Here is a 71,621-nt window from a genome sequence, read left to right on the forward strand (position 1 = left end):
GGACAGAGAGAGGGGGACAGAGAGATGAGAGACAAAGAGAGTAGGTCATAGGGGGGCAGAGAGAGTGGGAGACAGAGGGGGACAGGGAGAGAGCGGACCGAGAGAGGGGGATAGAGAGGGGGGAGATAGAGAGCGCAGAGACAGAGACAGTGGGGACAGAGAGTGGGAAGACAGAGAGTCGGGGACAGAGAGACGGGGGACAGAGAGAGGGCGGACAGAGAGAGGGGGGACAGAGACAGGGGGACAGAAAGAGGTGGACAGAGAGAGTGGGGGAACAGAGAGATGAGAGACAAAGAGAGGAGGTCATAGGGGGGCAGAGAGAGAGGGTTTCAGCGAGGGGGCAGAGAGAGGGTCACAGAGAGAGGGACAGGGAGAGGGGGGCCAGAGAGAGGGGGGACAGAGTGGGGGGACAGAGAGAGGGGACAGAGAGGGGGTGCAGAAAGAGGGGGACAGAGAGAGGGTGACAGAGAGTGGAGGGGACAGAGAGAGTGCGGACAGAGAGAGGGGGCAGAGACAGGGGGCAGAAAGAGGGGACAGAAAGAGGGTGCAGAAAGAGGGGGCAGAAAGAGGGTGCAGAAAGAGGGGGCAGAGATGTGGGGCAGACGGAGGGGCAGAGAGAGGGAGATATAGAGAGGAGAGTCAGAGAGGGGGACAGAGAAACTGGGGACAGAGAGCGCTGGAACAGAGAGATGGGGATAGAGAGATGGGGGACAGAGAGAGGGGTGCCGAGAGGGGGCAGAGAGAGGTGGGACAGAGAGAGATTGACAGAGAGAGGAGGGACCGAGAGGGCGACAGAGAGAGGGTGGACATAGAGCGCGGGAACACAGAGATGGGGATATAGAAAGGGGGGCAGAGAGAGAGGGGGACAGAGAGCGGGGGACAGAGAGCGGGGGACAGAGAGGAGGGGGACAGAGATGAGCTGGACAGATAGAGAGGGACAGAGTGAGGGGGGCAGAGAGAGGGGGCAGAGAGAGGGGGAAATAGAGAGGGAGAAATAGAGAGGGAAACAGAGATGGGGTCAGAGGAGGGGGGCAGATAGGAGGGGACAGAGGGGGGGACAGAGAGCGGGGGACAGAGAGAGAGGGACAGAGAGAGGGACAGAGAGAGGGGCGACAGGAAGAGGGGTGACAGAGAGGGGGGACAGAGAGCGGGGGACAGAGAGAGAGGGACAGAGAGAGTGGTACAGAGAGAGTGGGACAGAGAGAGGGGGACAGAGAGAGGGGGGACAGAGAGAGGAGGAGAGAGAGAGCAGGAATAGAGAGACGGACAAAGAGAGGGGCAACATATAGAGGGGAGAGAGAGAGTGGGGACAGAGAGATGGGGGCAGATTGAGGGGTGGACAGAGAGCGGTGGACGGGCGGACAGAGGGACCAATGGTCAGAAACTGGGGGACAGAGAGATCGGGGCAAAGAGAGTGGGACAGCGAGAGGGGGGATGGGGGTGAATTAAAGGGGGACAGAGAAAGAGGAGGAGCAGAGATAGGGGGACAGAGAGAGGTGGGTCAGAGTGAGAGGGTCAGAGAGAGGGGGTCAGAGAGTTGGGGACAGCGAGAGGGGGACATCGAGAGGGGGACAGAGTGAGCGGGACAGAGTGAGGGGGTCAGAGAGAGAGGGTCAGAGAGAGGGGGATAGAGAGCAGGAGACAGAGAGAGGGGGACAGAGAGAAGGGGACATAGAGAGTGGGGACAGAGAGAGGAGGGACAGAGAGAGGGGGACAGAGAGAGGGGGACAGAGAGCGGAGGGACAGAGATAGAGGGACAGAGAGAGGGACAGAGAGTGGGGCGACAGAAAAAGGGGCGACAGAGATGGGGGACAGAGAGAGGGGGACCGAGAGAGGGAGACAGAGAGAGGAGGGACAGAGAGAGAGGGACAGAGAGAGGGACAGAGAGAGGGGCGACAGAAAGAAGTGCGACAGATAAGGGGGACAGAGAGTGGGGGACAGAGAGCGGGGGACAGAGAGAGCGGGACAGAGAGAGGAGGGACAGAGAGAGAGGGACAGAGAGAGGGACAGAGAGAGGGGCGACAGAAAGTGGTGCGACAGAGAGGGGGGACAGAGAGAGGGTACAGAGAGAAAGGAACAAGATGGGGACAGAGATGGGGGACAGAGAGACGGCTGACAGAGAAAGGGGGCATAGGGGGCTGAGAGGGGTGTTCAGGAAGAGGGGGGACAGAAAGAGGGGGGTCAGAGAGAGAGAGGGGACAGAGAGAGGGGGGACAGAAAGAGGGGGACAGTGGCAGAGAGCAGGGGACAGAGCGGGGGAGAGACAGAGGGGTGACAGAGAGAAAGGGACAGAGAGAACGGGACAGAGAGAGGTACAGAGAGAGGGGTGACAGAGAGAGGGGGGACAGAGACAGGGGGATAGAGAGAGGGGATAAGGAGAGTGGGACACGGAGAGGAGGAAAGCGAGAGGGGGGCAGAGAGGGGGGGACAGTGAGAGAGGGCGGACAGAGAGAGTCGGGACCCAGAGAGGGGGCTGAGAGAGGGGGAAAGACAGAGAGGGACAGAGAAAGAGCGCGGACAGAGAGAGGGCGGGCAGAGAGGGGGACAGAAAGAGGGGAACAGAAAGAGGAGGGGGTAACAGAGACTGGGGACAGAGAGGGGGACGGAGAGAGGGGGGACAGAGAGAGAGCGGTCAGAGAGAGGGTGAGAAAGAGAGAGGGGACAGAGAGAGAGGGGGGACAGAGAGAGAGGAGGACAGAGAGGGACGAGGACAGAGAGAGTGGGGTCAGAGACAGGGGGATAGGGAGAGGGGACAAAGAGAGTGGGACACGGAGAGGAGGAAAGAGAGGGGTTCAGAGAGAGAGGGGAACAGAGAGAGGGGGGACAGAGAGAGGGGACATAAAGAGGGGGACAGAGAGGGGTAAAGAAAGGGGGACAGAGAAAGGGGGGACAGAGAGCGAGGGACAGAGAGAGGGGAACAGAAAGAGGAGGGATGGGGTAACAGAGGGGGGGATAGAGGGTGTGTACAGAGAGGGGGGACAGAGAGGGAGACAGAGATGGGGACAGAGAGACGGGGACAGAGAGACAGGGGACAGAGAGACGGGGGACAGAGAGACGGGGACAGAGACACGGGGGACAGAGAGTCGGGGGACAGAGACAAGGGGACAGAGAAAGGGGGTCATGGGGAGCAGAGAGAGTGAGGGACAGCGAGGGGGGACAGAGAGGGGTGGACAGAGCGGGGGACGGGGGTGCAAACAGGGGGGACAGAAAGAGCGGAACAGAAAGAGGAGGGAACGGGGACAGAGGGGGGAACTGAGGGTGGGTACAGAGAGACGGGGAACAGAGATACGGGGGACAGAGAGACGGGGGTCACAGGGAGCAAAGAGAGTGGGCAGAGAGTGAGGGAGAATGAGGGGATACAGAGAGAGGAGGACAGAGAAAGAGGGGAAAGAGAGAAGGGGGACAGAGAGAAGGGGGACAGAGAGAAGTGGGCAAAGGGTGCAGTGAGGGGGGCACAGAGCAAGGAGGGACACAGAGTGGGGGGACACCGAGAGGGGTTTACTGAGAGGGGGAAAGAGAGAGGCGGGCAGAGAGAGGGGGACAGAGAGAAGGGGGACAGAGAGAAGGGGGACAGAGAGAAGTGGGCAAGGGGTACAGTGAGGGGGGCACAGAGCAAGGGAGGACACAGAGTGGGGGTACACCGAGAGGGGGAAAGAGAGAGGTGGGCAGAGAGAGAGGGACAGTGAGAGGGGGACAGTGAGAGGGGGGCAGAGAGAGGGCGGAGAGAGACGGGGGCAGAAAGAGAGGAACAGAAAGAGGCGGGACAGAGAGAGGGTGACAGAGAGATGGGGACAGAGAGATGGGGACAGAGAGAGAGGGCGGAGAAAGAGGGCGGAGAGAGCGAGTGCGGACAGAGTGGGGGGCAGAAATTATGGAATAGAAAGGGGGGACAGAGAGCGGGGCACAGAGTGGGGGCGACAGTGTGTGAGAGACAGAGGGGGGTAGAGAAAGGGGGACAGAGAGAGTGAGGACAGAGAGAGGGAGGTCAGAAAGAGGGGGACAGAGATAAAGGGACAGAGATGGGGACAGAGAGACGGGGACAGAGAGAGTGAGTGGGTCATAGGGGTTCAGGAAGAGGGAGGACACAGAGAGGGGGGAACAGAGAGGAATTGGGGGACAGAGAGGAGAGGGGCAGAGAGCAGAGGGACAGACCGAGGGGGCGACAGAGCAAGGAGGTGACAGAGCGAGGGGGGGAACAAAGCGAGGGGGAGACTGAGAGACAGGGACAGGGAGGGTGGGACAGAGAGAGAGGGGCAGAGAGGGGGGGCAGAGAGAGAGGGGACAGAGAGAGGGGGGACAGAGAGAGGGGCAGGAAGGGGGGACAGAAGGGGGGAAGAGAGAGGGGGACAGGGGAACAGGGAGAGAGTGACAGAGATAGGGGGAGTCAAAGATTGGGGACAGAGAGAGGGAGACAGAGAGAGGGGGACAGAGGGGGGTGGGGAATAAGAGGGAGGTGGCAAAGAGAGAGGGGACAGAGAGAGAGGAACAGAGAGAGGGAGACTGGGGGGACAGAGGGGGACAGAAAGAGGGGGATAAAGAGAGGAAGACAGAGAGAGAGGGGACAGAGAGAAGGGGAGAGAGAGGGGGACAGATAGAAGGGGGGAACAGAGAGGAAGGGGGGACAGAGAGGAAGGGAGCAGAGAGCAGGGGGACAGAGCAAGGGGGGGCAGAGCGAGAGGGGGCAGAGAGGGGGGAAAAGAGATAGTGGGGGACAGAGAGGGAGGGAAAAGTGGGGTGTGGGGGAGAGAGATGGGGGCAGAGAAAGGGGGACAGAAAGGGGCAGAGATAGAGGGGAGAAAGTGGGGGAGTGAGATTGGGAGAGAGAGTGGGGAGCAATTGAGAGAGAGAGAGGGAGAGTGAGAGGGTGAGAGAGGGAGGGGAGAAAGAGGGTGGAGAGAGGGGGAAAAAGAGGGGGAGAGAGAAAGAGGGAGAGGGAGAGAGGGGAGTGAGATGACGGTGAGAGTGGGGGAAGATATTGGGGAGAGATTGGGGAAAGAGAGCGGGGAGAGAGGGGAAAGTAAGAGGGGGAGAGAGGGAGGGAGTGAGAGAGGGAAGGTAAGAGAGGGGAGAGATTTAGGTGACAGGGTGGGGAAGAGAGTTAGTGAAGAGCGAGAGGGGAGAAAGAGATTGAGGTGGAGACAGAGGGAGTGAGCGGGGTGGAGAGAGAGGGGCTGATGGAGGCGTTTCGAGAGGGGGGGGAGAGAGAGAGGGGGAGAGAGAGGGGGAGAGAGGGGGAGAGAGAGAGGGGAGTGAGTGAGAGAGAGAGAGAGAGAGAGAGAGGGGAGTGAGTGGGGGTGAGACAGGTGAGTGAGTGGGGGTGAGAGAGGGGAGAGTGAGAGGGAGGGAGAAAGGGAGGGAGTGAGAGCCAGAGGGAGAGTGAGGTGACAGAGTAAGGGGAGGGAGCTAGTCAAGCGAGAGAGATGGAGAGAAAGGGGTAGAGAGAGGAGGTGAGACAGAGAGGGGAGGGAAAGGGGAGAGAGAGAAAAAGGCGAGAGAGTGGGTGAGACGGGGGACAGAGGGGGCGAGACAGAGGGTGTGAAAAAGGGGGACAAGAGAGAACGGGCGAGAGAGAGGGGGTCGAGAGAGGGTGCAGAGAGATGGGGTGAGAGAGAGAGGCGAGAGAGAGGGGGAGAGGGGGTTAGAGAAGGAGAGAGGGTGTTTGGGAGAGTGGGGGAGAGAGAGAGGTTGGCGTAACGGGAGAGAGAGGGGGAGAGAGATGTGTGAGACAGAGGGTGTGAGAGGGGGTGAGAGAGGGGGAGAGAGTGGGGTTGAGAGAGAGACCACGCGAGAGTGGAGCGAGGGAGAGGGGAGAGAGAGAGGGGGTGAGAGAGAAGGGGAGAGAGAGGGTGAGAGCGAGGGGGTGAGAGAGAGAGGGGGTGAGAGAAAGGGGGTGAGAGAGAGGGGTGAGAGAGGGGGAGAGAGAGAGGGGAGTGAGTGAGAGAGAGAGAGAGAGAGGGGAGTGAGTGGGGGTGAGACAGGTGAGTGAGTGGGGGTGAGAGAGGGGAGAGTGAGAGGGAGGGAGAAAGGGAGGGAGTGAGAGCCAGAGGGAGAGTGAGGTGACAGAGTAAGGGGAGGGAGCTAGTCAAGCGAGAGAGATGGAGAGAAAGGGGTAGAGAGAGGAGGTGAGACAGAGAGGGGAGGGAAAGGGGAGAGAGAGAAAAAGGCGAGAGAGTGGGTGAGACGGGGGACAGAGGGGGCGAGACAGAGGGTGTGAAAAAGGGGGACAAGAGAGAACGGGCGAGAGAGAGGGGGTCGAGAGAGGGTGCAGAGAGATGGGGTGAGAGAGAGAGGCGAGAGAGAGGGGGAGAGGGGATTAGAAAAGGAGAGAGGGTGTTTGGGAGAGTGGGGGAGAGAGAGAGGTTGGCGTAACGGGAGAGAGAGATGTGTGAGACAGAGGGTGTGAGAGGGGGTGAGAGAGGGGGAAACAGTGGGGTTGAGAGAGAGACCACGCGAGAGTGGAGCGAGGGAGAGGGGAGAGAGAGAGGGGGTGAGAGAGAAGGGGAGAGAGAGGGTGAGAGCGAGGGGGTGAGAGAGAGAGGGGGTGAGAGAAAGGGGGTGAGAGAGAGGGGTGAGAGAGAAAGGGGTGAGAGAGAGGGATCGGGGGAATTGTGGGGGTTGGGGGAGAGAGAGAGGGCAGAAAAAGGGGGGAGAGAAAGGGTGAGAGAAAAATGGTGAGTGAGATTGGGGGATAGAGTGGGGAGAGAGTGGGAGGGAGAGAGGGGGAAAGTAAGTGGGTGAGAGACGGAGGAGGAGAGAGAGGAGAGAGAGGGGAAAGACAGTGTTGGAGAGAGGAGAGAGTGAGAGGGGGAGAGAGGGAGGAAGTGACAGAGGGAGATGAGAGATTTAGGTGACAGAGTGGGGAGAGAGTTAGTGAACAGAGAGGGGCGAGAGAGATTGAGGGGTACAGAGAGGGGGTGAGCGGGATAGTGAGAGAGGGTAGAGAGAGGGGTGAGCGAGGGGCGTAGAGAGAGGGGGGAGAGTGGGAGGAGAGAGGGGAGAGTGGGGGACAGAGACGATAGTGAGTGATAGGGTGAGAGACGGAGGGAGGGCGAGTGGGAGGGAGTGAGAGAGGGAGGGAGAGTGAGGTGACAGAGTGAAAAGAGAGAGAGAGAGGGCAGCGTGAGGGGTAGAGAGAGAGGGGCTAGAGAGGGAGGGCGAAAGAGGAGAGGGAGAGGAGGCAAGGGAGAGGGGGGAGAGAGGAAGAGAGAGAGAGGCGAGAGAGAGAGGAGGCAAGGGGGAGAGAGAGGGAGGGGGAGGGAGAGAGGGGGTGTGGGGAGAGTGGGTGGAGATAGATAGAGAATCGTGGGGACAGTGAGGGTAGAGAGAGAGAGGGGCAATAGAGAGAGAGGGAGTAGAGAGAGGGGGCAGAGAGCGGAGGGATAAAAATGGGGAAGAGAGAGGGTGGAGAGTGAGGGGGAGAGTGAGGGGGAGAGTGAGGGGGTAGAGTGAGGGGGATAGTGAGAGGGGAGAGTGAGGGGGAGAGTGAGGGGGTGAGAGAGAGGTAGAGAGAGGGAGAGAGGGGGTTTGATAGAGCGGGGTGAGAGAGCGGGGTGAGAGAGTGGGGGTAAGGGAGTGGGGATAGAGAGTGTGGGGAGAGAGAGAGGGAGTAGAGGGGGGAGACAGTGGGGTGGAGAGAGTGGGGTGGAGAGAGGGGGAGAGAGAAGGGGAGAGAGAGGGTGGGAGAGAGGGGGAGAGAGAAGTGGGAGAGAGAGACGGTAGAGAGACAGGACAGGGGGGAGAGAGACAGGAGAGTGGGGGGAAGGGGGGAGAGAGAGAGAGGGAGGGAGAGGGAGACAGAGGAGGACAGAATGGGGGTGAGGGAGAGGAGAGAAAGTGCGGGAAGAGAGAGGGAGAGAGGGGGGAGGGAGAGAGAGGGGGAGAGAGGGGGGAGAGAGAGGGGGAGAGAGGGGGAAGAGGGGGGAGAGGGGGTAGAGAGGGGGAAGAGGGGGAGAGGGGGTAGAGAGGGGGGAGAGAGGGGGAGAGAGAGAAGAGAGTGAGTGGGGAGAGAGAGGAAGAGAGAGAGAGGAGAGTGGGTGGGGAGAGAGTAGCGAGAGAGTATGGAGCTAGAAAGGGGGCGAGGGAGGAAATTATGTGGAGAGAGATGGGGAGAGAGTCGGGAAGAGACGGGAAGAGAGGTGGGGAGAAAGAGGAAGGGAGAGAGAGGTGGGGAGAGAGAGACGGAAGAGAGACGGGGAGGGGGAGAGAGGGGGCGAGAGGAGGGGAGAGAATGGGCGGAGACAGAGGGGAAGGTAGTGGGCGTGGGATGGGGAGAGAGAGAGAGGGGAGGGGTTAGAGAGGGGGGAGAGAGGGGGAGAGAGATGGATGGAGAGTGATGTGGAGAGAGAGATGGGTGGAGAGAGATGGGTGGAGAGAGATGGGTGGAGAGAGAGGGTGAGGGAGAGGAGGTGAGAGAGAGGGGATGAGAGTGATGGGCAACAGAGATGAGGCAAGAGAGGGCAAGAGAGGGGCCGAGAGAGGGGGAGAGAGAGGGGGAGAGAGCGAGAGAGGGGATAGTGTGGGGGAGAGAGGGGAGTGAGTGGGGGAGACTGAGAGGGAGGAAGGGAGAGAGAGGGAGGGTGTGAGAGAGGGAGGGAGAAGAGGTGACAGAGTAAGGGGAGAGATGTAGTGAAGAGAGAAAGATGGGGAGAGAGGGGATAGAGAGGGGGGTGAGCAAAGGAGGGGGCGGGAGAGGGGAGTTAGAGTGGGGCAAGATAGAGGGGAGACAGAGATCAGAGGGGGCAAGAAAGAGGGGGCTAGAGAGAGGGGGAGAGAGATTGGGTAGAGAGAGGGGATAGTGTGGGGGAGAGAGGGGAGTGAGTGGGGGAGACTGAGAGGGAGGAAGGGAGAGAGAGGGAGGGTGTGAGAGAGGGAGGGAGAAGAGGTGACAGAGTAAGGGGAGAGATGTAGTGAAGAGAGAAAGATGGGGAGAGAGGGGATAGAGAGAGGGGGTGAGCAAAGGAGGGGGCGGGAGAGGGGAGTTAGAGTGGGGCAAGATAGAGGGGAGACAGAGATCAGAGGGGACAAGAAAGAGGGGGCTAGAGAGAGGGGGGAGAGAGATTGGGTAGAGAGAGGGGATAGTGTGGGGGAGAGAGAGGAGTGAGTGCGGGAGACTGAGAGGGAGGAAGGGAGATAGAGGGAGGGTGTGAGAGAGGGAGGGAGAAGAGGTGACAGAGTAAGGGGAGAGATGTAGTGAAGAGAGAGAGATGAGGAGAGGGGGGGAGAGAGGCGGAGAGAGAAGGGAGAAAGAGGGGGAGAGTGTGGGGATAGAGAGGGGGAGGGGGAGAGAGTTGGGTAGATTGGGAGAGATGGGGTAGAGAGTGGGGAGGAGGGCAGACAGAGGGGAGAGAGGGGGAGAATGTGGGAGGAGTGAGAGGGTGAGAGAGAGAGGTGAGAGAGAGGAGGCTAGAGGGGGGAGAGAAAGGGGAGAGAAGAGGTGAGAAAGGGGAGAGAAAGAAGGAGAGAGAGTTTGGGGACAGAGAGCAGGGGAGAGGGGGAGAGAGAGAGGGTGAGAGAGAGTGGGTGCAGAGAGAGTGGGGGCAGAGAGAGTGGGGGGAAAGTTGGGGGTGAGACTAGGGGAGAGAGAGAGTGTGGGGAGAGTGGGGAGACAGAGTGGGGAACCAGAGTGGGGAGAGAGTGGGGGGACAGAGTGGGGGAGGGAGAGTGTTAGGCAGGGAGGGAGAAAGAGGGAGTAAGTTAGGTGACAGAGTGGGGGAGGGAGTTAGTGAAAAGAGAGGGGAGAGAGAGAGAGAGGGTAGAGAGGGGGGTGAGAGAAAGGTGTAGAGAGAGGGGTTGAGAGACAGACGGTAGAGAGAGAGGGGAGAGAGAGGGGGAGAGAGAGGGGGAGAGAGGGGGGCAAGAGAGAGTGGGAGAGAGGAGAGGAGAGATGGTGAGAGAGAGGGCGAGAAAGGGATGTGGAGAGAGGGTGGAGCGAGAACGAGTCATGGAGAGAGTGGGAAGAGAGAGGAGGTAGACGGAGATAGAGACTGGGGAAGAGAGATGGGGAGAGGGGAGGGGGGAGAGTGAGGGGGAAAGAGGGTGAAGAGAGATGGGGAGAGAGATAGGGAGAGAGAGGGGGAGAGAGGGGGAGAAAGAGAGGGGGAGAAAGAGAGTGGTTGGAAGGAGGAAAGTGGAGAGGGGGAGTGTGGGTGTGAGCGAGGGGAGAGAGAGAGTGAGAGGTAGAGAGGGGGTGAGAGAGAGAGAGAGGTGTAAAGAGAGGGGTTGAGAAAGAGACGGTAGGGAGAGAGAGTGGGAGAGAGGAGGGGAAAGATGGTGAGAGAGGGGGCGAGAGAGGGGTGAGGAGAGAGCGGGGAATGAGAGAGGAGGTAGAGCGAGATAGATACTGGGGAAGAGAGATAGGGAGAGGGGGGGGGAGAGAGAGAGGAGGAGAGAGGGTGAAGAGAGAGGAGGAGAGAGGGGGAGAAAGAGAGGGGGTGGCGGGAAGGAAGTGGAGAGGGGGAGTGTGGGTGTGAGTGAGGGGGAGAGAGAGGGGAGTGAGTGGGGGAAATAGAGGATCGTGAGTGACAGGGTGAGAGAGAGAGGGAGGAAGAGAGGGAGGGAGTGAGAGATGGAGGCAGATTGAGGTGACAGAGTGAGGGGAGAGAGAGAAGACAGAGAGAGGTGCAGAGAGAGAGGGTCGCGAGAGTGAGGGTGAAAGAAGGGATGGAGATGAGGCAAGGGAGAAGGGGCAAGGGAGAGGGGAAAGAGAGTCAAAGAGAGAGGGGGAGAGAGACAGGCGACAGAGAGGGAGAAAGGGAGGGGGAGAGAGAGGGGGGAGGGGAGGGGGAGAGAGAGATGGGAAGATAGAGAGGCAGTAGAGAGTGAGAGGAGGAGAGGCGGGCAGAGACCGGGCGAGAAAGAGGGGGAAGAGAAATGGGGAGAGTGAGGGGGAGAGTGAGGGGTGTGAGAGAGCGGAGGTGAGAGAGCAGGGGAGAGTGAGGGGGTGAGAGAGCAGGGGAGAGTGAGGGGGTGAGAGAGAGAGGGGGAGAGAGCGGGGAGAGAGAGGGGGGAGACAGACTGGCAGAAAGAGGGGGAGAGAGGAGGGAGATAGAGTGGGAGAGGGGGCAGTGAACGGGATGAGAAAGAGAGGGAGAGAGTGAGGGGAAGAGAGTGACGGGGAGAGAGGGATGGGGAGAGAGGGACACGGAGAGAGGGATGGGGAGAGAGGAACGGGGAGAGAGGTGGGGAGAGAGGTGGGGAGAGAGATGGGGAGATAGATGGGGAGATAGATGGGGAGATAGATGGGGAGAGAGATGGGGAGAGAGATGGGGAGAGAGAGTAGGGAGAGAAAATGGGGAGAGAAAGTGGGGGGAGAAAGTGGGGGGAGAGAGATTGTGGAGAGAGAGTGGGGGAGAGTGTGGCCGGTGAGAATGGGGGAGGAGAGAGTGGGGAGGGAGAGGTTTAGGGAGGGAGGGAGTGAGAGAGAGAGGGGGGAGACAGTTAGGTGAGAGGGTGTGGGAGACAGTTAGTGAAGAGAAAGAGAGAGGGGGAGAGAGAGTGAGGGGTAGAGAGACGGGGTGAGAGAGACAATATAGAGAGATGGGGAAAGAGGCGGTGAGAGAAGGAGAGAGGGAGAGAGGGGTAAAGAGGGGGACAGAGGGGGAGAGCGATGGGGAGATTGTAGGGGAGAGAGAGGAAAGAGAGGGGGTAGAGGGAGAGAAGTAAAGAGACGGGGGAGTGTGTGTTTGAGAAAGGGGAGAGAGAGGGGGCAGTGAGTGGGGGAGAGGAACGATAGTGAATGACAGGGTGAGAGTGGGAGGAAGGGAGAGAGGGAGGGAGTGAGAGAGGGAAGGAAAGTGAAGAGACAGAGTGAGGTGAGAGAGGGGGACAGAGAGAGGGTCAGAGAGAGGCGAAAGAGAGGAGGGAGAGGAGGCAACAGAGAAGGGGAGTGAGGGAAGAGAGAGGTGGAGAGAGAGGGAGAGGGGGAGACAGAGGGGGGAAAGAGAGTGGGGAGAGAGAGGGCGAGAGTGTGCAGGAGAGAGGGGGCAGAGAGCGGGGGAGAAAGAGGGAGAGAGAGAGGTGGAGAGTTGGGGAGAGAGTGACGGGGAGAGTGAGGGGGGCTGAGAGAGAGAGAGAGAGTGGGGAGAGAGATGGAGAGACAGACTGGGAGAAAGAGGGGGGAGAGGGGGAGATAGAGTTGGAAAGGGGAAGAGAACGAGGCGAGAAAGAGGGGGAGAGAGTGAGGGGGAGAGAGTGAGGGGGAGAGAGTGAGGGGGAGAGAGAGGGGGGAGAGAGTGGGGGATAAAGAGAGGGGCAGAGAGACGGGGAGAGAGATAGGGGAGAGAGAGAGGGGGAGAGAGGGGGGAGAGAGAGAGGGGGAATGAGAGAGTGGGAGAGAGAGGGGGAGAGAGAGGGTTAGAGAGAGAGGGGGAGAGAGGCGGTAGACGGGGGAGTGAGAGGGGAGGGTGAGGAAGGGGGAGACGGTGTGGGGAGAGAGGGGGAAAGAAAGGGGGTGAGGGAAAGAGAGCGAGAAGAGAGAGAGGGAGAGCGGGGAGTCAAGTGAGGGGGTCCAGTGAGGGGTTAGATTGAGAGGGTTTGAATGAGGGGGATTAAGAGGGGGAGAGAGAGGGGGAGAGAGGGGGGCAAGAGAGAGTGGGAGAGAGGAGAGGAGAGATGGTGAGAGAGAGGGCGAGAAAGGGATGTGGAGAGAGGGTGGAGCGAGAACGAGTCATGGAGAGAGGGGGAAGAGAGAGGAGGTAGACCGAGATAGAGACTGGGGAAGAGAGATGGGGAGAGGGGAGGGGGGAGAGTGAGGGGGAGAGAGGGTGAAGAGAGATGGGGAGAGAGATAGGGAGAGAGAGGGGGAGAAAGAGAGGGGGAGAAAGAGAGGGGTTGGAAGGAGGAAAGTGGAGAGGGGGAGTGTGGGTGTGAGCGAGGGGAGAGAGAGAGTGAGACGTAGAGAGGGGGTGAGAGAGAGAGAGAGGTGTAAAGAGAGGGGTTGAGAAAGAGACGGTAGGGAGAGAGAGTGGGAGAGAGGAGGGGAAAGATGGTGAGAGAGGGGGCGAGAGAGGGGTGAGGAGAGAGCGGGGAATGAGAGAGGAGGTAGAGCGAGATAGATACTGGGGAAGAGAGATAGGGAGAGGGGAGGGGGGGAGAGAGAGGAGGAGAGAGGGTGAAGAGAGAGGGGGAGAGAGGGGGAGGAAGAGAGGGGGTGGCGGGAAGGAAGTGGAGAGGGGGAGTGTGGGTGTGAGTGAGGGGGAGAGAGAGGGGAGTGAGTGGGGGAAATAGAGGATCGTGAGTGACAGGGTGAGAGAGAGAGGGAGGAAGAGAGGGAGGGAGTGAGAGATGGAGGCAGATTGAGGTGACAGAGTGAGGGGAGAGAGAGAAGACAGAGAGAGGTGCAGAGAGAGAGGGTCGAGAGAGTGAGGGTGAAAGAAGGGATGGAGATGAGGCAAGGGAGAAGGGGCAAGGGAGAGGGGAAAGAGAGTCAAAGAGAGAGGGGGAGAGAGACAGGCGACAGAGAGGGAGAAAGGGAGGGGTAGAGAGAGGGGGGAGGGGAGGGGGAGAGAGAGATGGGAAGATAGAGAGGCAGTAGAGAGTGAGAGGAGGAGAGGCGGGCAGAGACCGGGCGAGAAAGAGGGGGAAGAGAAATGGGGAGAGTGAGGGGGAGAGTGAGGGGTGTGAGAGAGCGGAGGTGAGAGAGCAGGGGAGAGTGAGGGGGTGAGAGAGCAGGGGAGAGTGAGGGGGTGAGAGAGAGAGGGGGAGAGAGCGGGGAGAGAGAGGGGGGAGACAGACTGGCAGAAAGAGGGGGAGAGAGGAGGGAGATAGAGTGGGAGAGGGGGCAGTGAACGGGATGAGAAAGAGAGGGAGAGAGTGAGGGGAAGAGAGTGACGGGGAGAGAGGGATGGGGAGAGAGGGACACGGAGAGAGGGATGGGGAGAGAGGAACGGGGAGAGAGGTGGGGAGAGAGGTGGGGAGAGAGATGGGGAGATAGATGGGGAGATAGATGGGGAGAGAGATGGGGAGAGAGATGGGGAGAGAGAGTAGGGAGAGAAAATGGGGAGAGAAAGTGGGGGGAGAAAGTGGGGGGAGAGAGATTGTGGAGAGAGAGTGGGGGAGAGTGTGGCCGGTGAGAATGGGGGAGGAGAGAGTGGGGAGGGAGAGGTTTAGGGAGGGAGGGAGTGAGAGAGAGAGGGGGGAGACAGTTAGGTGAGAGGGTGTGGGAGACAGTTAGTGAAGAGAAAGAGAGAGGGGGAGAGAGAGTGAGGGGTAGAGAGATGGGGTGAGAGAGACAATATAGAGAGATGGGGAAAGAGGCGGTGAGAGAAGGAGAGAGGGAGAGAGGGGTAGAGAGGGGGACAGAGGGGGAGAGCGATGGGGAGATTGTAGGGGAGAGAGAGGAAAGAGAGGGGGTAGAGGGAGAGAAGTAAAGAGACGGGGGAGTGTGTGTTTGAGAAAGGGGAGAGAGAGGGGGCAGTGAGTGGGGGAGAGGAACGATAGTGAATGACAGGGTGAGAGTGGGAGGAAGGGAGAGAGGGAGGGAGTGAGAGAGGGAAGGAAAGTGAAGAGACAAAGTGAGGTGAGAGAGGGGGACAGAGAGAGGGTCAGAGAGAGGCGAAAGAGAGGAGGGAGAGGAGGCAACAGAGAAGGGGAGTGAGGGAAGAGAGAGGTGGAGAGAGAGGGAGAGGGGGAGACAGAGGGGGGAAAGAGAGTGGGGAGAGAGAGGGCGAGAGTGTGCAGGAGAGAGGGGGCAGAGAGCGGGGGAGAAAGAGGGAGAGAGAGAGGTGGAGAGTTGGGGAGAGAGTGACGGGGAGAGTGAGGGGGGCTGAGAGAGAGAGAGAGAGTGGGGAGAGAGATGGAGAGACAGACTGGGAGAAAGAGGGGGGAGAGGGGGAGATAGAGTTGGAGAGGGGAAGAGAACGAGGCGAGAAAGAGGGGGAGAGAGTGAGGGGGAGAGAGTGAGGGGGAGAGAGTGAGGGGGAGAGAGAGGGGGGAGAGAGTGGGGGATAAAGAGAGGGGCAGAGAGACGGGGAGAGAGATAGGGGAGAGAGAGAGGGGGAGAGAGGGGGGAGAGAGAGAGGGGGAATGAGAGAGTGGGAGAGAGAGGGGGAGAGAGAGGGTTAGAGAGAGAGGGGGAGAGAGGCGGTAGACGGGGGAGTGAGAGGGGAGGGTGAGGAAGGGGGAGACGGTGTGGGGAGAGAGGGGGAAAGAAAGGGGGTGAGGGAAAGAGAGCGGGAAGAGAGAGAGGGAGAGCGGGGAGTCAAGTGAGGGGGTCCAGTGAGGGGTTAGATTGAGAGGGTTTGAATGAGGGGGATTAAGAGGGGGAGAGAGAGGGGGAGAGAGGGGGGCAAGAGAGAGTGGGAGAGAGGAGAGGAGAGATGGTGAGAGAGAGGGCGAGAAAGGGATGTGGAGAGAGGGTGGAGCGAGAACGAGTCATGGAGAGAGGGGGAAGAGAGAGGAGGTAGACCGAGATAGAGACTGGGGAAGAGAGATGGGGAGAGGGGAGGGGGGAGAGTGAGGGGGAGAGAGGGTGAAGAGAGATGGGGAGAGAGATAGGGAGAGAGAGGGGGAGAAAGAGAGGGGGAGAAAGAGAGGGGTTGGAAGGAGGAAAGTGGAGAGGGGGAGTGTGGGTGTGAGCGAGGGGAGAGAGAGAGTGAGACGTAGAGAGGGGGTGAGAGAGAGAGAGAGGTGTAAAGAGAGGGGTTGAGAAAGAGACGGTAGGGAGAGAGAGTGGGAGAGAGGAGGGGAAAGATGGTGAGAGAGGGGGCGAGAGAGGGGTGAGGAGAGAGCGGGGAATGAGAGAGGAGGTAGAGCGAGATAGATACTGGGGAAGAGAGATAGGGAGGGGGGGGGAGAGAGAGGAGGAGAGAGGGTGAAGAGAGAGGGGGAGAGAGGGGGAGAAAGAGAGGGGGTGGCGGGAAGGAAGTGGAGAGGGGGAGTGTGGGTGTGAGTGAGGGGGAGAGAGAGGGGAGTGAGTGGGGGAAATAGAGGATCGTGAGTGACAGGGTGAGAGAGAGAGAGGGAGGAAGAGAGGGAGGGAGTGGGAGATGGAGGCAGATTGAGGTGACAGAGTGAGGGGAGAGAGAGAAGACAGAGAGAGGTGCAGAGAGAGAGGGTCGCGAGAGTGAGGGTGAAAGAAGGGATGGAGATGAGGCAAGGGAGAAGGGGCAAGGGAGAGGGGAAAGAGAGTCAAAGAGAGGGGGGAGAGAGACAGGCGACAGAGAGTGAGAAACGGAGGGGGAGAGAGAGGGGAGAGGGGAGGGGGAGAGAGAGATGGGAAGGTAGAGAGGCAGTAGAGAGTGAGAGGGCGAGAGGTGGGCAGAGACCGGGCGAGAAAGAGGGGGAAGAGAAATGTGGAGAGTGAGGGGGAGAGTGAGGGGTGTGAGAGAGCGGAGGTGAGAGAGCAGGGGAGAGTGAGGGGGCGAGAGAGCAGGGGAGAGTGAAGGGGTGAGAGAGAGAGGGGGAGAGAGCGGGGAGAGAGAGGGGGAGAGAGGGGGGAGATAGAGTGGGTTAGGGGGCAGAGAACGAATGAGAAAGAGGGGGAGAGAGTGAGGGGAAGAGAGTGAGGGGGAGAGAGGGATGGGGAGAGTGGGAAGGGGAGAGAGAGGTGGGGAGAGAGGTGGTGAGATAGATGGGGAGATAGATGGGGAGATAGATGGGGAGAGAAAGTGGGGAGAGAAAATGGGGAGAGAGATCGGGAGAGAGATGGGGAGAGAGATGGGGAGAGAGATGGGGAGAGGGTTGGGGAGAGAGTGGGGAGAGAGTGGGGAAAGAGAATGGGGAGAGAGAGTGGGGAGAGAAAATGGGGAGAGAAAGTGGGGCGAGAAAGTGGGGGGAGAGAGATTGTGGAGAGAGAGTGGGGGAGAGTGTGGCCGGTGAGAATGGGGGAGGAGAGAGTGGGGAGGGAGAGGTTTAGTGAGGGAGGGAGTGAGAGAGAGAGAGGGGAGACAGTTAGGTGACAGGGTGTGGGAGAGAGTTAGTGAAGAGAAAGAGAGAGGGGGAGAGAGAGTGAGGGGAAGAGAGACGGGGTGAGAGAGACAATATAGAGAGATGGGGAAAGAGGTGGTGAGAGAAGGAGAGAGGGAGAGAGGGGTAGAGAGGGGGACAGAGGGGGAGACCGATGGGGAGATTGAAGGGGAGAGAGAGGAGAGAGAGGGGGTAGAGTGAGGGGGTTGAGAGAGGGGGAGAGAGGGAGGAGGGGGAAAGGGGGTGGAGGGGGGATAGAGGGGTTGGGAGAGCGAGAGGGAGTCGAGAGAGGGTGCCGAGAGAGGGAGTTGAGAGAGGGGGTCGAGTGAGGGGTTTGAGAGGGGGAGAGATGGGGAGGGGGGAGAGAGAGTGGGGAGAGAGGTGATGGAGAAAGGTGGGTAGAGAGAGAAGGGTTGAGAGCGCGGGGTCGAGAGAGGGATTCGAGAGAGGGGGTCGAGTGAAGGGGTCAAGTGAGGGGGTCGAGACAGTGGATCGGGAAAGTGGGGGAGAGAGGGGTGAGAGAGAGGGGTGAGGTGGGGAGAGAGAGAGGAAAGAGAGGGGGGTCGAGAGAAAGGGTCGAGAGAGGGAGGTCGAGAGAGGGAGGTCGAGAAAGGGGGTCGAGAGAGGGTGTGACAGAGGGTGTCACAGAGGGGGTGAGAGAGGGGTGAGAGAGAGGTGTGAGAGAGGGGAGAAAGTGGGGAGAGAGGGCGGAGAGAGGGGGCAGAGAGAGGGGGAGAAATGGACAGAGAAGGGAGAGAGATTGAAGGGAGAAAGAGGGAGAGAGCGAGGTGTGAGCAAGAGAGACGGGCGAGAGATGGGGCGAGTGAGAAAGAGAGAGAGTGAGTGAGGGGACGGAATGCGAGAGAGAGTCTGAGAGATCGAGAGAGCGAAAACGATAAGGGGATGAGAGAGAGAAAGAGAAAGAGAGTAAGATAGAAAGAGGGGGGAGCGAAATAGGGAGAGATACAGGGCGTGCCAAAGAGAGAGGGACATGAGGGAGAGGCACGCGAGGGAGAGAGAGAGGTGCAAGTGTGAGTGAGTGAAGGGACGAAAATGAGAGACAGACTGAGAGATCAAGAGAGAGCATGATAAGGGGACAAGAGAGAAAGAGAAAGAGAGTAAGATAGAAAGGGGGGAGAGCGAGCTAGGGAGAGCTAGGGTGAGCCAGAGAGAGAGGGATGTGAGGGAGAGGCACACGAGGGAGAGAGAGAGTTCGGTGAGAGACAGGGATGAGGTGGAGAGTGAGTGAGGGGGTTGGAGCAAGAGTGAGTGAGAGGGTGAGAGAGAGAGAATGAGTGAGGGGGAGAGATTTGGAGAGAGAGGGTGAGAGGGGGTGAGAGAGAGAATGAGAGTGGGTGGGTGAGAGAGGCGATAGAGAAAAAGAGACAGAAAGTCAGAGAGAGATGTCTCAGGGAGGACCAGTCCAGCAGAGGTGAAAGCAGGTCCCTCACAAGATGATGTGAATGAAGCCTAGAATGTAGCTGTACCTTACCCAGCTCTGTGTCTATGTCCTGTCTTCCAGGTCTGAATACAGAAGGTCACTTACCCCTCCCTGTGCTGTTTACTGTGAGTGATCTTACCGACTGCAGGATTTACTGAAGGCTCCAGACCTCCCTCTTCATGTCTCTCTGACTGACCAAGCGTCTTTGATGTGGTAATGGACGAGACAAGAGTTAGGAATTCGGCAGAGACAGGAACATCCAGATGACCTACAGGAGACAGAGAAATAGACAGAATGGGAAATTAGACTGATGCAGTCAGGGTTACACATGGAGAATGGCCCTGAGTCCCACAGAGATCTGGAAAATCCCAGTCTCCATTCCTGGCCTGTGCAGTTGCGTCTCTCTGGAGTGGGGAATGCTGTTGGCTCAGGATCTGGAGTAGCTGCGAGAGTGAGAGACACTGACAGAGGCAGCACTTAGACCCACACAGTGAGGGATACCACATGGAGAGAGACAGTGTGATATCAGCCGTGTGCTGGAAGGTATCAGGATCACACAATGGTCATAGTGAAAGGGGTTTGATTCATGGTGCACGGGGATCAGTACTCACTGACGGTTGAACTACGAGTGGGACAGGTGATGGCCTCGTGCTATTCTCACCCGACTGTCCATCCAAACTTTAATGCCACAGTACAGTATACCCATCTAACTGCCTCATATCCTTTCAGGAAGGAAATCTGTTATGGCAGCGGGTCTGGCCGACATATGAATCCAGACCCAGAGCAATGGGGTTGACTCTCAACTGTCCCCTGAAATGATCCAGCAAGGCACTCAGCTCAAGGGCAACTCGGGGTGGGCATGCAATGCTGGCCAGCCAGAGACAGCAACATCCCATGAGTGAATTAAACACAACATTGCTGGGAGCAGTGTCCTGGTCAACCATGTCGGTAAGCTTATGGACAGGACTTTAAACTGACAGAGAGGATGCAGGGCCAGGGTTCAGATGAAAGGACCTTTCCAAATCCAAAGAGAAAATGGTGATGTAGCTGAAGACAAGCAGAAAGGAACAGGGAGAGACAGAATTTAACTGAAACTGTGCATCAGTGAATTGGACTGTGACAAGAAATTGTGGAAAGAGTCAATCGTAATGTTCTTTTTTTGTACTGGATAATGTCTCTGCAATAAGGTGGATGGATTGTGGCACAAAGATAAATGAGATTTAGTGGTGACAGGGTGAACAAAAGGTGGAACATGAATATTCAATTGTACAGCTCCTTCAGGGATGTCAGGGAGTGCAGGATGGGTAACCCTGACAGTAATGGGTAACAAAGACATTACAGAGAAAGCATTTGGCCTCAGATGATGCAGCTGAATCAGTCTGAATGCAGATTCTGGGTAACATGTGTCAAAAACATAAGCAGGAGAACAGTTTTTAGGTGACCTAACAGCATTTCAATGCTCAACCCTGTTACACAGTCCTGTGTAATACAAAGGCACTGTGATAATTCTGGGAGACTTCAGTCTTTGTATAATCTGGGACAGTCACATCGGCAAAAGTGATGTTCTCCGAACTCCTCTTTGAATGTTTGTGTCAGTGTTTCTTTGAATAAGACGTTGTGGAAACAGCCAGGGAGGTGACTATCTCAGATCGACCGTTGAGTGATGACGCTGAGTGAAGGAGTAATGTCCCACTGAGATATCCTCTGGGAAATTGTAGTGTCGTGGAATTCAGCGAGATGATGGATTGTTAATGTGACCATAAAGCACACACTACAATCACAACCAAAGGCATTGACATGTGTTTGAGAGGAGAACTGACCAAGGTAAATAGGTGAAACAGTGAAGTGTAAGGCTGGAAATGGACAGTGGAAAACATTCACAGTCATAGAGATGGACAGCACATAAACAAATCATCCACGCCACCAACATATCCTATCATAATCTCGTTTTATTTGCCAGCACTTGGCCCAAATCCCTCTCAACCCTTCCTGTTCGTATACCCATCCAAATGCCTTTTAAATGCAGTAATTGTACCAGTCTCCACCACTTCATCTGGCAGTTAATTCCATAAACGCAACACCCTCCACATCAAAACGTTGTCCCTTACGTTCCTTTTATATCTTTCCCGTCTCACCCTCAACCTGGGCCCTCCAGTTCTGGACTACCCCACCCTAGGGAAAAGAACATGTCTGTTATACCAGATTTGTCTCATGGTTTTATAAACCTCCATATGGGTGCCCCTCAGCCTCAGACATTCCAGGGAAAACAGGCCCAGCCCATTTCACCTCTCCCTGTAGCTCAAATCCTCCAATCCTATCAGCATCTTTGTAAATCTTTTCTGAGCCCTTTCAATTTATACAACATCCTTCCGATAGGGAGGAGACAAGAATTGCATACAATATTCCAAAAGTGACTTATCCAATATCCTGTATAGCCACAAGATGACCTCCCAACTCCTCTACTCAATGCACTGATCAGTAAACACAAGCATACCAAACACCTTCTTCACTATCCTATTGACCACAATTCTCCTTTCAAGGAACAATGAACCTGCACTCCAAGGTCTCTTTGTTCAGAAACACTCACTGGGACATTAACATTAAGTGTATCAGTCCTGCAAAGAGTTGCTTTTCCAAGGAGTGCGGCACTCCTTCAGTACTGACACTCTGACATTGCAGCACTCCCTCAGTGCTGACCCTCTCACAGTTCAGCTCTCTCTCACAAATTACCCTGTGAATTTCAGCGCTTCCTACATCCCGACCCTCTGACAATGCTGCATAACCCTCTATACTGACTCTCTGGCTATGCAGGAATTCCTCAGTACTGACCCTCTGACAGTGCACACTCTCTCAGTACTGACACTCTCACACTTCAGCTCTCTCTCAGTAATTACCCTCTGACATTTCAGCACTTCCTGCCTCCCAACCCTCTGACAATGCTGATCTCCCTCTATACTGACTCTCAGGCAATGCAGGAATCCCTCAGTACTGACCCTCTGACAGTGTGACACTCCCTCAGTACTGACCTTCTGACAGTGCAGCATTCCCTCAGTACTGACTCTCTCACAGTGCAACACTCCCTCAATACAGTCACTCTGACAGTGTGGTACTCCTTCAGTACTGACAATCTGACAGTGCAGCACTTCCTCAGTACTGACACTCTGGCAGTGCAGCAATCCCACAGTACTGATACTCTGATAGTGCAGAACTCCTTCAGTACTAACCTTCTGACAGTGCAGCACTCCCTCTGTACTGACCCTCTGACAGTGTGTCACTCCCAAAGGACTGACAATCTGACCGTACAACACTCCCTCAGTACTGATCCTCTGACAGTGCAGCACTCCCTCAGTACTGATACTCTGACAGTGCAGCACTCCCTCAGTACTGAACCGCTGACAGTGCAGCACTCCCTCAATACTGATCCTCTGACAGTACAGCACTCCCTCAGTACTGTCACTCTGACACTGTGGCACTTCCACAGTGTTGACTCTCTGACAGTGCAGCACACCGTCAGTGCTGACTCTCTGACAGTGCAGTACTCCCTCAGTACTGACTCTCTGACAGTGCAGCACTCCCTCAGTGTTGACCTTCTGTCATTGCAGCACTCCCTCAGTGCTGACCATCTGACAGTGCACCACTCCCTCAGTACTGACCCTCTGACAGTGCAGCACTCCCTCAGTACTGACTGTCCGACAGTGCAGCACTCTCTCAGTACTGACCCTCTGACATTTCAGCACTTCCTCCATCCCGACCCTCTGACAATGCTGCACTCCCTCAATACTGACTCTCTGGCAATGCAGCAGGCCCTCAGTACTGACTGTCCAACAGTGCAGCACTCTCTCAGTACTGACCCTCAGACAGTGCAGCACTCCATCAGTACTGACTGTCCGACAGTGCAGCACTCCCTCAGTACTGACTGTCCGACAGTGCGGTGATCCCTCAGTACTGACCCTCTGACATTTCAGCACTTCCTCCATCCCGATCCTCTGACAATGCTGCACTCCCTCAATACTGACTCTCTGGCAATGCAGCAGGCCCTCAGTACTGACTGTCCAACAGTGCGGTGATCTCTCATGACCGATTCATGACAGTTTGAACCTGACTCCGTACTGACCCTCTGATAGTGCAGCAGTCCCTCAGTCCAGCTTTCCTGACAGTGCAGCATCCACTCAGTACTGACCCTCTGACAGTGTGACACTCCCGCAGTACTGACCCTCTGACAGTTTGGCATTCCCTCAGTGTTGACCCCCTGACAGTGTTACACTCCCTCAGCAATGAACCGCTGACAGTGCAGCACTCTCTCTGTACTGACCCTTTTGCAGTGTAGCACTCACTCAGCACTGACTATTTGGAAGTGTAGCGCTCCCTCAGTACTGACCCTCTGACAGTGTGACACTCCCTCAGTACTGACCCTCTGACAGTGTGACACTCCCTCAGTACTGACCCTTCTGACAGAGCAACACTATCTCAGTACTGACCCTCTGACAGTGAGGCAGGCCCTCAGTACTGACCCTCTGACAGTGTGACTCTCCCTCAGTACTGACCCTCTGACAGTGTGACACTCCCTCAGTACTGACCCTCTGACAGTGTGACACTCCCTCAGTACTGACCCTCTGACAGTGCAGCACTCCCGCAGTACTGACCCTCTGACAGTGCAGCACTCCCTCAGTACTGACCCTTTTGCAGTGTAGCACTCGCTCAGCACTTACTGTTTGGAAGTGTAGCGCTCCCTCATTACTGACCCTCTGACAGTGCACACTCTCTCAGTACTTACCCTCTCACAGTTCAACTCTCTCTCAGTCATAATCCTCTGACATTTCAGTGTTTCCTCCGTCCCGACCCTCTGACAATGCTGCACTCCCTCCATATTGACTCTCTGGCTATGCAGGAATCCCTCAGGACTGACCCTCTGACAGTGCAGTACTCCCTCAGTACTGACCCTCTGACAGTGCAGCACTCCCTCAGTGAGGTAAAAACAATGACTGCAGATGCTGAAAACCAAATACTGGATAAGTGGTGCTGGAAGAGCACAGCAGTTCAGGCAGCATCCAACGAGCAGCGAAATCAACGTTTCGGGCAAAAGCCCTTCATCAGGAATAAAGGCAGTGAGCCTGAAGCATGGAGAGATAAGCTAGAGGAGGGTGGGGGTGGGGAGAGAGTAGCATAGAGTACAATGGGTGAGTGGGGGAGGAGATGAAGGTGATAGGTCAAGGAGGAGAGGGTGGAGTGGATAGGTGGAAAAGAAGATAGGCAGGTCGGACAAGTCAAGGAGACAGTAACTGAGCTGGAAGTTTGAAACTAGGATGAGGTGGGGGAAGGGGAAATGAGGAAGTTGTTGAAGTCCACACTGATGCCCTGGGGTTGAAGTGTTCCGAGGCAGAAGATGAGGCGTTCTTCCTCCAGGCGTCTGGTGGTGAGGGAGCGGCGGTGAAGGAGGCCCAGGACCTCCATGTCCTCGGCAGAGTGGGAGGGGGATTGAAATGTTGGGCCACGGGGGGTTTGGTTGATTGGTAGAGCGCTTTCGGGAACATCTCCGAGACACCCGCACCAATCAACCAAACCGCCCCGTGGCCCAACATTTCAATCCCCCTCCCACTCTGCCGAGGACATGGAGGTCCTGGGCCTCCTTCACCGCCGCTCCCTCACCACCAGATGCCTGGTGGAAGAACGCCTCATCTTCTGCCTCGGAACACTTCAACCCCAGGGCATCAATGTGGACTTCAACAACTTCCTCATTTCCCCTTCCCCCACCTTATCCTAGTTTCAAACTTCCTTATCCAGTTCAAACTTTCAACTCCGACCTGCCTATCTTCTTTTCCACCGATCCACTCCACCCTCTCCTCCTTGACCTATCACCTTCATCTCCTTACCCACTCACCCATTGTACTCTATGCTACTTTCTCCCCACCCCCACCCTCCTCAAGCTTATCTCTCCATTCTTCAGGCTCACTGCCTTTATTCCTGATGAAGGGCTTTTGTCCAAAACGTCGATTTTGCTGCTCGTTGGATGCTGCCTGACATGCTGTGCTCTTCCAGCACCACTAATCCTGCACTCCTTCAATGCTGACTCTCTGACAGTGCAGCACTCCCTCAGTAAAGACCCTCTGACAGTGCACACTCACTCCGTACTGACCCTCTGACAGTGCACACTCTCTCAGTACTGACCCTCTCACAGTTCAGCTCTTTCTCACTAATTACCCTCTGAATTTCAGCGCTTCCTACGTCCCGACCCTCTAACAATGCTGCACTCCCTCTATACTGACTCTTTGGCTATGCAGGAATCCCTCAGTACTAACCCTCAGACAGTGCTGCACTCCCTCAGTACTGACCGTCTGACAGTGTGGCACTCCCTCATTCTGATCCTCTGACAGAGTAGCACTCCCTCAGTACTGACACACTGACATTGCAGCACTACCTCAGTACTGACCCTCTGACAGTCTGGCACTCCATCAGTACTGGTCCCTCTGACAGTGGGGCCCTCCCTCAGTACTGACCCTCTGACAGTGTGGCACTCAATCAGTACTTTCACTCTGATAGTGCAGCACTCCCTCAGTACTGACCCTCTGACAGTCTGGCACACCATCAGTACTGATCCCTCTGACAGTGTGGCCCTCCCTCAGTACTGACCCTCTGACAGTGTGGCACTCAATCAGTACTTTCACTCTGATAGTGCAGCACTCCCTCAGTACTGACCCTCTGACAGTTTGACACTCCCTCAGTACTGACCCTGTGACAGTGCAGTACTCCCTCTGTACTGACCCTCTGACAGTGTGACATTCCCTCAGTACTGACCCTGTGCCAGTGCAGCACTCCCTCAGTACTGACCCTCTGACAGTCTGGCACTCCATCAGTACTGATCCCTCTGACAGTGCAGCACTCCCTCAGTACTGACCCTCTGACAGTGTGGCACTCACTCAGTACTGACCCACTGACAGTGTGGTAATCCCTCAGTACTAACTCTCTGACAGCGTGGCACTCCCTCAGTACTGGCACTCTGACAGTGCAGCACTCCCTCAGTAGTGACCCTCTGACAGTGCAGCACTCCCTCAGTACTGACCATCTGACAGTGTGGCACTCACTCAGTACTGACCAACTGACAGTGTGGTAATCCCTCAGTACTAACTCTCTGACAGCGTGGCACTCCCTCAGTACTGGCACTCTGACAGTGCAGCACTCCCTCAGTAGTGACCCTCTGACAGTGCAGCACTCCCTCAGTACTGACCATCTGACAGTGTGGCACTCACTCAGTACTGACCCACTGACAGTGTGGTAATCCCTCATTACTGACCCTCTGACAGTGTGACATTCCCTCAGTACTGACCCTGTGACAGTGCAGCACTCCCTCAGTACTGACCCTCTGACAGTGCAGCACTCGCTCAGTACTGACCATCTGACAGTGTGGCACTCCCTCAGTACTGACCCACTGACAGTGTGGTACTCCCTCAGTACTAACTCTCTGACAGCCTGGCACTCCCTCAGTACTGGCACTCTGACAGTGCAGCACTCCTTCAGTACTGGCCCTTTGGGAGTGTAGCACTCCCTCAGCATGGACTCTTTGGCAGGGTAGACCTCCCTCAGCTCTGAGATTCTGACTGTGTGGCACTACCTCAGTACTGACCCCTCTGACAGTGCCGCACAGCCTCAGTACTGACCCCTCTGACAGTGCAGCGCTCACTCAGTAAGGACACTCTGACAGTGCAGTGCTCTCATAGTAAGGACTTTCTGAGAATGTGGCACTCCCTCAGTACAAACCTTCTAACATTGCAGCACTCCCTCAGCACTGACACTTTGGCAGTGCAGCACTCCCTTAGTACTGACCCTCTGACAGTCTGGCACTCCCTCAGTACTGACCCTCTGACAGTGCAGCACTCCCTCAGTAATGACACTCTGACTGTGCAGCACTCCTCAGTACTGACCCTCTGACAGAGCAGCAATCCCTCAGCACTGACCCTCCGACTGTGCAGCACACCCTCAGTACTGACACTCTGACAATGCAGCACTCCCTCATTACTGACCCTCCGACAGTGTGGCACTCCCTCAGTACTGAACCTCTGACAGTGCAGCACTGTCTCAGCACAGACCCTGTGGCAGTGTAGAGCTCCCTAAGCTTTGACCCTCTGGCAGTGTGTCAATCCTTCAGTACAGATCCTCTGACCGTGTGGCACTACCTCAGGACTGACCCCTGACAGTGTCGCAATCCCTCAGTACTGACACTCTGACAGTGCAGCACTCCCTCAGTACTAATCCACTGACAGCACAGCACTCCCTCAGTACTGACCCTCTGACACTGCGGCACTCCCTCAGTAATGCCCCTCTGACAGTGTGGCACTCCCTCAGTACTGACCCCTCTGACAGTGCAGCACTCCCTCAGTGCTGACCCTCTGACTGTGCAGCACTCCCTCAGTACTGACCCTCTGACTGTGCAGCACTCCCTCAGTACTGACCCTCTGACTGTGCAGCACTCCCTCAGTACTGACATACTGACAGTGCAGCACTCCCACAGTACTGACCCCTCTGACAGTGCAGCACTCCCTCAGTACTGACCCTCTGACTGTGCAGCACTCCCTCAGTCCTGACATACTGACGGTGCAGCACTCCCTCAGTATTGACCCTCTGACAGTGCAGCACTCCCTCAGTACTGACCCTCTGACAGTGCAGCACTCCCTCAGTACTGACACTCTGACAGTGTGGCACTCCCTCAGTACGGAAACTCTGACAGTGTGGCTCTCCCTCAATTTGACCTTCTGACAGTGCAGCACTCCCTCAGTACTGACCATCTGACAGTGTGGTACTCCCTCAGTACTGACCCTCTGACAGTGCAGCACTCCCTCAGTACTGACACTCTGACAGTGTGGCACTCCCTCAGTACTGACCCTCTGACAGTGTGGCACTCCCTCAATTTGACCTTCTGACAGTGCAGCACTCCCTCAGTACTGACCATCTGACAGTGTGGTACTCCCTCAGTACTGACCCTCTGACAGTGCAGCAAACCCTCAGTAATGACCCTCTGACAGTGTGGCACTCCCTGAGTAATAACACTCTGACAGTGCAGCACTCCCTCAGTAATGACCCTCGGACAGTGCAGTGCTCCCTCAGTAGTGACCCTCGGACAGTGCAGCACTCCCTCTGTAATGACCCTCTGACAGTGCAGCGCTCCCTCAGTACTGACCCCTCTGACAGTGCAGCACTCCCTCAGTACTGACCATCTGACAGTTTGACACTCCCTCAGTACTGACCCTCTGACAGTGTGGTACTCCCTCAGTACTAACTCTCTGACAGTGTGGCACTCCCTCAGTACTGGCACTCTGACAGTGCAGCACTCTCTCAGTCCTGACACCCTGACAGTGTGGCACTCCCTCAGGACTGAAAATCTGACAGGGTGGCACTCCCTCAATACTGACCCTCTGACAGTGTGGCACTCCCTCAATTTGACCCTCTGACAGTGTGGCACTCCCTCAATACTGACCCTCTGACAGTGTGGCACTCCCTCAGTAATGACCCTCTGACAGTGCAGCACTCCCTCAGTCCTGACCCTCTGACAGTGCAGCACTTCCTCAGTACTGACATACTGACAGTGCAGCACTCCCACAGTACTGACCCCTCTGACAGTGCAGCACTCCCTCAGTACTGACCCTCTGACTGTGCAGCACTCCCTCAGTCCTGACATACTGACGGTGCAGCACTCCCTCAGTATTGACCCTCTGACAGTGCAGCACTCCCTCAGTACTGACCCTCTGACAGTGCAGCACTCCCTCAGTACTGACACTCTGACAGTGTGGCACTCCCTCAGTACGGAAACTCTGACAGTGTGGCACTCCCTCAATTTGACCTTCTGACAGTGCAGCACTCCCTCAGTACTGACCATCTGACAGTGTGGTACTCCCTCAGTACTGACCCTCTGACAGTGCAGCACTCCCTCAGTACTGACACTCTGACAGTGTGGCACTCCCTCAGTACTGACCCTCTGACAGTGTGGCACTCCCTCAATTTGACCTTCTGACAGTGCAGCACTCCCTCAGTACTGACCATCTGACAGTGTGGCACTCCCTCAGTACTGACCCTCTGACAGTGCAGCACACCCTCAGTAATGACCCTCGGACAGTGCAGTGCTCCCTCAGTAGTGACCCTCGGACAGTGCAGCACTCCCTCTGTAATGACCCTCTGACAGTGCAGCGCTCCCTCAGTACTGACCCCTCTGACAGTGCAGCACTCCCTCAGTACTGACCATCTGACAGTTTGACACTCCCTCAGTACTGACCCTCTGACAGTGTGGTACTCCCTCAGTACTAACTCTCTGACAGTGTGGCACTCCCTCAGTACTGGCACTCTGACAGTGCAGCACTCTCTCAGTCCTGACACCCTGACAGTGTGGCACTCCCTCAGGACTGAAAATCTGACAGGGTGGCACTCCCTCAATACTGACCCTCTGACAGTGTGGCACTCCCTCAATTTGACCCTCTGACAGTGTGGCACTCCCTCAATACTGACCCTCTGACAGTGTGGCACTCCCTCAGTAATGACCCTCTGACAGTGCAGCACTCCCTCAGTCCTGACCCTCTGACAGTGCAGCACTCCCTCAGTAATAACACTCTGACAGTGCAGCACTCCCTCAGTACTGACCCTCGGACAGTGCAGCACTCCCTCTGTAATGACCCTCTGACAGTGTGGCACTCCCTCAGTACTGACACTCTGACATTGCAGCACTCTCTCAGTACAGACCCTTGGGCAGTGCAGCAGTCCCTCAGTACTGACCCTCTGACAATGCAGCACTCCCTCAGTAATGACCCTCTGACAGTGCAGAACTCCGTCAGTAGTGACACTCGGACAGTGCAGCAGTCCCTCAGTAATGACCCTCGGACAGTGCAGCGCTCCCTCAGTAATGACCCTCTGACAGTGTGACACTCCCTCAGTACTGATCCTCTGACAGTGCAGCACTCCCTCAGTCCTGACCCTCTGACAGTGCAGCACTCCCTCATTCCTGACCCTCTGACAGTGCGGCACTCTCTCGTTACTGACCCTCTTTATTTCTTGGGAAATATGGAGACATAGGGTTTGCACATTCTGAGGAAGCATGAGAGAGACACACGAACCAAGGCCTGTCTGAAACTCTCTGCAATAGACTATTCAGAGGCACAGGGTCACAGAGATGCAGAGCATGGAACCAGTCCCTCCTGTCCAACTTGTCCATACCAACCAGATATTCTCATCTCATTTCATTCCATTTGCTAGCACTTGGCTGATATCCCTGTAAATCCTTCCTATTCACATACTCATCCTGATGCCTTTTAAATGCCGCAATTATACCAGCCCCCATCACTTCCTCTGGCAGCTACCTGCATGCCGTTGAATAAGTGCTCAAACATTCATACTGTCGATACAAACTCGAATAAACACCAACCTACGAAAGGATAGCATTGTCATTTTCAACCCATCCTTTGCTTCTTCATTACGCTGATTTCAACAGAGGTAAAGAAACAGAGTTAGTGACCATCCACCGTGACCCTGTTATAAAACTTATTTTCAAATGTGGCTTGTATGTAATTCCCACACCCTCTAATAGTTGCCTGGAAGGTGGGGGTGAGGTGTACTCTCCTGCTGCAGTCCTTGGGTGTCCCACAGTGATGTTAGGGAGGGAGCTCCAGGAGTTTGACCTGAACCATGTAAAGAGCTCTCTTACTGGAGTGCCCTTTTTAAAGTTGGGAAGTTATTATAGACCAGGAGGACCCGAGAGCTGCTGTCTTGTCAGAGAGAGAGAGGCTGGTGGGTCACACACCTCAGGTGAGGGGAGAGGTTGAGAAGCTGGGGCTTTCATGGTCATTTCAGACATGATAGAGATTGAACCAACAATGTTGGCATCACGAACCTGTTCGCTGTGGTAACTGACCCCCCTTTGTAGCAGAGGGATTCAATCCCTTTAATAGAGCAAGCTTGAGAATTCAACACTAAAATCAATCTGTACGGACGCGCTAGAGACCTGAAACATCAATACAGAGATTCCTGAAGAAGCTCAGCATGTCCGGCAGCATCTCTGAAGGGAGAGGGAGAAAGAGACAGAGAGAGAGTTCACCTTTCAATCCAGTGATTTCTGCGGGAAAGTTCCTTCAGAACAGACCGTTTTGAGGAAGGGTCACTTGACAAAGGCACTTCACAAAGATCCTGATCAATGTAACTTTGTGATGTTAGTTCAGAAGGAACAGCTCCGACCTAACATTTCGGTGTGCCTGTGTTCTGTATCTGTTCTCCCAATGTACCCCGCCCTCTGAATACAATACCTTACACAGCCTTAAACCTGTTTGTCAACTTTCAGCAGAAGCAGCCTCAGGGCATTGAACACAGACTGAATTACTCAGTGACACTTGGATCAGGTCAAGTTCTCAAGTAAACAGATGGTGGGGAAATTCAGCACAATTCAGCAGGTAGCAACAGTGAAGAGAGAGGAACAATTCGCATTCTAAGTGACTCTTCCTCAAAACGGTCTGTTCTGAAGGAACTTTCACGCAGAAATCACTGGATTGAAAGGTGAACTTTCTCTCTGTCTCTTTCTCCCCCTCCCTTCACAGAAGCACTATCTGAGGTAATGAGGGGGTACATTCTGAGGTACTGAGGGAGCACTTTCTGAGCTACTGAGGGAGCACTTTTTGAGATATTAAGGGTGCACTTTCTGAGGTATTGAGGAAGCACTATCTGAGGTATTGAGGGAGCAATTTCTGAGGATTTGAGGAAGCACTATCTGAGGTATTCAGGGAGCACAATCTGAGGTATTGAGCAAGCACTATCTGATGTACTGAGGAAGAACTCTCTGAGGTCCTGAGGGAGCACTTTCTGAGGTATTAAGGAAGCACTACCTGAGGAACTGAGGGAGCACATTCTGAGGTTTGAGAGAGCACTTTCTGTGGGTCTGAGTGTGCACTATCTGAGGAATTGAGCGAGTACTTTCTGAGGTATTGAGGGAGCACTATTTGAGGTACTGAGGGGTCGACTATCTGACGTATTGAGGGTGCACCATCTGAGGTATTGAGGAAGCACTGTCTGATGTACTGAGGGAGCACTTTCTGAGGTACTGAGTGTGCACTATCTGAGGTATTAAGGGACCACTGTCTGAGGTACTGAGGAAGCACTGTCTGAGGTATTGAGTGTGCACTATCTGAGGTATTGAGGGAGCACTTTCTGAGGTATTGACAGTGCTCCTTCTGAGGTATTGCACGAGTGCTTTCTGAGGTATTGAGGAAGTACAATCTGAGGTAACGAGGAAGCACCATGTGAGTACTGAGGGAGCACTATTTGAGGTACTGAGGGAGCGTGTTCTGAGGTACTGAGGAACACTATTTGAGGTGTTGAGGAAGCACTATCTGAGCTATTGAGGGAGCATTATATGAGGTACTGAGTGTGCACTATCTGATGTATTGAGGGGGCACTTTCTGAGGCATTGAGCGAGTAATTTCTGAGGTATTGAGGGAGCAGTATCAGACGTACTGAGGGAACACTTTCTGACGTATTGAGGGAGGACTTTCTGAGGTATTGAGGAAGCACTGTCTGAGGTGCTGAGTTAGCACTATCTGAGGTACCGAGGGAGAACGTTCTGACATATAGAGGGTGCACTTTCTGAGGTATTGAGTGAGCACTATCTGAGGTATTGAGGGAGCATTGTCTGAGGAATTGAGGGAGTACTATCTGAGGTATTGATGGAGCACTATCTAGGTACTGAGGAAGCAGTTTCTCAGGTATTGAGTGAGCATTTTCTGAGGGAATGAGGGAGCATTATCAGAGGTATTGAGGGAGCACTTTCTGCAGTACTGCAGGAGCACCTTCTGAGGTACTTAGGAAGCACTATCTGAGGTATTGACGGTGCACTATGTTAGGTATTGAGAGAGTCTTTTCTGAGGTACTGAGGGAGCATTTTCTGAGGTACTGAGGGTGCACTATCTGAAGTATTGAGGGAGCCCTTTCTGAGGTACTGAGGGAGTTCTTTCTGAGGTATTGAGGAAGCACTATCTGAGGGACTGAGGAAGCACTCTCTGAGGTACTGAGGGAGCACCCACTGAGGTATTGAGGTAGATCTATCTGAGGTATTGAGGAACATTATCTGAGTTATTGAGGGAACACTTTCTGAGGTATTGAGGGAGCACTTTGTGAGGTATGGAAGGAGCTCTTTTTGAGGTATTCAGGGAGCACTTTCTGCGGTATGGAGGGAGCACTTTCTGAGGTATTGAGCAAGCACTATTTGAGCTAATGAGGGAGCAATATCTCAGGTTTTGAGGGAGCACTTTCTGAGGTATTGAGGAAGCACTATCTGATGTACTGAGGAAGCACTCTCTGAGGTACATAGGGAGCACTTTCTGAGGCATTGAGGAAGCACTACCAGAGGTACTGAGGGAGCACTCTCTGAGGTATTGAGGGAGATCTATCTGAGGTTCTGAGAGAGCACTTTCTGAAGTACTGAGGGAGCACTATCTGAGGTATTGAGGGAGCACATTCTGAGTCATTGAGGAAGCAATTTTCTGAGGTACTGAGGGAGCACTTTCTGAGGTACTGAGTGAACACTTTCTGAGATATTGAGGGAGCATTATATGAGGTATTGAGAGAGAACGTTCTGAGGTTTTGAGGGAGCACTATCTGACATACTGAGGGAGCATTATCTGAGGTACTGAGGGAGCACTTTCTGTGGGACTGAGCAAGCACTATTTGAGGTATTGCAGGTGCACTATCTGAGGTATTGGGGGAGCTCCTTCTGAGGTATTGAGTGAGTATTTCTGAGGTATTGAGGAAGCACTATCTGAGGTGCTGAGGGAGCATTTTCTGACGTGTTGAGGAAGTACTATCTGACGTATTAAGGAAGCACTGTCTGAGGTACTGAGGGAGCAATCTCTGAGGTACTGAGTGTGCATTATCTGAGGTATTGAGGGAGCACTGTCTGAGGTACTGAGTGTGCACTATCTGAGGTATTGAGGGAGCACTGTCTGAGTTGTGAGGAAGCACTGCCTGAAATACAGAGTGTGCACTATCTGAGGTATTGAGGGGGCACTTTCTGAGGTATTGAGCGAGTAATTTCTGAGGTAGTGAGGGAGCAGTATCAGACGTACTGAGGCGGCACTTTATGACGTATTGAGGGTGCACTATCTGAGGAACTGAGGAAGCAAGGTCTGAGGTACTGTGGGAGCATGTTCTGAGGTATTGAGTTAGCACTATCTGAGGTACTGAGGGAGCACTTTCTGACATATAGAGGGTGCGTTTTCTAAGTTATTCAGTGAGCACTATCTGAGGTATTGAGGGAGCACTTTCTGAGGTATTGAGGGAGTACTATCTGTGGTATTGATGGAGCACTATCTAGGTACTGAGGAAGCAGTTTCTCAGGTATTGAGTGAGCACTTTCTTAGGTAATTAGGGAGCATTATCAGAGGTATTGAGGGAGCACTTTCTGCAGTACTGCGGGAGCACCTTCTGAGGTACTTAGGAAGCACTATCTGAGGTACTGGCGGTGCACTATGTGAAGTATTGAGGGAGCCTTTTCTGAGGTATTAAGGGAGCATTTTCTGAGGTACTGAGGGTGCACTATCTGAGTTACTGAGGGAGACCTTTCTGAGGTATTGAGGGAGTACTTTCTGAGGTACTGAAGGAGTACATTCCGAGGTATTGAGCAAGCACTCTCTGAGGTACTGAGGAATAATATCTGAGGTATTGAGGGAGCACTTTCTGAGGTATTGAGGGAGCACTATTTGATTAACTGAGAAAGCATTCTCTGAGTTACTGAGGGAGCACTTTCTGAGGCATTGAGAAAGCACTATCTGAGCTACGTTGGAAGCAATATTTCAGGTATTGAGGGAGCACTTTCTAATGGAATTGAGTGAGCAATTTCTGAGGCATTGAGGGAGTACTATCTGCGGTATTGATGGAGCACTATCTAGGTACTGAGGAAGCAGTTTCTGAGGTATTGAGTGAGCATTTTCTGAGGTAATGAGGGAGCATTATCAGAGGGAGCACTTTCTGGAGTACTGTGGAAGCACATTCTGAGGTACTTAGGAAGCCCTATCTGAGGTATTGACAGTGCACTATGTGAGGTATTGAGAGAGCCTTTTCTGAGGTACTGAGGGTGCACTATCTGAGGTACTGAGGGAGCACTTTCTGAGGTATTGAGGGAGTACTTTCAGAGGTACTGAGGGAGTACTTTCTGAGGTATTGAGCAAGCATTATCTGAGGTAGTGAGGAAGTAATATCTGAGGTATTGAGGGGGCACTTTCTTAGGTTTGAGGAAGCACTATTTCATTTACTGAGGAAGCACTGTCTGATGTACTGAGGGAGCATTTTCTGAGGTATCGAGAATGCGCTATGTGAGGTACTGAGGGAGCAATGTCTCAGGTATGAAGGGAGCACTACCTGAGCTACTGAGGGAGCAGTATCTCATGTATTGAGGGAGCACTTTCTGAGGTATTGAGGAAGCACTGTCCGATGTACTGAGGAAGCACTCTCTGAGGTACTGACGGAGCACATTCTAAGGTATTGAGGAGGCACGACCTGAGGTACTGAGGGAGCACGCTCTGAGGTATTGAGCGAAATCTATCTGAGGTATTGAGGAACACTCTCTGAGGTATTGAGGGAACACTTTCTGAGGTATTGAGGGAGCACTTTCTGAGGTATGAAAGGAGCTCTTCTTGAGGTATTGAGGGAGCACTATTTGAGCTACTGAGGGATCAATATCTCAGGTTTTGAAGGAGCACTTTCTGAGGTATTGAGGAGGCATTATCTGAGGTATGGAGGGATAACTATCTGAGATATTGAGTGAACACTTTCTGAGATTTTAAGGAAGCAATATTCTGAAGTACTGAAGGTGCACTTTCTGAGGTATTGAGTGAACACTTTCTGAGATATTGAGGGAGCACTTTCTCAGGTATTGAGGGAGTGCTATCTCAGGTATAGGGAGCAAGGAGGTATTGAGTGAACACATTCTGAGGTATTGAGGGAATACTTTCTGAGGTATTGAGGAAGCACGATCTGAGGTTTTGAGGGAGCATTATCTGTGGTACTGAGGGAGCACATTCTGAGGTACTGAGGGAGCACTTTCTGAGGTACTAATGGTGCAATTTCTGAGGTATTGAGGAGGTGCAATCTGAGGTATTGAGGGAGCACTTTTTGAGGATCTGAAGAAGCGTGATCTGAGGTATTGAGGGAGCACTATCTGAGGTATTGAGGGAACATTTACTGAGATACTGAGGGAGCATTATCTGACGTACTGAGGGAGCACTTTCTGAGGTATTGAGGAAGCACTATCTGAACTACTGAGGGAGCAATATCTCAGGTATTGAGGGAGTACTTTCAGAGGTAATGAGGAAGCACTGCCTGAGGTACTGAGGGAGCACCCTCTGAGGTGCTGAGTGTGCACTATCTGAGGTATTGAGGAACACTTTCTGAGATATTGAGGGAGCACTTTCTGAGGTATGGAAGGAGCTCATTTTGAGATATTGAGGGAGCACTATCTGAGGTATTGAACAAACACTATTTGAGCTACTGAGGGAGCAATATCTCAAATTTGGAGGGAGAAGTTTCTAAGGTAATGAGGAGACACTATCTGAGGTACTTTGGAAGCACTCTCTGAGTTACTGAGGGAGCACTTTCTAAGGTATTGAGGAAGCACTACCTGAGGTACTGAGGGAGCACTCTCTGAGGTATTGAGGGAGATCTATCTGAGGTATTGAGGAATACTTTCTGAGGTATTGAGGGGATAGTTTCTGAGGTATTGAGGGAGCACTTTCTGAGGTATGGAAGGATCTCTTTATGAAGTATTGAGGGAGCACTATCTGAGGTACTGAGGGAGCACTATCTGAGGTATTGAGGGAGCACTTTTTGAGATATTGAGGGATCATTATATGAGGTACTGAGGGAGCAATTTCTGAGGTACTGAGTGTGCATTATCTGAGGTATTGAGGGAACACTATCTGAGGTATTGAGGGAGCACTTTCTGAGGTATTGAGGGAGCACTTTCTGAGGTATTGAGGGTGCACATTCTGAGGTATTGAGGGAGCACTTTCTGAGGTATTGAAGAAGCACTATCTGAGGAATTGAGGGAGCACATTCTGAGGTATTGAGGGAGCACTTTCTGAGGTATTCAAGAAGCACTATCTGAGGTATTGAGGGAGCATTATCTGAGGTACTGAGGGAGCACATTTTGACGTACTGCGGAATCACTATCTGAGGTATTGAGGGAGCTCTTTCTGAGGTATTGAGGGAGCATTATCTGAGGTATTGATGGAGCAATTACTGAGGTATTGGGGGAGCACTATCTGAGGTATTGGGGGAGCGCTTTCAGAGGGATTGAGGGAGCATTATCTAAGATATTGAGGGAGCAATTGCTGAGAAATTGGGGGAGCAGTATCTGAGGTATTGGGGAGCTCCTTCTGAGGTATTGAGCGAGTATTTTCTGAGGTTTTGAGGAAGCACAATCTGAGGTACTGAGGGAGCACTTTCTGACGTATTAAGGAATCACTGTAAGACGTATTAAGGAAGCACTGTCTGAGGTACTGAGGGAGCAATTTCTGAGGTACTGAGTGTGCACGATCTGACGTATTGAGGGGGCACTTTCTGAGGTATTCAGCGAGTAATTTCTGAGGTATTGAGGGAGCAATATCTGACGTACTGAGGGGGCACTTTCTGACGTATTGAGGGTGCAGTATCTGAAATATTGAGGAAGCAATGTCTGAGGTACTGAGTTAGCACTATCTGAGGTACTGAGGGAGCACTTTCTGAGGTATTGAGCAAGCTCCATCTGAGGTACTGATGGAGCACTTTCTGACATTTTGAGCGTGCATTTTCTAAGGTATTGAGTGAGCACTATCTGAGGTATTGATGAAGCACTATCTAGGTACTGAGGAAGCAATTTCTGAGGTATTGAGTGGGCACTTTCTGAGGTAATGAGGGAGCATTATCAGAGGTATTGAGGGAGCATTATCTGAGGTATTGAGAGAGCACTTTCTGCAGTACTGCGGGAGCACCTTCTGAGGTACTTAGGAAGCACTATCTGAGATATTGACAGTGCACTATGTGAGGTATTGAGAGAGCCCTTTCTTAGATATTGAGGGAGCATTTTCTGAGGTACTGAGGGTGCACTATTTGAGGTTTTGAAGGAGCATTTTCTGAGGTATTGAGGGAGCATTTTCTGAGATACTGATGGTGCACTATTCGAGGTATTGAGGGAGCAGGATCTGAGGTACTGATGGTGCACTACCTGAGGTATTGAGGGAGTACATTCTGAGGTACTGAGGTAGTACTTTCCGAGGTATTGAGCAAGCACTATCTGCGGTACTGAGGAATAATATCTGAGGTATTGAGGGAGCACTTTCTGAAGAATTGAGGGAGCACTATTTGATTTACTGAGGAAGCACTCTCTGAGTTACTGAGAGAGCACTTTCGGAGATATTGAGAAAACACTATCTGAGGTACTGAGGGAGAACTATCTGAGGTATGGAGGGAGCACTTTCTGAGTTATTGAGCAAACACATTCTGAGCTACTGTGGGAGCAATGCCTCAGGTATTGAGGGAGCACTATCTGATGTACTGAGGGAGCACTCCCTGAGGTATTGAGGGAGATCGATCTGAGGTATTGAGGGACAGTCTCTGAGGTATAGAGGGAACACTTTCTGAGGTAGGGAAGGAGCTCTTTTTGAGGTATTGAGGGAGCACTATCTGAGGTACTGAGGGAGCACTTTCTGATGTATTAAGGAAGCACTGTCCGACGTATTGAGGGAGCAAGTTCTGAGTTGTGAGGAAGCACTGCCTGAAGTACAGAGTGAGAACTATCTGAGGTATTGAGGGAGCACTTTCTGAGGTATTGATGGAGTACTATCTGAGGTATTGAGGGAGCACTTCCTGACGTATTGAGGGAGTACTATCTGAGGTGTTGATAGAGCACTATCTAGGTACTGAGGAAGCAGTTTCTGAGGTATTGATTGAGCACTTTCTGAGGTAATTCGGGAGCATTATCAGAGGTATTGAGGGAGCACTTTCTGCAGTGCTGCGGGAGCACCTTCTGAGGTACTTAGGAAGCACTATCTGAGGTACTGACGGTGCACTATGTGAGGTATTGAGAGAGCCATTTCTGAGGTATTCAGGGAGCATTTTCTGAGGTACTGAGGGTGCATGATCTGAGATACTGATGGTGCACTATTTGAGGTACTGAGGGAGCCCTTTTTGAGGTACTGAGGGAGCACTTTCTGAGGTATTGAGGAAGCACTACCTGAGGTACTGAGGAAGCACTACCTGAGGTACTAAGGAAGCACTATCTGAGGTACGGAGGGATTAGTTTCTGAGGTATTAGTTGTGCACTTTCTGAGGTATTGAGGAAACGCGATCTGAGATATTGAGGGAGAACTATCTGAGGTTTGGAGGGAGCGCTTTCTGATGTAGTGAGGAAGCATTATCTGAGGTACTGAGGGAGCATTTTCTGTGGTACTGAGGAAGCACTTTCTGAAGTATTGAGGGTGCACTATCTGAGGGATTGAGGGAGCACTGTCTGAGGTATTGAGGGAGCAATTACTGAGGTATTGAGGGAGCACTATCTGAGGTATTGAGTGAGCTCCTTCTGAGGTATTGAGCGAGTACTTGCTGAGGCATTGAGGAAGCACGATCTGAGGTACTGAGGGGGCACTTTCTGACGTATTGAGGCAGATCTATCTGAGGTATGGAAGAAGCTCTTTCTGAGGTATTGAGAGACCACTATCTGAGGTATTGGGGGAGCTCCTTCTGAGGTATTGAGTGAGAATTTTCTGAGTTTTTGAGGAAGCACTATCTGAGGTACTGAGGGAGTACTTTCTGTTTTATGAGCAAGCACTATCTGAGTTACTGAGGAACCAGTATCTGAGTTATTGAGGGTGCACTGTCTGAGGTATTGAGGGAGAATTTTCTGAGGTACTGATGGTGCACTATCTGAGGTACTGAGGGAGCCATTTCTGAGGTATTGTGTGTGCACTATCCGAGGAACTGAGCAAGCACTATCTGAGGTATTGTGGGAGTACTTTCTGAGGTACTGAGTGAGTACTTTCTGTGGTATTGAGCGAGCACTATCTGAGGTACTGAGGAAGCACTATCTGAGGTACTGAGGGAGCATTATCTGACATACTGATGGGAGCATTTTCTGATGTACTGAGGGAGCACTTTCTGTGGTACTGAGGAAGCACTTTCTGAGGTATTGAGGGAGCTCTATTTGAGGTATTGGGGAGCATTATCTGAGCTATTGAGGGTGCACTATCTGAGGTATTTAGGGAGGCTTTTCTGAGGTATTAAGGGTGCACTACCTGAGGTATTTAGGGAGCACTTTCTGAGGTAGTGATGGAGCACTTTCTGAGGTACTGAGGGTGTACTATCTGAGGTATTGATGGAGCATTTTCAGAGGTACTGAAGGTGCGCTGGCAAAGGTACTGAGGGAGCACTATCTGAGCTATTGAGGGAGCACTATCTGAGGAATTGAAGGAGCACTTTCTGAGGTAATGAGGGACGGACTATCTGAGGTACTGAGGTAGCCCTTTCTGAGGTATTGGGTGTGCAGTATCTGCGGTATTGAGGAAGCATTATCTGAGGTATTGAGGAAGCACTATCTGAGATACTGAGGGAGTACTGTCTGAGGTATTGAGCAAGCACTATCTGAGGTACTGAGGGTGAAATATCACAGGTATTGAGGGAGCACTTTCTGAGGTATGAACGAAGCACTATCTGATGTACTGAGGAAGCACTCTCTGAGGTACTAATGGAGCACTTTCTAAGGTATTGAGCAAGCATTGCCTGAGGTACTGAGGGAGCACTCTCTGAGGTATTAAGGGACATCTATCTGAGGTATTGAGGAACACTATCTGAAGTATTGAGGGAGCACTATCTGAGGAACAGAGGGAGCACTATTTGATGCACTGAGGTAGCACTTTCTGAGGTATTGAGTGAGCACTTTCTGAGCTATTGAGTGAGCATTATATGAGGTACTGAATTAGCACTTTTTGAGGTATTGAGGGAGCACTTCCTGAGGTATTGTGGGTGCTCCTTCTGAGGTCATGAAGGAGCACATGCTGACCTACTGTGTGTGCACTATCTGTGGTACCGAGGAAGCACTTTCTGAGGTATTGAAGAAGTACAATGTGAGTGCTGAGTGAGCACTACATGAGGTACTGAGGAAGCACTATCTGAGTTATTGAGGGTGCACTATCCGAGGTAGTGAGGGAGCATCTTCGGAGGTATTGAGGGAGCATTTTCTGAGGTACTGATGTGCACTATCTGAGGTATTGAGTACTTTCTGAGGTACTGAGGGAGTACTTTCTGTGGTAGTGAGCAAGCACTATCTGAGGTACTGAGGAAGTACTATCTGAGGTATTGAGGAAGCACTATTTGATATACTGAGGAAGCATTCCCTGAGGTACTGAGGGAGTACTTTCTGAGGTATTGCAGAAGCACTATGTGAGGTACTGAGGGAGCAATATCTCAAGTATTGAGGGAACACTCTTTGAGGTATTGCGGGAGATCCATCTGAGGTATTGAGGGAGATCCATCAGAGGTATCTATCTGAGGTATTGAGGGAGCACTTTCTGAGGTATTGCGGAAGCACTATGTGAGGTACTGAGTTTTCAATAACTCAAGTATCGAGGGACACTTTCTGAGGTACTCAGGAAGCACTGCCTGAGATACTGAGGGAGCACGTTCTGAGGTATTGAGGAAATACTGCCTGAGGTACTGAGGGAGCACTCTTTAAGGTTTTGAGGGAGATCTATGTGAGGTATTGAGGAACACTATCTGAGGTATTGAGGGAACACTCTCTGAGGAACTGAAGGAGCATTATCTGTGGTACTGAAGAAGCACTTTCTGAGGTATTAAGGGTGCACTTTCTGAGGTGTTGAGGAAGCACTATCTGAGGTATTGAGGCAGCACTTTCTGAGGTTCTGACGAAGCACTCTCTGAGGTACTGAGGGAGCGTTATCTGAGGTACAGAGGGAGCACTTTCTGACATATTGAGTGAGCAATTACTGAGGTATTGCGGGAACAATATCTGAGGTATTGAGGGAGCACTTTCTGAGGTATTGAGGGAGCAATTACTGAGGTATTGAGGGAGCATTATCTGAGGTATTTGGGGAGCTCCTTCTGTGGTATTGAGCGAGTATTTTCTGCGGTATGGAGGAAGCATTATCTGAGGTACTGAGGGAGCACTTTCTGACGTATTTGGAAGCACTGTCCGACGTATTGAAAGAGCAATTTCTGAGTTGTGAGGCAGCACTGCCTGAAGTACAGAGTGTGCACTATCTGACGTATTGAGGGAGCACTTTCTAAGGTATTGAGTGAGAACTATCTGAGGTATTGAGTGAGCACTTTCTGAGATATTGAGGAAGCATTATCTGACATATTAAGGGAGAATTATCTGAGGAACTGAGGGAGCACTTTCTTTGGTACTGAGGAAGCACTTTCTGAGGTTTTGAGGGTGCACTATCGGAGGTATTGCGGGATAACTTTCTGAGGTATTGCGTGAACATTTTTTTGTGGTATAAAGAGAGCACTACCTGATGTATTGAGGGAGCACTATCTTAGGTATGGGGGAGCACTATCTGCGGTATTGAGGGAGAACATTCTGAGGTATTGAGTGAGCACCCTCTGAGGTATTGAGGAAGCACTATCTGAGCTATTGAGGGAGCATTATCTGTGGTACTGAGGGAGCACACTTTCTGAGGCACTGAGGGAGCACTTCTGAGGTATTAAGGGTGCACTTTTTGAGGTATTGAGGAAGCGCTATCGGAGGAAGTGATGAAGCACTCTCTAAGGTACTGAGGGAGCATTATCTGAGGTACTGAGGGAGCACTTTCTGTGGTACTGAGGAAGCACTTTCTGAGGTATTGCGGGTGCACTATCTGAGGTATTGAGGGAGCACTTTCTGAGGTAGTGAGGGAGCAATTTATGAGGTATTGAGGTAGCAATTACTGAGGTATTGAAGAAGCACTATCTGAGGTATTTGGGGAGCTCCTTCTGTGGTATTGCGCGAGTATTTTCTGCGATATTGAGGAGGCATTATAGGAGGTACTGAGGGAGCACTTTCTGACCTATTAAGGAAGCACTGTCCGACATATTGATGGAGCAATTTCTGTGTTGTGAGGAAACACTGCCTGAAGTACAGAGTGTGCACTATCTGACGTATTGAGGGAGCACTTTCTGAGATATTGAGGAACCATTATCTGACATACTGAGGGAGCATTATCTGAGGTACTGAGGGAGCACACATTCTGAGGCACTGAGGGAGCACTTCTGAGGTATTAAGGGTGCACTTTTTGAGGTATTGAGGAAGCGCTATCGGAGGAAGTGATGAAGCACTCTCTAAGGTACCGAGGGAGCATTATCTGAGGGACTGAGGGAGCACTTTCTGTGGTACTGAGGAAGCACTTTCGGCGGTATTGAGGGAGCACTTTCTAAAGTATTGAGTGTGAACTATCTGAGGTATTGAGGGAGCACTTTGTGAGATATTGAGGAACCATTATCTGACATACTGAGGGAGCATTATCTGAGGTACAGAGGGAGCACACTTTCTGAGGCACTGAGGGAGCACTTCTGAGATATTAAGGGTGCACTTTTTGAGGTATTGAGGAAGCGCTATCGGAGGAAGTGATGAAGCACTCTCTAAGGTACTGAGGGAGCATTATCTGAGGTACTGAGGGAGCACTTTCTGAGGTATTGCGGGTGCACTATCTGAGGTATTGAGGGAGCACTTTCTGAGGTAGTGAGGGAGCAATTACTGAGGTATTGAGGGAGCACCTTCTGATGTATTGGGGAGCGCCTTCTGAGGTATTGAGCGAGTATTTTCTGAGGTATTGAGGAAGCACTATCTGAGGTACTGAGGGAGCACTTTCTTACGCATTAAGGAAGCACTGTCCGACATATTGAGGGAGCAATTTCTGCGTTGTGAGGAGGCTCTGCCTGAAGTACAGAGTGTGCACTATCTGACATATTGAGCGAGCACTTTGTAAGGTATTGAGTGAGAACTATCTGAGGTATTGAGGGATCACTTTCTGAGGTATTGAGGAAGCACTATCTGAGGTACTGAGGGAGCATTTATCTGACATACAGAGGGAGCATAATCTGAGGTACTGGGGGAGCACTTTCTTTGGTACTGAGGAAGCACTTTCTGAGGTATTGAGGGTGCACTATTGGAGGTATTGCGGGAACACTTTCTGAGGTATTGCGTGAACACTTTTTGTGGTATAAAAGGAGCACAACTTAGGTATTGAGGGAGCATTATCTTAGGTATGGGGGAGGACTATCTGAGGTATTGAGGGAGCACATTCTGAGGCATTGAGGAAGCACTATCTGAGCTATTGAGGGAGCATTATCTTTGGTACTGAGGAACCCCTTTCTGAGGTACTGAGGGAGCACATCGGAGGTATTACGGGTGCACGTTTTGAGGTATTGAGGAAGCGCTATCTGAGATAGTGATGAAGCACTCTCTAAGGTACTTAAGGAACATTTTCTGAGGTACTGAGGGAGCACTTTCTGAGGTATTGCAGGTGTACTATCTGAGGTATTGAGGGACCACGTTCTGAGGTAGTGAGGGAGCAATTACTGAGGTATTGCGGGAACACTATCTGATGTATTGGGGCAGCGCCTTCTGAGGTATTGAGCGAGTATTTTCTGACATATTAGGGAAGCACTGTCCGACATATTGAGGGAGCACTTCCTGTGGTACTGAGGAAGCACTTTCTGAGGTATTGAGGGTGCACTATGTGAGGTATTGAGCTAGCACTGTCTGAGTACTGAGGAAGCACTGCCTGAAGTACAGAGAGTGCACTATCTGAAGTACTGAGGTAGCACATTCTGAGGTATTGAGGGAGAACTTTCTGAGGGACTTAGCAAGCACTATCTGAGTTATTGAGGGTGCACTATCTGAGGTATTGAGGGAGCCTTTTCTGAGGTATTGAGGGTGCACTACCTGAGGTATTGAGGGAGCACTTTCTGATGTAGTGATGGAGCACTTTCTGAGGTACTGAGGGTGTACTATCTGAGGTATTGATGGAGCATTTTCAGAGGTACTGAAGGTGCGCTGGCCAAGGGGTTGAGGGAGCACTATCTGAGGAATTGAGAGGGCACTATCTGTGGTATTGAGGGAGCAATTTATGAGGTATTAAGGTAGCAAAAACTGAGGTATTGAGGGAGCACTATCTGAGGTATTTGGGGAGCTCCTTCTGTGGTATTGCGCAAGTATTTTCTGCGATATTGAGGAGGCATTATCTGAGATACTGAGGGAGCACTTTCTGACCTATTAAGGAAGCACTGTCCGACATATTGATGGAGCAATTTCTGTGTTGTGAGGAAACACTGCCTGAAGTACAGAGTGTGCACTATCTGACGTATTGAGGGAGCACTTTCTAAGGTATTGAGTGTGAAATATCTGAGGTATTGAGGGAGCACTTTCTGAGATATTGAGGAACCATTATCTGACATACTGAGGGAGCATTATCTGAGGTACTGAGGGAGCACACTTTCTGAGGCACTGATGGAGCACTTCTGAGGTATTAAGGGTGCACTTTTTGAGGTATTGAGGAAGCGCTATCGGAGGAAGTGATGAAGCACTCTCTAAGGTACTGAGGGAGCATTATCTGAGGTACTGAGGAGGCACTTTCTGTGGTACTGAGGAAGCACTTTCGGAGGTATTGAGGGAGCACTTTCTAAGGTATTGAGTGTGAACTATCTGAGGTATTGAGGGAGCACATTCTGAGATATTGAGGAACCATTATCTGACATACTGAGGGAGCATTATCTGAGGAACTGAGGGAGCACACTTTCTGAGGCACTGAGGGAGCACTTCTGAGGTATTAAGGGTGCACGTTTTGAGGTATTGAGGACGCGCTATCGGAGGAAGTGATGAAGCACTCTCTAAGGTACTGAGGGAGCATTATCTGAGGTACTGAGGGAGCACTTTCTGTGGTACTGAGGAAGCACTTTCTGAGGTATTGCGGGTGCAGTATCTGAGGTATTGAGGGAGCACTTTCTGAGGTAGTGAGGGAGCAATTACTTAGGTATTGATGGAACACTATCTGATGTATTGGGGAGCGCCTTCTGAGGTATTGAGCGAGTATTTTCCGAGGTATTGAGGAAGCACTATCTGAGGTACTGAGGGAGCACTTTCTTACGCATTAAGGAAGCACTGTCCGACAAATTGAGGGAGCAATTTCTGCGTTGTGAGGAAGCTCTGCCTGAAGTACAGAGTGTGCACTATCTGACATATTGAGCGAGCACTTTGTAAGGTATTGAGTGAGAACGATCTAAGGTATTGAGGGAGCACTTTCTGAGGTATTGAGGAAGCACTATCTGAGGTACTGAGGGAGCATTTATCTGACATACAGAGGGAGCATAATCTGAGGTACTGAGGGAGCACTTTCTTTGGTACTGAGGAAGCACTTTCTGAGGTATTGAGGGTGCACTATTGGAGGTATTGCGGGAACACTTTCTGAGGTATTGCGTGAACACTTTTTGTGGTATAAAAGGAGCACAACTTAGGTATTGAGGGAGCATTATCTTAGGTATGGGGGAGGACTATCTGAGGTATTGAGGAAGCAGTATCTGAGCTATTGAGGGAGCATTATCTTTGGTACTGAGGAACCACTTTCTGAGGTACTGAGGGAGCACTTCGGAGGTATTACGGGTGCACGTTTTGAGGTATTGAGGAAGCGCTATCTGAGATAGTGATGAAGCACTCTCTAAGGTACTTAAGAAACATTTTCTGAGGTACTGAGGGAGCACTTTCTGAGGTATTGCAGGTGTACTATCTGAGGTATTGAGGGACCACGTTCTGAGGTAGTGAGAGAGCAATTACGGAGGTATTGAGGGAACACTATCTGATGTATTGGGGCAGCGCCTTCTGAGGTATTGAGCGAGTATTTTCTGACGTATTAAGGAAGCACTGTCCGACATATTGAGGGAGCACTTCCTGTGGTACTGAGGAAGCACTTTCTGAGGTATTGAGGGTGCACTATCTGAGGTATTGAGGGAGCACTGTCTAAAGTACTGAGGAAGCACTGCCTGAAGTACAGAGAGTGCACTATCTGAAGTACTGAGGGAGCACTTTCTGAGGTATTGGGTGAGCACTAACTGAGGTATTGTGGGAGCACTTACTGAGGTATTGTGTGAGCATTTTCTAAAGTATTGAGGTAGCACATTCTGAGGTATTGAGGGAGAACCTTCTGAGGGACTTAGCAAGCACTATCTGAGTTATTGAGGGTGCACTATCTGAAGTATTGAGGGAGCATTTTCTGAGGTATTGAGGGTGTACTACCTGAGGTATTGAGGGATCACTTTCTGATGTAGTGATGGAGCACTTTCTGAGGTACTGAGGGCGTACTATCTGAGGTATTGATGGACCATTTTCAGAGGTACTGAAGGTGCGCTGGCAAAGGTATTGAGTGAGCACTATCTAAGGTATTGAGGGAGCACTATTTGAGGAATTGAGGGAGCAATTTCTGACGTATTGAGAGGGCACTATCTGTGGTATTGAGGGAGCAATTTATGAGGTATTGAGGTAGCAATTACTGAGGTATTGAGGGAGCACTATCTGAGGTATTTGTGGAGCTCCTTCTGTGGTATTGTGCGAGTATTTTCTGCGATATTGAGGAAGCATTATCTGAGGTACTGAGGGAGCACTTTCTGACGTATTAAGGAAGCACTGTCCGACATATTGATGGAGCAATTTCTGTGTTGTGAGGAAACACTGCCTGAAGTACAGAGTGTGCACTATCTGACGTTTTGAGGAAGCACTTTCTAAGGTATTGAGTGTGAACTATCTGAGGTATTGAGGGAGCACTTTCTGAGATATTGAGGAACCATTATCTGACATACTGAGGGAACATTATCTGAGGTACTGAGGGAGCACAATTTCTGAGGCACTGAGGGAGCACTTCTGAGGTATTAAGGGTGCACTTTTTGAGGTATTGAGGAAGCGCTATCGGAGGAAGTGATGAAGCACTCTCTAAGGTACTGAGGGAGCATTATCTGAGGTACTGAGGGACACTTTCTGTGGTACTCAGGAAGCACTTTCTGAGGTACTGAGGATACATTATCGGAGGTATTGCGGGAACACTTTCTGAGTTATTGCGTGAACACTTTTTGTGGTATAAAAGGAGCACTCCTTAGGTATTGATGGAGCACGATCTTCGGTATAGGGGAGCACTATCTGAGGTATTGAGGGAGCACCTTCTGAGGTATTGAGGAAGCACTATCTGAGCTATTGAGGGAGCATTATCTGTGGTACTGAGGGACCATTTTCTGAGGAACTGAGGGAGCACTTCTGAGGTATTAAGGGTGCACGTTTTGATGTATTGAGGAAGCGCTATCTGAGGTAGTGATGAAGCAATCTCTAAGGTACTGAGGGAGCATTATCTAAGGTACTCAGGGAGCACTTTCTGACGCATTAAGGAAGCACTGTCCGACATATTGAGGGATCAATTTCTGAGTTGTGAGGAAGCTCTGCCTGAAGTAGAGAGTGTGCACTTTCTGACGTATTGAGCAAGCACTTTGTAAGGTATTGAGTGTGAACTATCTGAGGTGTTCAGGGAGCACTTTCTGAGGTATTGAGGAAGCATTATCTGAGGTACTGAGGGAGCATTATCTGACGTACTGAAGGAGCATTATCTGAGGTACAGAGGGAACACTTTCTTTGGTACTGAGGAAGCACTTTCTGAGGTATTGAGGGAACACTTTCTGAGGTACTGAGGGAGCACTTTCTGAGGTATTGAGGAGGCGCTATCTGAGGTATTGGCGGAGCAATTTTTGAGGATCTGAAGAAGCGTGGTCTGAGATATTGAGGGAGTGCTATCTGAGGTATTGAGGAAGAGCTTTCTGAGATAGTGAGGAAACACTATCTGAGGTATGGAGAGAACATTATCTGACATATTGAGGGAGCGCTTTCGAAGTTACTGAGGAAGCACTTTCTGAGGTATTGAGGGAGAACTTTCGGAGGTACTGAGGAAGCACTCCCTGAGGTACTGAGGAAGAATTATCTGACATACTGAGGGAGCATTATCTGAGGTACTGAGGGAACACTTTCTGTGGTACTGAGGAAGCACTTTTTCAGGTATTGAGGGTGCACTATCTGAGGTATTGAGGGAGCACTTTCAGAGTTATTGAGGGAACAATGACTGAGGTATTGAGGGAGCACTATCTGAGGTATTGAGGGAGCTACTTCTGAGGTATGGAACAAGTATTTTCTGAGGTATTGAGGAAGTACTATCTGAGGTATTGAGGGAGCACTTTCTGAGGTATGGAGGAAGCACTATCTGAGGTACTGAGGGTGCATTATCTGACATACTGAGGGCGGATTATCTTAGGTACTGATGGAACACTTTCTTTGGTACTGAGGAAGCACTTTCTGAGGTACTGAGGGAACACTTTCTGAGGTACTGAGGGAGCACTTTCTGAGGTATTAATCATGCACTTTCTGAGGTATTGAGGATGCGCTATCTGAGGTATTGGAGGAGCAATTTTTGAGAATCTGAAGAAGCGTGATCTGAGATATTGAGGGAGTGCTATCTGAGGTATTGAGGAAGCGCTTTCTGAGAGTGAGGAAGCACTATCTGAGGTATTGAGGGGAACATTATCTGACATACTGAGGGAGCGCTTTCTAAGGTACTAAGGAAGCACTTTCTGAGGTATTGAGGGAGCACTTTCTGAGGTACTGAGGAAGCACTTCCTGAGGTACTAAGGAAGAATTATCTGACATACCGTGGGAGAATTATCTGAGGTACTGAGGGAGCACTTTCTGTGGTACTGAGGAAGCACTTTCTGAGGTTTTGAGTGTGCACTATCTGAGGTATTGAGTGTGCACTATCTGAGGTATTGAGGGAGCACTGTCTGAGGTATTGAGAGAGCAATTACTGAGGTATTGAGGGAGCACTATCTGAGGTATTGAGTGAGCTCCTTCTGAGGTATTGAGCGAGTACTTTCTGAGGCATTGAGGAAGCACGATCTGAGGTACTGAGGGAGCACTTTCTGACGTATTGAGGCAGATCTATCTGAGGTATGGAAGAAGCTCTTTCTGAGGTATTGAGAGACCACTATCTGAGGTATTGGGGGAGCTCCTTCTGAGGTATTGAGTGAGTATTTTCTGAGTTTTGAGGAAGCACTATCTGAGGTACTGAGGGAGTACTTTCTGTTTTATGAGCAAGCACTATCTGAGTTACTGAGGAAGCAGTATCTGAGTTTTTGAGGGTGCACTGTCTGAGGTATTGAGGGAGCCATTTCTGAGGTATTGTGTGTGCACTATCCGAGGAACTGAGCAAGCACTATCTGAGGTATTGTGGGAGTACTTTCCGAGATACTGAGTGATTACTTTCTGTGGTATTGAGCGAGCACTATCTGAGGTACTGAGGAAGCACTATCTGAGGTACTGAGGGAGCATGATCTGACATACTGAGGGAGCATTTTCTGATGTACTGAGGGAGCACTTTCTGTGGTACTGAGGAAGCACTTTCTGAGGTATTGAGGGAGCTCTATTTGAGGTATTCGGGAGCATTATCTGAGCTATTGAGGGTGCACTGTCTGAGGTATTGAGGGAGCATTTTCTGAGGTTCTGACGCTGCACTATCTGAGGTACTGAGGGAGCCATTTCTGAGGCATTGTGTGTGCACTATCTGAGGAACTGAGGAAGCTCTAAATGAGGTATTGAGGGAGTACGTTCTGAGGCGCTGAGGGAGTACATTCTGTGGTATTGAGCAGGCACTATCTGAGGTACTGAGGAAGTATTATCTGAGGTATTGAGGGAGCACTTTCTTAGGTATTGTGTGTGCACTATCTGAGGTACTGAGGGAGAAATATCTGAGGTATTGAGGGAGCACTATCTGAGGTACTGAGGGAGCACTGTCTGAAGTACAGAGAGTGCACTATCTGAAGTATTGAGGGAGCACTTTCTGAGGTATTGAGTGAGCACTATCTGAGGTATTGAGTGAGCACTTACAGAGTTATTGTGGGAGCATTTTCTAAAGTATTGAGGTAGCACTTTCTGAGGTATTGAGGGAGAACCTTCTGAGGGACTTAGGAAGCACTATCTGAGTTATTGAGGGTGCACTACCTGAGGTATTGAGGGAGCACTTTCTGAGGTAGTGGTGGAGCACTTTCTGAGGTACTGAGGGTGTACTATCTGAGGTATTGATGGAGCATTTTCAGAGGTACTGAGGTTCGCTGGCAAAGGTATTGAGGGAGCTCTATCTGAGGTATTGAGGGAGCACTATCTGAGGAATTGAGGGAGCACTTTCTGAGGTAAAGAGGGACGGACTATCTGAGGCACTGAGGTAGCCCTTTCTGAGGTATTGGGTGTGCAGTATCTGCGGTATTGAGGAAGCATTATCTGAGATACTGAGGGAGTACTGTCTGAGATATTGAGCAAGCACTATCTGAGGTACTGAGGGTGCAATATCACAGGTATTGAGGGAGCACTTTCTGAGGTATGACGGAAGCACTATCTGATGTACTGAGGAAGCACTCTCTGAGGTACTAATGGAGCACTTTCTGAGGTATTGAGCAAGCATTGCCTGAGGTACTGAGGGAGCACTCTCTGAGGTATTACGGGACACCTATCTGAGGTATTGAGGAACGCTATCTGAAGTATTGAGGGAGCACTATCTGAGGAACTGAGGGAGCACTATCTGATGTACTGAGGTAGCACTTTCTGAGGTATTGAGTGAGCACTTTCTGAGCTATTGAGTGAGCATTATATGAGGTACTGAATTAGCACTTTTTGAGGTATTGAGGGAGCACTTCCTGTGGTATTGTGGGTGCTCCTTCTGAGGTCATGAAGGAGCACTTGCTGACCGACTGAGTGTGCACTATCTGTGGTACCGAGGAAGCACTTTCTGAGGTATTGAAGAAGTACAATGTGAGTGCTGAGTGAGCACTACATGAGGTACTGAGAAACACTATCTGAGGTATTGAGGGTGCACTATCTGAGGTAGTGAGGGAGCATTTTCAGAGGTATTGAGGGAGCATTTTCTGAGGTACTGATGTGCACTATCTGAGGTATTGAGGGAGCACTATCTGAGGTATTGAGGGAGTACTTTCTGAGGTAGTGAGCAAGCACTGCTGAGGTACTGAGAAAGTACTATCTGAGGTATTAAGGAAGCACTATTTGATATACTGAGGAAGCATTCCCTGAGGTACTGAGGGAGTACTTTCTGAGGTATTGCGGAAGCACTATGTGAGGTACTGAGCGAGCAATATCTCAAGTATTGAGGGAACAGTTTTTGAGGTATTGCGGGAGATCCATCTGAGGTTTTGAGGGAGATCCATCAGAGGTATCTATCTGAGGTATTGAGGGAGCACTTTCTGAGGTATTGCGGAAGCACTATGTGAGGTACTGAGTTTTCAATAACTCAAGTATTGAGGGACACTTTCTGAGGTACTCAGGAAGCACTGCCTGAGGTACTGAGGGAGCACTTTCTGAGGTATTGAGGAAGCACTGCCTGAGGTTCTGAGGGAGCACTCTTTTAGGTTTTGAGGGAGATCTATGTGAGGTATTGAGGAACACTATCTGAGGTATTGAGGGAACACTCTCTGAGGAACTGAGAGAGCACTATCTAAGGTATGGGGGAGCACTATCTGAGGTATTGAGGGAGCATTATCTGTGGTACTGAAGAAGCACTTTCTGAGGTATTAAGGGTGCACTTTCTGAGGTATTGAGGAAGCACTATCTGAGGTATTGAGGCAGCACTTTCTGAGGTTCTGACGAAGCACTCTCTGAGGTACTGAGGGAGCATTATCTGAGGTACAGAGGGAGCACTTTCTGACGTATTAAGGAAGCACTGTCCGACGTATTGAGAGAGCAATTTCGGAGTTGTGAGGAAGCACTGCCTGAAGTACAGAGTGTGCACAATCTGACGTATTGAGGGAGCACTTTCTAAGGTATTGAGTGAGCAATTACTGAGGTATTGCGGGAGCAATATCTGAGGTATTGAGGGAGCACTTTCTGAGGTATTGAGGGAGCAATTACTGAGGTATTGAAGGAGCACTATCTGAGGTATTTGGGGAGCTCCTTCTGTGGTATTGAGCGAGTATTTTCTGCGGTATTGAGGAAGCATTATCTGAGGTACTGAGGGAGCAGTTTCTGACATATTTGGAAGCACTGTTCGACGTAATGAAAGAGCAATTTCTGAGTTGTGAGGCAGCACTGCCTGAAGTACAGAGTGTGCACTATCTGATGTATTGAGGGAGCACTTTCTAAGGTATTGAGTGAGAACTATCTCAGGTATTGAGTGAGCACTTTCTGAGATATTGAGGAAGCATTATCTGATATACTGAGGGAGCATTATCTGAGGTACTGACGGAGCAATTTCTTTGGTACTGAGGAAGTACTTTCTGAGGTATTGAGGGTGCACAATCAGAGGTATTGCGGGAACACTTTCTGAGGTATTGCGTGAACACTTTTTGTGGTATAAAGGGAGCAATACCTGATGTATTGAGGAAGCACTCTCTTAGGTATGGGGGAGCACTATCTGAGGTATTGAGTGAGCACATTCCGAGGTATTGAGTGAGCACTCTCTGAGGTATTGAGGAAGCACTATCTGAGCTATTGAGGGAGCATTATCTGTGGTACTGACGGAGCACACTTTCTGAGGTACTGAGGGAGCACTTCTGAGGTATTAAGGGTGCACTTTTTGAGGTATTGAGGAAGCGCGATCCGAGGAAGTGATGAAGCACTCTCTAAGGTACTGAGGGAGCATTATCTGGGGTACAGTGGGAGCACTTTCTGTGGTACTGAGGAAGCACCTTCTGAGGTATTGCGGGAGCACTATCTGAGGTATTGAGGGAGCACTTCCTGAGGTAGTGAGGGTGCAATTACTGAGGTATTGAGGGAATACTATCTGATGTATTGGGGAGCGCCTTCTGAGGTATTGAGCGAGTATTTTCTGAGGTATTGAGGAAGCACTATCTGAGGTACTGAGGGAGCACTTTCTGACATATTCAGGAAGCACTGTCCGAGATATTGAGGGAGCAATTTCTGAGTGGTGAGGAAGCTCTGCCTGAAGTACAGAGTGTGCACTATCTGACATACTGAGTGAGCACTTTGTAAGGTATTGAGTGAGAACTATCTGAGGTATTGAGGGAAAACTTTCTGAGGTATTGAGGAAGCACTATCTGAGGTACTGAGGGCGCATTTATCTGACATACTGAGGGAGCATAATCTGAGGTACTGAGGGAGCACTTTCTTTTGTACTGAGGAAGCACTTTCTGAGGTATTGAGGGTGCACTATTAGAGGTATTGCGGGAACACTTTCTGAGGTATTGCGTGAACACTTTTTGTGGTATAAAAGGAGCACAACTTAGGTATTGAGGGAGCATTATCTTAGGTATGTGGGAGCACTATCTGAGGTATTGAGGGAGCACATTCCGAGGTATTGAGTGAGCACCTTCTGAGGTATTGAGGAAGCACTATCTGAGCTATTGAGGGAGCATTATCTTTGGTACTGAGGAACCACTTTCTGAGGTACTGAGGGAGCACTTCGGAGGTATTAAGGGTGCAGGTTTTGAGGTATTGAGGAAGCGCTATCTGCGGTAGTGATGAAGCACTCTCTAAGGTACTGAAGGAAGATTTTCTGAGGTACTGAGGGAGCACTTTCTGAGGTATTGCAGATGTACTATCTGAGGTAATGAGGGACCACGTTCTGAGGTAGTGAGGGAGCAATTACTGAGGTATTGCAGGAACACTATCTGATGTATTGGGGCAGCCCCCTTCTGAGGTATTGAGCGAATATTTTCTGACATATTAAGGAAGCACTGTCCGACATATTGAGGGAGCAATTTCTGAGTTGTGAGGAAGCTCTGCCTGAAGTACAGAGTGTGCACTATCTCACGTATTGAGCGATGACTTTGAAAGGTATTGAGTGAGAACTATCTGAGCTGTTCAGGGAGCACTTTCTGAGGTATTGAGGAAGCATTATCTGAGGTACTGAGGGAGCATTATCTGACGTACTGAGGGAGCAATATCTGAGGTACTGAGGGTGCACTTTCTGTGGTACTGAGGAAGTACTTTCTGAGGTATTGAGGGAACACTTTCTGAGGTACTGAGGGAGCACTTTCTGAGGTATTGAGGAGGCGCTATCTGAGGTATTGGAGGAGCAATCTTTGAGGATCTGAAGAAGCGTCATCTGAGATATTGAGGGAGTGCTATCTGAGGTATTGAGGAAGAGCTTTCTGAGTGAGGAAACACTATCTGAGGTATGGAGAGAACATTATCTGACAAATTGAGGGAGCGCTTTCTAAGGTACTGAGGAAGCACTTTCTGAGTTATTGAGGGAGCACTTTCTGAGGTACTGAGGAAGCACTACCTGAGGTACTGAGGAAGAATTATCTGACATACTGAGGGAGCATTATCTGAGGTGCTGAGGGAACAGTTTCCGTGGTACTGAGGAAGCACTTTTTGAGGTATTGAGGGAGCACCTTCAGAGGTATTGAGGGAGCTCCTTCTGAGGTATGGAACAAGTACTTTCTGAGGTATTGAGGATGTTCTATCTGAGGTACTGAGGGAGCACTTTCTGACGTATTGAGGAAGCACAGTCCGACGTATTAAGGAAGCACTGTCTGAGGTACTGAGTGTGCACTATCTGAGCTATTGAGGGAGCACTGTCTAAGTACTGAGGAAGCACTGCCTGAAGTACAGAGAGTGCACTAGCTTAGGTAGTGAGGGAGCACTTTCTGAGGTATTGAGTGAGCATTATCTAAAATACTGAGTGAGCACTTTCTGAAGTATTGAGGGTGCATTACCTGAGGTGATGAGGGAGCACTTTCTGTTGTAGTGATAGAGCACTTTCTGAGGTACTGAGGGTGTACTATCTGAGGAATTGTTGGAGCATTTTCTGAGGTACTGAAGGTGCGCTGGCTAAGGTATTCAGGGAGTACTATCTGAGGTATTGAGGGAGCACTTACTGAGGTAATGAGACACGTAGTATCTGAGGTACTGAGAGAGCCCTTTCTGAGGTAATGGGTGTGCACTATCTGAGGAACTGAGGAAGCACTATCCGAGGTATTGAGGAAGCACTATCTGAGGTACTGAGGAAGCACTATCTGAGGTACTGAGGGAGTACTTTCTGAGATATTGAGCAAGAACTATCATAGGTACTGAGGAAGTACTATCTGAGGTATAAAGGGAGCACTTCCTGATGTACTGATGGACCATTATCTGACATACTGAGGGATCATTATCTGAGTACTGAGGGAGCACTTTCTGTGGAACTGAGGAAGCACTTTCTGAGGTATTGAGGGTGCACTATCTCAGGTATTGAGGGAGCACTGTCTGAGTACTGAGGAAGCACTGCCTGAAGTACAGAGAGTACACTATCTGAAGTACTGAGGGAGCACTTTCTGAGTTATTGAGTGAGCACTATCTGAGGTATTGAGGGATCACTTACTGAGGTATTGTGGGAGCATTTTCTAAAGTATTAAGGTAGCACATTCTGAGGTATGAGGGAGAACCTTCTGAGGGACTTAGGAAGCACTATCTGAGTTATTGAGGGTGCACTATCTGAGGTATTGAGGGAGCATTTTCTGAGGCATTGAGGGTGCACTACCTGAGAAATTGAGGGGGCACTTTCTGAGGTAGTGATGGAGCACTTTCTGAGGTACTGAGGGTGTACTATCTGAGGTATTGATGGAGCATTTTCAGAGGTACTGAAGGTGCGCTGGCAAAGGTATTGAGGGAGCACTATCTGAGGAATTGAGGGAGCACTTTCTGAGGTAATGAGGGACGGACTATCTGAGGTACTGAGGTAGCCATTTCTGAGGTATTGGGTATACAGTATCTGAGGTACTGAGGATGCACTATCTGAGGTATTGAGAGAGCACCTTCTGAGGTATTGAGGGAGAACCTTCTGAGGGACTTAGGAAGCACTATCTGAGTTATAGAGGGTGCAAAATCTGAAGTATTGAGGGAGCATTTTCTGAGGCATTGAGGGTGCACTACCTGAGGAATTGAGGGGGCACTTTCTGAGGAAGTGATGGAGCACTTTCTGAGGTACTGAGGGTGTACTATCTGAGGTATTGATGGAGCATTTTCAGAGGTACTGAAGGTGCGCTGGTTAAGGTATTCAGGGATTACTATCTGAGGTATTGAGGGAGCACTTACTGAGGTAATGAGACACGTAGTATCTGAGGTACTGAGGTAGCCCTTTCTGAGGTATTGGGTGTGCAGTATCTGAGGTACTGAGGAAGCACTATCTTAGGTATTGAGGGAGCACCTTCTGAGGTATTGAGGAAGCCCTATTTGATTTGCTGAGGAAGCACTCACTGAGGTCCTGAGGGAGCACTTTCTGAGGTATTGAGGAAGCACTATCTGAGATACTGAGGTTGTACTGTCTGAGGTATTGAGCTAGCACTATCTGAGGTACTGAGGGTGCAATATCTCAGGTATTCAGGGAGCACTTACTGAGGTATTGAGGAAGCACCATCTGAGGTACTGAGGGTGCAATATCTCAGGTATTGAGGGAGCACTTTCTGAGGTAGGAAGGAAGCACTATCGGATGTACTGAGGAAGCCCTCTCTGAGGCACTGATGGAGCACTCTCTGAGGTATTGAGCAAGCATTTCCTGAGGAACTGAGGGAACACTCTCTGAGGTATTGAGAGTTTTCCTTCTCAGGTTTGGAAGAAGCTCTTTCTGAGGTATTGAGGGAGCACTATTTGAGGAACTGAGGAAACACTATCTGAGGAACTGTGGGAACACTATCTGAGATATTGAGGGAGCACTTTCTGAGTTCATGAGGGAGCAATAACTGAGGTATTGAGGGAGCACTATCTGACGTATTTGGAGAGCGCCTTCTGTGGTATTGAGCGAGTATTTTCTGAGGTATTAAGGAAGCAATATCTGAGGGAGTAAGGGAGCACTTTCTGACATATTCAGGAAGCACTGTCCGACATATTGAGTGAGCAATTTCTGAGTTGTGAGGAAGCACTGCCTGAAGTACAGAGTGTGCACTATCTGATGTATTGAGCGAGCACTTTGTAAGGTATTGAGTGAGAACTATCTGAGGTATTGAGGGAGCACTTTCTGAGGTATTGAGGAAGAACTATCTGTGGTACTGAGGGAGCATTATCTGACATACTGAGGGAGCATTATCTGAGGTACTGAGGGAGCACTTTCTTTGGTACTGAGTAAGCACTTTCTGAGGTATTGAGGGTGCACTATCGGAGGTATTGCGGGAACACTTTCTGAGGTTTTGCATGAAAACTTTTTGTGGTATAAAGGGAGCACTACCTGAGGTATTGAGGGAGCACTATCTTATGTATGTGTGAGCACTATCTGAGGTATTGAGGGAGCACATTCTGAGGTATTGAGGGAGCACCTTCTGAGGTATTGAGGAAGCACTATCTGAGCAATTGAGGGAGCATTATCTGTGGTACTGAGGAAGCACTTTCTGAGGTATTGCGGGTGCGCTATCTGAGGTATTGAGGGACCAATTTCTGAGGTAGTGAGGGAGCAATTACTGAGGTATTGAGGGAACACTATCTGATGTATTGGGGGAGCGCCTTCTGAGGTATTGAGCGAGTATTTTCTGAGGTATTGAGGAAGCACTATCTGAGGTACTGAGGGAGCACTTTCTGACGTATTAAGGAAGCACTGTCCGACATATTGAGGGAGTAATTTCTGAGTTGTGAGGAAGCTCTGCCTGAAGTACAGAGTGTGCACTATCAGACATATTGACCGAGCAGTTTGTAAGGTATTGAGTCAGAACTATCTGAGGTATTGAGGAAGCACTATCTGAGCTACTGAGGGAACATTATCTGACATACTGAGGGACCATTATCTGAGGTACTGAGGGAACACTTTCTTTGGTACTGAGAGAGCACTTTCTGAGGTACTGAGGGAACACTTTCTGAGGTCCTGAGGGAGCACTTTCTGAGGTATTAATGGTGCACTTTCTGAGGAATTGAGGAGGCGCAACTGAGGTATTGGAGGAGCAATTTTTGAGAATCTGAAGAAGCGTGATCTGAGATATTGAGGGAGTGCTATCTGAGGTATTGAGGAAGTGCTTTCTGAGATCGTGAGAAAGCACTATCTGAGGTATTGAGGGAACATTATCTGACATACTGAGGGAGCGCTTTCTAAGGTACTGAGGAAGCACTTTCTGAGTTATTGAGGGAGCATTTTCTGAGGAATTGAGGAAGCACTACCTGAGGTACTGAGGAAGAATTATCTGACATACAGAGAGAGCATTATCTGAGTTACTGAGGGAGCACTTTCTGTGTTACTGAGGAAGTACTTTTTGAGGTATTGAGGGTGCAGTATCTGAGGTATTGAGAAGCACTTTCTGAGATATTGAGGGAGCAATTACTGAGGTATTGAGGGAGGACTATCTGAGGTATTGAGGGAGCACCTTCTGAGGTATGGAGCAAGTATATTGTGAGGTATTGAGGAAGTACTATCTGAGGTACGGAGGGAGCAATTTCTGACGTATTGAGGAAGCACTGTCCGACGTATTGAGGAAGCACTGTCTGAGGTACTGAGTGTGCACTATCAGAGCTATTGAGGGAGCACTGTCTGAGTACTGAGGAAGCACTGCCTGAAGTACAGAGAGTGCACTAGCTTAGGTAGTGAGGGAGCACTTTCTGAGGTATTGAGTGAGCATTATCTAAAGTATTGAGTGAGCACTTTCTGAAGTATTTAGGGTGCACTGCCTGAGGTGATCAGGGAGCACTTTCTGTTGTAGTGATGGAGCACTTCCTGAGGTACTGAGGGTGTACTATCTGAGGAATTGTTGGAGCATTTTCTGAGGAACTGAAGGTGCGCTGGTTAAGGTATTCAGGGATTACTATCTGAGGTATTGAGGGAGCACTTACTGAGGTAATGAGACACGTAGTATCTGAGGTACTGAGAGACCCCTTTCTGAGGTAATGGGTGTGCACTGTCGGAGGAACTGAGGAAACACTATCTGAGGTAGTGAGGGAGGACTTACTAAGGTACTGAGGGAGTACATTCTGTGGTATTGAGCGAGAACTATATGAGATACTGAGGAAGCACTATCTGAGGTATTGAGGCAGCACATTCTGAGGTTCTGACGAAGCACTCTCTGAGGTACTGAGGGAGCATTATCTGAGATACAGAGGGAGCACTTTCTGACGTATTACGGAAGCACTGTCCGACGTATTGAGAAAGCAATTTCGGAGTTGTGAGGAAGCACTGCCTGAAGTACAGAGTGTGCATAATCTGACGTATTGAGGGAGCACTTTCTAAGGTATTGAGTGAACAATTACTGAGGTATTGCGGGAGCAATATCTGAGGTATTGAGGGAGCACTTTCTGAGGTATTGAGGGAGCAATTACTGAGGTATTGAGGGAGCACTATCTGAGGTATTTGGGGAGCTCCTTCTGTGGTATTGAGCGAGTATTTTCTGCGGTATTGAGGAAGCATTATCTGAGGTACTAAGGGAGCACTTTCTGACATATTTGAAAGCACTGTCCGACGTAATGAAAGAGCAATTTCTGAGTTGTGAGGCAGCACTGCCTGAAGTACAGAGTGTGCACTATCTGACGTATTGAGGGAGCGCTTTCTAAGGTATTGAGTGAGAACTATCTCAGGTATTGAGTGAGCACTTTCTGAGATATTGAGGAAGCATTATCTGACATACTGAGGGAGCATTATCTGAGGTACTGACGGAGCACTTTCTTTGGTACTGAGGAAGTACTTTCTGAGGTATTGAGGGTGCACTATCAGAGGTATTGCGGGAACACTTTCTGAGGTATTGCGTGAACACTTTTTGTGGTATAAAGGGAGCACTATCTGATGTATTGAGGAAGCACTATCTTAGGTATGGGGGAGCACTATCTGCGGTATTGAGGGAGCACATTCCGAGGTATTGAGTGAGCACCTTCTGAGGTATTGAGGAAGCACTATCTGAGCTATTGAGGGAGCATTATCTGTGGTACTGAGGGAGCACACTTTCTGAGGTACTGAGGGAGCACTTCTGAGGTATTAAGGGTGAACTTTTTGAGGTATTGAGGAAGCGTGATCCGAGGAAGTGATGAAGCACTCTCTAAGGTACTGAGGGAGCATTATCTGAGGTACTGAGGGAGCACTTTCTGTGGTACTGAGGAAGCACCTTCTGAGGTATTGCGGGTGCACTATCTGTGGTATTGAGGGAGCACTTTCTGAGGTAGTGGGGGAGCAATTACTGAGGTATTGAGTGAGCATTATCTAAAGTACTGAGTGATCACTTTCTGAAGTATTGAGGGTGCACTGCCTGAGGTGATCAGGGAGCACTTTCTGTTTTAGTGATGGAGCACTTCCTGAGCTACTGAGGGTGTACTATCTGAGGAATTGTTGGAGCATTTTCTGAGGTACTGAAGGTGCGCTGGCTAAGGTATTCAGGGAGTACTATCTGAGGTATTGAGGGAGCACTTACTGAGGTAATGAGACACGTAGTATCTGAGGTACTGAGAGAGCCCTTTCTGAGGTAATGCGTGTGCACTATCGGAGGAACTGAGGAAACACTATCTGAGATATTGAGGGAGGACTTACTAAGGTACTGAGGGAGTACATTCTGTGGTATTGAACGAGAACTATCTGAGATACGGAGGAAGCACTATCTGAGGTATTGAGGAAGCACTATCTGAGGTACTGAGGGAGAACTTTCTGAGAAATTGAGCAAGAACTATCTGAGGTACTGAGGAAGTACTATCTGAGGTATAAAGGGAGCACTTCCTGAGGTACTGAGGGAGCATTATCTGACATACTGATGGAGCATTATCTGAGGTACTGAGGGAGCACTTTCTGTGGAACTGAGGAAGCACTTTCTGAGGTATTGAGGGTGCACTATCTGAGGTATTGAGGGAGCACTGTCTGTGTACTGAGGAAGCACTGCCTGAAGTACAGAGAGTGCACTATCTGAAGTACTGAGGGAGCACTTTCTGAGGTATTGAATGAGCACTTACTGAGGTATTGCGGGAGCATTTTCTAAAGAATTGAGGTAGCACATTCTGAGGTATTGTGGGAGAAACTTCTGAGGGACGTAGGAAGCACTATCTGAGTTATTGAGGGTGCACTACCTGAGGTATTGAGGGAGCACTTTCTGAGGTAGTGATGGAGCACTTTCTGAGGTACTGAGGGTGTACGATCTGAGGTATTGATGGAGCATTTTCTGATGTACTGAAGGTGCGCTGGCAAAGGTATTGAGAGAGCACAATCTGAGGTATTGTGGGAGCACTATCTGAGGAATTGAGGGAGCAATTTATGAGGTATTGAGGGAGCAATTACTGAGGTATTGAGGGAGCACTATCTGAGGTATTTGGGGAGCTCCTTCTGTTGCATTGAGCGAGTATTTTCTGCGGTATTGAGGAAGCATTATCTGAGGTACTGAGGGAGCACTTTCTGACGTATTAAGGAAGCACTGTCCGACATATTGTGGGAGCAATTTCTGAGTTGTGAGGAAGCACTGCCTGAAGTACAGAGTGTGCACTATCTGACGTATTGAGGGAGCACGTTCTAAGGTATTGAGTGTGAACTATCTGAAGTATTGAGGGAGAACTTTCTGATATATTGAGGAAGCATTATCTGACATACTGAGGGAGCATTATCTGAGGTACTGAGAGAGCACTTTCTTTGGTACTGAGGAAGCACTTTCTGAGGTATTGAGGGTGCACTATCGGAGGTATTGCGGGAACACTTTCTGAGGTATTACGTGAACACTTTTTGTGTATAAAGGGAGCACTACCTAAGGTATTGAGGGAGCACTATCTTAGGTATTGAGGAAGCACCATCTGGTCTATTGAGGGAGCATTATCTGTGGTACTGAGGGAGCACACTTTCTGAGGTACTGAGGAAGCACTTCTGAGGTACTAAGGGTGCACTTTTTGAGGTAGTAAGGAAGCGCGATCGGAGGAAGTGATGAAGCACTATCCATGGTACTGAGGGGGCATTATCTGAGGTACTGAGGGATCACTTTCTGTGGTACTGAGGAAGCACTATCCGAGGTACTGAGAAAGCATTATCTGATATACTGATGGAGCATTATCTGAGGTACTGAGGGAGCACTTTCTGTGGTACTGAGGAAGCACTTTCTGAGGTATTGCGGGTGCACTATCTGAGGTATTGAGGGAGCACTTTCTGAGGTAGTGAGTGAGCAATAACTGATGTATTGAGGGAGCACTATCAGATGTATTGGGGGAGCGCCTTCTGAGGTATTGAGCGAGTATTTTCTGAGGTATTGTGGAAGCACTATCTGAGGTACTGTAGGAGCACTTTCTGACTTATTAAGGAAGCACTATTCGACATATTGAGGGAGTAATTTTTGAGTTGTGAGGAAGCACTGCCTGAAGTACAGAGTGTGCACTATCTGATGTATTGAGCGAGCACTTTGTAAGGTATTGGATGAGAACTATCTGAGGTATTGAGGGAGCACTTTCTGAGGTATGGAGGAAGCACTATCTGAGGTACTGAGGGAGCATTATCTGACATACTGAGGGAGGATTATCTGAGGTACTGAGGGAACACTTTCTTTGGTACTGAGGAAGCACTTTCTGAGGTACTGAGGGAACACTTTCTGAGGTACTGAGGGAGCACTTTCTGAGGTATTGAGGAGGCGCTATCAGAGGTATTGGAGGAGCAATTTTTGAGAATCTGAAGAAGCGTGATCTGAGATATTGAGGGAGTGCTATCTGAGGTATTGAGGAAGCGCTTTCTGAGATAGTGAGGAAGCACTATCTGAGGTATGCAGGGAACATTATCTGACATACTGAGGGAGCGCTTTCTAAGGTACTGAGGAAGCACTTTCTGAGGTATTGAGGGAGCACTTTCTGAGGTATGGAGGAAGCACTATCTGAGGTACTGAGGGAGCATTATCTGACATACTGAGGGAGGATTATCTGAGGTACTGAGGGAACACTTTCTTTGGTACTGAGGAAGCACTTTCTGAGGTACTGAGGGAACACTTTCTGAGGTACTGAGGGAGCACTTTCTGAGGTATTGAGGAGGCGCTATCAGAGGTATTGGAGGAGCAATTTTTGAGAATCTGAAGAAGCGTGATCTGAGATATTGAGGGAGTGCTATCTGAGGTATTGAGGAAGCGCTTTCTGAGATAGTGAGGAAGCACTATCTGAGGTATGCAGGGAACATTATCTGACATACTGAGGGAGCGCTTTCTAAGGTACTGAGGAAGCACTTTCTGAGGTATTGAGGGAGCACTTTCTGAGGTACTGAGGAAGCACTACCTGAGGTACTAGGGAATAATTATCTGACATACTGAGGGAGAATTATCTGAGGTACTGAGGGAGGACTTTCTGTGGTACTGAGGAAGCACTTTCTGAGGTTTTGAGTGTGCACTATCTGAGGTATTGAGGGAGCACTTTCTGAGGTATTGAGGGAGCAATTACTGAGGTATTGAGGGAGCACTATCTGAGGTATTGAGGGAGCTCCTTCTGAGCTATGGAGCAAGTATTTTCTGAGGTATTGAGGAAGTACTATCTGAGATACTGATGGAGCACTTTCTGACGTATTGAGGAAGCACTTCCGACGTAAAAAGGAAGCACTGTCTGAGGTACTGAGTGTGCACTATCTGAGCTATTGAGGGAGCACTGTCTGAGAACTGAGGAAGCACTGCCTGAAGTACAGAGAGTGCACTAGCTTAGGTAGTGAGGGAGCACTTTCTGAGGTATTGAGTGAGCATTATCTAAAGTATTGAGTGAGCACTTTCTGAAGTATTGAGGGTGCACTACCTGCGGTGATGAGGGAGCACTTTCTGTTGTAGTGATGGAGCACTTTCTGAGGTACTGAGGGTGTACTATCTGAGGAATTGTTGGAGCATTTTCTGAGGTACTGAAGGTGCGCTGGCTAAGGTATTCAGGGAGTACTATCTGAGGTATTGAGGGAGCACTTACTGAGGTAATGAGACACGTAGTATCTGAGATACTGAGAGAGCCCTTTCTGAGGTAATGGGTGTGCACTATCGGAGGAACTGAGGAAGCACTATCTGAGGTACTGAGGGAGTACTTTCTGTGTTATTGAGCGAGAACTATCTGAGATACTGAGGAAGCACTATCTGAGGTATTGAGGCTGCACTTTCTGAGGTATTGAGGAAGCACTATCTGATTTACTGAGGAAGCACTCTCTGAGGTACTGATGGAACACTTTTTGAGGTATTGAGCAAGCATTTCCTTAGGTACTGAGAGAGCAATCTTTGAGGTATTGAGGGAGATCTATCTGAGGTATTGAGGTTCACTGTCTGAAGTATTGAGGGAGCACTCTCTGAGGTATTGAGGGTGCTCCTTCTGAGGTATGGAAGATGCGCTTTCTGAGGTATTGAGGGAGCACTATTTGAGGAACTGAGGAAACACTATCTGAGGAACGGTGGGAACACTATCTGAGATCTTGAGGGAGCACTCTCTGAGGTAGTGAGGGAGCAATTACTGAGGTCTTGATGGAGCATTTGGCGAGCACCTTCTGAGGAATTGAGCGAGTATTTTCTGAGTTCGTGAAGAAGCACTATCTGAGGTACTGAGGGAGCACTTTCTGACGTATTAAGGAAGCACTGTGCGACATATTGAGGGAATAATTTCTGAGTTGTGAGGAAGCACTGTCTGAGGTAATGAGGAAGCACTATCTGTTGAACTGAGGAAGCATTATCTGACATACTGAGGGAGCAATGTCTCAGGTATTGAGGGAGCATTTTCTGAGGTATTGAGGAAGCACGACCTGAGGTACGGAGGGAGCACCCTCTGAGGTATTGAGGGAGATCTATCTTAGGTATTGAGGAACACTATCTGAGGTATTGAGGAACACTTTTTGAGGTATTGAGGGAGCACTTTCTGAAGTATGAAAGGAGCTCTTTTTGAGGTATTGAGGGAGCACTATCTGAGGTATGGAGGGAGGACTTTTTGAGGTATTAAGCAAGCACAATTTGAGCTACTGAGGGAGCAATATCTCAGGTTTGGAGGGAGATCTATCTGAGGTATTGAGGAACACTATCTGAGGTATTGAGGAACACTTTCTGAGGTATTGAGGATAACTATCTGATGTACTGAGGAAGCACTCTCTGAGGTACTGAGGGAGCACTCTCTGAGGTATTGAGGGAGATCTATCTGAGGTATTGAGGAAAACTTTCTGAGGTATTGAGGGAGCACTATCTGAGGTATTGAGGTAGCAATCTTCTGAGGTATTGAGGGAGCACTTTATGAGGTATTGAGTGAACATTTTCTGAGGTATTGTGGGAGCATTATATGAGGTATTGAGGGAGCGCTATCTTAGGTATGGGGGAGCATTATCTGATATTTTGATGGAGCATTATCTGAGGTACTGAGGGAGCACTTTCTGAGGTAGTGCGGGACACTCTCTGAGGCATTGAGGGAGCACTATCTTCGGCATTGAGGGAGCACATTCTGAGGTATTGAGGGAGTTTTTTCTGAGAAATTGAGGAAGCACTATCTGAGATATTGAGGGAGCATTATCTGAGGCATTGTGGGAGCATTATCTGAGGTACTGAGGGAGCACTTTCTGAGGTACTGCGGAAGCACTTTCTGAGGTACTGAGGAAGCACTATCGGAGGTACTGAGGAAGCATTATCTGACATACTGAGGGAGCACTATCTGAGGTACTGTGAGAGCACTATCTGAGGTAGTGAAGGAGAACTTTCTGTGGTACTGAGGGAGCACTTTCTGAGGTATTGTGGATGCACTATCTGAGGTATTGAGAGAGTTATTTCTGTGGTATTGGGGGAGCAATTACTGAGGTATTGAGGGAGCATTATCTGAGGTTTTGAGGAAACTCCTTCTGAGGTATTGAGCGAGTATTTTCTGAGGCATTGAGGAAGCACTATCTGAGGTACTGAGGGAGCAATTTCTGAGGTACTGAGTGTGCACTATCTGAGGTATTGAGTGAGCATTATCTAAAGTATTGAGTGAGCATTTTCTGAGGTATTGAGGGAGCACCTTCTGAGGTACTTAGGAAGCATTATCCGAGGTATTGAGGGAACACTTTCTGTGGTAGTGATGGAGCACTTTCTGAGGTACTGAGGGTGTACTATCTGAGGTATTGATGGAGCATTTTCTGTTGTATTGAAGGCGCGCTGGCTCAGGTACTTAGGGAGCACTATCTGAGGTATTGAGTGAGCACTATATGAGGTAATGAGGGACGTTCTATCTGAGGTACTGAGGGAGCCCTTTCTGAGGTCTTGGGTGTGCACTATCTGAGGAACTGAGGAAGCACGATCTGAGGTATTGAGGGAGTACTTTCTGAGGTACTGAGGGAGTACTTTCTGAGGTATTGAGCGAGAACTATCTGAGGTACTGAGGAAGCACTATCTGTGGTATTGAGGGAGCACTTTCTGAAGTATTGAGGATGCACTATCTGAGGTACTGAGGGAGTACTTTCTGAGGTATTGAGCAAGCACTATGTGAGGAACTGTGGGAACACTATCTGAGGTGTTGAGGGAGCACTTTCTGAGGTATTGAGGAAGCAATTTTCTAGGTACTGAGGGAGAACATTCTGAGGTACTGAGGGAGCACTATCTGAGGTTTGAGGGAGCACTTTCTGAGGTATTGTGGGAGCAGTATCTAAGGCATGGGGAGCACTGTCTGAGGTATTGAGGGAGCACATTCTGAGCTATTGAGGGTGCTCCTTCTGAGGTATTGAGGGTGCACTATCGGATGTATTGAGGGAACACATTCTGAGCTATTGAGGGGGCACTATCTGTGGCACCGAGGAAGCACTTTCTGATGTCTTGAGGAAGCACAATGAGAGTACTGAGGGAGCAATATCTGAGTTACTGAGGGTGTACTATCTGAGGTATGGAGGGAGCATTTGTTGAGGTATTGAGGGAGCATTTTCTGAGGTATTTTGTGTGCACGATCTGAGGAACTGAGGAAGCACTATCTGAGGTATTGAGGGAGTACTTTCTGAGGTACTGAGTGAGTACTTTCTGTGGTATTGAGCAAGCACTATCTGAGGGACTGAAGAAGTACTATGTGAGGTATTGAGGAAGCACTATGTGAGATACTGAGGGAGCATTATCTGACATACTGAGGGAGCATTATCTGATGTACTGAGGGAGCACATTCTGTGGTACTGAGGAAGCACTTTCTGAGGTATTGAGGGTGCACTATCGGAGGTATTGAGGGAACACATTCTGAGGTATTGACGGAGTACTTACTGAGGTATTGTGGGAGCATTTTCTAATGTATTGAGGGAGCAATTTCTGAGGTAATGATGGAGAACCTTCTGAGGTACTTAGGAAGCACTATCTGAGTTATTGAGGGTGCACTATCTGAGGTATTGAGGGAGCCTTTTCTGAGGTTTTGAGGGTGCACTATCTGAGGTATTGAGGGTGCACTCCCTGAGGTATTGAGGGAGCACTTTCTGAGGTAGTGAGGGAGCACTGTCTGATGTACTGAGGAAGCACTTTCTGAGGTATTGAGGGGAGCACTTTCGGAGGTACTGAGTAAGCATTATCTGACATACTGATGGAATATTATCTGAGGTATTGAGGCAGCACTTTCTGAGGTTCTGACGAAGCACTCTCTGAGGTACTGAGGGAGCATTATCTGAGGTACAGAGGGAGCACTTTCTGACGTATTAAGGAAGCACTGTCCGACGTATTGAGGGAGCAATTTCGGAGTTGTGAGGAAGCACTGCCTGAAGTACAGAGTGTGCACTATCTGACGTATTGAGCGAGCACTTTCTAAGGTATTGAGTGAGAACTATCTGATGTATGGAGGGAGCACTTTCTGAGGTATTGAGGAAGCACTATCTGAGGTACTGAGGGAGCATTATCTGACATACTGAGGGAGCATTATGTGACATACTGAGGGAGCATCATCTGAGGTACCGAGGGAGCACTCTATGAGGTATTGAGAGTACATTATCGGAGGTATTGCAAGAACACTTTCTGAGGTATTATGTGAACACTTTTTGTGGTATAAAAGGAGCACTCCTTAGGTATTGAGGAAGCACTATCTTAGGTATGGGGAGCACTATCTGAGGTATTGAGGGAGCACCTTCTGAGGTATTGAGGGAGCACCTTCTGAGGTATTGAGGAAGCACTATCTGAGCTATTGAGAGAGCATTATCTGTGGTACAGAGGGAGCACTTTCTGAGATACTGAATGTGCACATTCTGAGGTATTAAGGGTGCACCTTTTGAGATATTGAGGAAGCGCTATCTGAGGTAGTGATGAAGCAGTTTCTAAGGTACTGCGGGAGCATTATCTGAGGTACTGAGGAAGCACTATCTGAGGTACTGAGGGAGGATTATCTGACATACTGATGGAGCATTTTCTGAGGTACTGAGGGAGCACATTCTGTGGTACTGAGGAAGCACTTTCTGAGGCATTGAGAGTGCACTATCTGAGGTATTGAGGGAGCACTTTCTGAGGTAGTGAGGGAGCAATAACTGAGGTATTGAGGGTGCACTATCTGAGGTATTGAGGGAGCACTTTCTGAGGTAGTGAGGGAGCAATAACTGAGGTATTGAGGGAGAACTATCTGAGGTACTGAGGGAGCACTTTCTGGGGTAGTGAGGGAGCACTATCTGAGGTACTGAGAAAGCATTATCTGACATATTGATGGAGTATTATCTGAGATACTGAGGGAGCACATTCTTTGGTACTGAAGAAGCACTTTATGAGGTATTGAGGGTGCACTGTCTGAGGTATTGAGGGAGCAGGTTCTGAGGTATTGAGGGAGCACTATCTGAGGTATTGGGGTAGCGCCTTCTGAGGTATTGAGCGAGTATTTTCTGAGGATTTGAGAAAGCACGATCTGAGGTACTAAGGGAGCACTTTCTGACGTATTAAGGAAGCACTGTCCGACGTATTGAGGGAGAAATTTCTGAGTTGTGAGGAAGCACTGCCTGAAGTAAGAGGGTGCACTATCTGACGTATTGAGGAGGCACTTTCTAAGGTATTGAGTGAGGACTATCTGATGTATTGAGGAAGTATTATCTGAGGTACTGAGGGAGCAGTATCTGGCATACTGAGGGAGCATTATCTGATGTACTGAGGGAGCACTTTCTGTGGTACTGAGGAAGCACTTTCTGAGGTTTTGAGGGAGCACTTTCTGAGGTATTGAGGGTTTTCCTTCTGAGATATTGAGGGTGCTCCTTCTGAGGTATTGAGCCAGGGCTTTCTGATTTATTGAGGGAGCACAATCTGAGCTATTGAGAGTGCACGACCTGTGGTACCGAGGAAGCACTTTCTGATGTATTGAGGAAGCACAAAAAGAAAACTGAGGGAGCACTATCTGAGTTACTGAGGAAGCACTATCTGAGTTATTGAGGGTGAACTGTCTGAGGTATTGAGGGAGTTTTTTCTGAAGTACTGATGGTGCACTATCTGAGGTGCTGTGTGAGCCGTTTCTGAGGTATTGTGTGTGCACTATCTGAGGAATTGAGGAAGCTCGAAATGAGGTATTGAGGGAGTACTTTTTGAGGCGCTGAGGGAGTACTTTCTGTGGTATTGAGCAAGCACTATCTGAGGTACTGAGGAAGTACTATCTGAGGTATTGAGGGAGCACTTTCTGAGGTATTGAAGAAGCAATATCTGAGGGACTGAGAGAGCATTATCTGACATACTGAGGGAGCATTATCTGATGTACTGAGGGAGCACTTTCTGTGATTCTGAGGGAGAACTATCTGAGGTACTGAGGGAGCACTTTCTGGGGTAGTGAGGGAGCACTATCTGAGGTACTGAGAAAGCATTATCTGACATACTGATGGAGTATTATCTGAGATACTGAGGGAGCACATTCTTTGGTACTGAAGAAGCACTTTATGAGGTATTGAGGGTGCACTGTCTGAGGTATTGAGGGAGCACTATCTGAGTTACTGAGGAAGCACTATCTGAGTTATTGAGGGTGAACTGTCTGAGGTATTGAGGGAGTTTTTTCTGAAGTACTGATGGTGCACTATCTGAGGTGCTGTGTGAGCCGTTTCTGAGGTATTGTGTGTGCACTATCTGAGGAATTGAGGAAGCTCGAAATGAGGTATTGAGGGAGTACTTTTTGAGGCGCTGAGGGAGTACTTTCTGTGGTATTGAGCAAGCACTATCTGAGGTACTGAGGAAGTACTATCTGAGGTATTGAGGGAGCACTTTCTGAGGTATTGAGGAAGCAATATCTGAGGGACTGAGAGAGCATTATCTGACATACTGAGGGAGCATTATCTGATGTACTGAGGGAGCACTTTCTGTGATTCTGAGGGAGAACTATCTGAGGTACTGAGGGAGCACTTTCTGGGGTAGTGAGGGAGCACTATCTGAGGTACTGAGAAAGCATTATCTGACATACTGATGGAGTATTATCTGAGATACTGAGGGAGCACATTCTTTGGTACTGAAGAAGCACTTTATGAGGTATTGAGGGTGCACTGTCTGAGGTATTGAGGGAGCAGGTTCTGAGGTATTGAGGGAGCACTATCTGAGGTATTGGGGTAGCGCCTTCTGATGTATTGAGCGAGTATTTTCTGAGGATTTGAGAAAGCACGATCTGAGGTACTAAGGGAGCACTTTCTGACGTATTAAGGAAGCACTGTCCGACGTATTGAGGGAGAAATTTCTGAGTTGTGAGGAAGCACTGCCTGAAGTAAGAGGGTGCACTATCTGACGTATTGAGGAGGCACTTTCTAAGGTATTGAGTGAGGACTATCTGTTGTATTGAGGAAGTATTATCTGAGGTACTGAGGGAGCATTTTCTGGCATACTGAGGGAGCATTATCTGATGTACTGAGGGAGCACTTTCTGTGGTACTGAGGAAGCACTTTCTGAGGTTTTGAGGGAGCACTTTCTGAGGTATTGAGGGTTTTCCTTCTGAGATATTGAGGGTGCTCCTTCTGAGGTATTGAGCCAGGGCTTTCTGATTTATTGAGGGAGCACAATCTGAGCTATTGAGAGTGCACGACCTGTGGTACCGAGGAAGCACTTTCTGATGTATTGAGGAAGAACAAAAAGAAAACTGAGGGAGCACTATCTGAGTTACTGAGGAAGCACTATCTGAGTTATTGAGGGTGAACTGTCTGAGGTATTGAGGGAGTTTTTTCTGAAGTACTGATGGTGCACTATCTGAGGTGCTGTGTGAGCCGTTTCTGAGGTATTGTGTGTGCACTATCTGAGGAATTGAGGAAGCTCGAAATGAGGTATTGAGGGAGTACTTTTTGAGGCGCTGAGGGAGTACTTTCTGTGGTATTGAGCAAGCACTATCTGAGGTACTGAGGAAGTACTATCTGAGGTATTGAGGGAGCACTTTCTGAGGTATTGAGGAAGCAATATCTGAGGGACTGAGAGAGCATTATCTGACATACTGAGGGAGCATTATCTGATGTACTGAGGGAGCACTTTC

Source organism: Chiloscyllium punctatum, chromosome 47, assembly GCF_047496795.1.
Source record: "Chiloscyllium punctatum isolate Juve2018m chromosome 47, sChiPun1.3, whole genome shotgun sequence".
Classification (NCBI taxonomy): domain Eukaryota; kingdom Metazoa; phylum Chordata; class Chondrichthyes; order Orectolobiformes; family Hemiscylliidae; genus Chiloscyllium; species Chiloscyllium punctatum.